This window comes from Lissotriton vulgaris, unplaced genomic scaffold, assembly GCF_964263255.1.
Source record: "Lissotriton vulgaris unplaced genomic scaffold, aLisVul1.2 SCAFFOLD_451, whole genome shotgun sequence".
In the NCBI taxonomy this organism is placed as follows: domain Eukaryota; kingdom Metazoa; phylum Chordata; class Amphibia; order Caudata; family Salamandridae; genus Lissotriton; species Lissotriton vulgaris.
In genome coordinates this window covers 816,951-889,039 of record NW_028248472.1, presented here as the reverse complement: position 1 = coordinate 889,039, position 72,089 = coordinate 816,951, and positions in this window count along the sequence as shown.

Here is a 72,089-nt window from a genome sequence, read left to right as displayed (position 1 = left end):
GGACATGGCGGCCGGCTCCCACTCGGTCTGGTCTTGGTCACAGTCCTCTTCTTCCCCCCTCTCCTCTCCCAGGGTGGCGGCGGCGATCTGGCGGTTTGGCGGACCGGTGGTGCTGGATCGCTGGTTCTTTGGGCAGTTGGGGTCATGGCATAGTGACCGGGTCGCTGGCATTTGTGACAGATAACATTCGAGCGGGGTCCCGGCCGTGCTGGGGGGGTTCCTCTTCTGGACAGGGAAGGCAAAGTGTTTTGATCGGGGAGGCATCGCTGGGGCGTCCCTGTTCCGGCTCTGGCCTCCTCCGCCGCCTCGCTGACGGTGGGGCCCCTGGTGAGCTCGGCCTTGGTCTCCCATCGAGTTCCGGGGGACCCGGGTGCTCTCCCATCTATCTTCTTCGATGGCGAGTTTACGTGGCTCGGTCAGTTTGCTGTCGAGGAGATGCTGCCTGAGTTCGACAAAACAGTTGTTGGAGAGGTGTTCCCATACAATGAGGTTGAACAGCTGCTCGTAGGTGGTGACTTGGCTGCCTTTGATCCACCCCTCTAAGGCTCTACTATAGAAGTTCACATACTCCACCCAGGTAGTACCGGGATTCTCTTGCAGTCTCGGATTCGCTGCTGGTACATCTCGGGGGTGAGTCCATAGCGAGTAAGGAGGGCGGCTTTCATGTGTTCGTAAGAGGTCATCTCGGCGTTGGGGAGCTGTAGCAGGGCGTCTCTCCCCTCGTTGATGAACCTCCCCCACAACCCGGCACCCCAGTTTTTTTGCGGCACCCGGTGCGAGGTCATGGCTACCTCGTAGGCCTTAAACCATTGTTGGATGTCGTCGTTTTTATAGTATTCTCTGACGACATCTTTGGGGATGTGGACCTTCGTGTCCGCAGGAGGAGGTGGGCTCCGGTTCCCGGAGGCGCTGGCCTCCCCGTTTTTAGCCTTAATCTCAAGTTCCTTTAAACCACGCTTGTGCTCGTACGTGAGCTTCTTCTCCTCTAAGTCCCTCTGCCTTCGTTTCTCCTCCAGGTCTCCTTGCAGCCGTAGTTGCTCAAGGGCTATCTTTTTCTCTGCCAGTTGTAGTTCTCCATCTAGGCGGAGTCGGGCCAGCTCCAATTCGCGGAGCCGGCTCCTTTCTCGCTCTTGGGCGTCTTCGTGGGAGAGGCCCGTGTTTCTTTCCTCCGCTGGGGTTGTGATGGTTTCCGGGTGCATATCTGGGATCGTGATGTCCTCGTTCTGGGGTGGCGTCGCTCCTGTGTCTACCCATGTTTGCAGGGCCTGCTTGAAACCGTCCTTGGTGTTTAGCCCAGTGGTAGCGATGCCCAGGTCCTTGCAGAATTGTTTCAATTCTTTGTGGTTATAGTCTTCCAACCGTTCCATCTGGAACTCTGCGGTCGGTCTGGTTTCCTTGGTAGTCATGGTCATAGTGTGTTTCTGTCAGTAGTGGGCGAGTCACTCTCTGTGCGATCTGCCTCGGCTCGGATCGCACCGCCTGCCACCAATGTTAGAAAGGGGATCTTAGGGGGGAGGCAGAGGCTGTCTGGCCGACCACCCCGAGACCCACCACTCCTTCTAGAACTGGCCGAACGAAGTCGAGAGGCCTCCTGGCGAGGTTCCTCTCCTAGGATCGTACAGGCGAGCAATCACACCACTACAGATGGACACCACACAAGGATAGATTCTTAACGTCTTTATCAGCAATCAAGGCAGGTTATCTCGGCAATACAGGTACAAATGGATCGAGGGATCCTTTAGGTCTTAGTAACTGCGGGAAGGGGTAGCGGGACAGTCTTGGTACCAGCCTGGTATTGGGATACCCTACGCTCAGCTCTCAATCCTCTAGCTGGGGGGTTCCTCGGGGTCGGGCCGCGGCAGCGCCAGCAGGGCTCCGAAGATGGTTTCAGCGAGGTCGGGCCGCGGCAGCACCAGCAGGACTCCGAAGATGGTTTCAGCGAGGTTGGGTCGCGGCAGCGCTAGCAGGGCTCCAAAGATGGTTTCAGCGAGGTTGGGCCGTGGCAGCGCCAGTAGGGCTCCAAAGATGGTTTCAGCTAGGTTGGGCCGCGGCAGCGCCAGCAGGGCTCCAAAGATGGTTTCAGCGAGGTTGGGCCGTGGCAGCGCCAGCAGGGCAGCAAAGATGGTTCAGCGAAGTTGGGCCGCGGCAGCGCCAGCAGGGCTCCAAAGATGGTTTCAGCAAGGTTGGGCTGCGGCAGCGCCAGCAGGGCTCCAAAGTTGGTTAAAGGTTCAAAGTAGGTGAGTTCTTCTCGGGGTCTCTCGACTCCAGGATACAACTACCGACCCGTTCCAGGGCTGCCCCAGATATAGGTCTGGAGTCCTTTGATGTCCGGACCCTCGCACCTGGGGGTCAGAGGGGCCGGGATGAGAGTGTCCAGACACCCAGCAGGAGGGTGGAGCCAGCGCCCAGGGAGGCCGGAGGGCGATCGAAACCAGGCGTCCGGGGACGGCTGCAGGGCCATCGAAACTCCTCTAGTCCTTGATCCGTCAAGTGGCCGTTTTACCCCCTGGTCGGATCTTGGTGCCTCGATGTCGGGGCTTTGTTGGGGCCGCGGCCGAGGTCAGGCCGAGGCCACGGGGTCCGGACGGGGAAGGCCCAAGATGGAGTCGGGGCCTGAGAGGGTGGCCCTGGATAGGGATCGGGCCAGCAGCGTGGGGCGAGTAGGGGTCGCCATGTTCTGGTGGGGGAGAGCCGGGGGTCGCCATGAGTGGCGTCTCTCGTGAAGGTTGGAGGGGGTAGCTTCAGGCTGGAAGACAGGGGTTGATGTCGTCCAGGGCCCGCCATGCAGGAGGAGTGGGACCACGCCACGAGGCCGGGTAAAACAATTGTTGGCTGGTCGTCTTGCCGGCTGCTGGCTTAGAGAGTGGGCTTCGTTTGCGATTATGAGCCTGTCTAGGGCTCCCTCCTTTCTACAGCTGTGCTCCCATCTGGTTGCGCGGGTTTTTTAGTCCCTAGTCGGCCGTCTTCGCTTTGTTGATTCCTTCTAGGTCGTGGCCGATCTCCCCTTTAGCCTGAGCGCTCTTTTCCGCGACTTGGCTGCTGGCGTTTTGGCTTGGACACCGCTTAGCCTGTGATGGCTCTAGGCAGGCTATGGTGTTTAAGGGTCTGTGCCTTTGGGGTGATGGTGTCGCGTTAATGTCTCCCTCCTCTGGGGGTGTTGTCACTCCCTGCTCTGGTTCAGGCACTGAGTTCCAGGTTATAGCTCCGGGCTATTCCCTGCTGGTCTGTGCGGGTCCGGATCCCTCTCCCTGCACGGTTCCTCTGTGTGGTCGGCATGCCCCCGCTTGTTGTGTAGTTTAGCCGAACTCCTGTGGTATGAGACACTGTGTGTGCCCCCCCTCCGTTCTTGGGGGTCGCTATCTCGCTGTGCCGGCCCTGGCTGTTGCTAATTATGGGAGGGCGCTATGTGTTACTTATTGTGTTTGTGAGGCGCTGGGCGTTCCCCGCTGAAATGGCTTGGTGGTTGCGGTTACGCTTCTACAGTCACTCTGTACCCCCTCTGTAGCTCCGTAGTCGTGATGCGCACCAGGTGTTTGCTCCGCTTGGTAGTAGTGGGAGGCTGTTGGTTTGGTAGACCTGTGTTGGTGTCTTGTATTCTTGTTGATCTCGTACTCTTTTTCGCATCTACTCATGCCCAAGATGGCCGCCCACAGTGCTAGCTCTTTCAGTTTCGTTTCCGCCTTGTGACCGCGGTGATGTCTTTAGTAGCGGTCTACTCCCGATACCTCGGTAGTCGGGAGTAGGTGAGTAGGGTTAGTTGGTGGGGCTAGATTGGGAAGGCTGCAAGTTTCCCTTACCACTAGCCGCGCTTGGATTTCCCCTCGCTCGGTTTGTCCGTGTTATTGGGTGCACACCGCCATCTTGTCTTGTAGGCTTGCCTCCTCTTCGTAATATCTTCGGTTGTTTTGCTCGACTATCTACGCCAAAAGTACCTTTACGTTGGTGTTCCTTAGTGCCCTATATATTCATACACAGTTTCCTTAGTTTTGTTGTGGGTTTTAAGCCCGTCTCGCTGGTTTCCTTGCCGTTATTTATCTCGGGGTGGCGGAGGTAACGGACTCAGGCTCCCATCCACATTGCCGCCCAGCCCACGCCCCACGTATAGGTAATTTGAGGATATAATGTGAGGGTCACTTTAAGAGCTAACATGAGGGTTAGGGGGAGCAGGGAGTCTGGAAGCACATGCTTCAGAAAATGAGCATAAACTGTGTGCTCCTCAGAGCTGACAACATTACGCTTATCTGCCCCCTTACCTGCTCGACACACACAGCCACACACACACAACCACACAGACACACACAGCCACATACACAACCACAGACACACAACCGCACATACACACACAACCACACATATAACCACACACACAACCACACATAAAACCACACATACAACCACGAATACAACCACACACACACAACCACAAACAGAACCACACCGTCAGTGCACGCTTTCACCAAGCACAGACACCATCAGTCATCAGTGCACGCTTTCACCGGGCACAAACACCACCAGCCGTCAGTGCACGCTTTCACCAAGCACACACAAACATGACCATCCATCAGTGCATGCATTCATCAGACACACACCACCAGCCATCAGTGCACGCTTTTACCAGGCACACACACCACCAGCCGTCAGTGCACGCTTCCACCAGGCACACAGAACACCAGCCAGCTATGCACACTTCCACCAGGCACACACACCACCAGCCATCAGTGCACAATTTCTACAGGCACACACACCACCAGCCATCAGTGCACAATTTCTACAGGCACACACACCACCAGTCATCAGTGCACACATCAATTGTAAATGCATCCACAATTAACTATTGTAGCAATCGCAGTATGGCGCATTTTACTTTTAAACATATTCATCTAAAGCGCAGCATTCCACCATTGCTTCAAAAATAAATACAAATTTTTTTGGGCCTACAATTTATAGACTTTTGTTGCAGTTGCAATATTTAGCAATGCCAATAGCTCAAACTTAATTAACCCGAGACCTATTCCATTGTAAATGCTTGTTGGTAAAGCCTCATGTTAGGCACAATTTCGTACCTTGACAATTGACGGGCAATTAATTATTACGCAGTTTGCAGAGGAAATAAGAGTCTGTGTTTTAGAATAGCGCGGTTGAAATGAAGCATCATTCTTTTCTGCACCAATAATAACACTCTCTGTGCAGCTGAGATTGAGATTTGTATAACTGTACCGAGCGCACACTTGCAAAAGTGATTCAGAGTAACTGGGCCGTCTATTTTTCTTGACGCACTGGCCTCTAAAACTTCCTTTTTGTCTGCTGCACAGTGTTGATCCACGAGTGAGGTCTTGTCAAGCTAAGCAAGTGTCTCTCAGCCCCAAACTTCCTTCTCATGTGTCTTCTTTGCCGCCATTAGTTTGAAAATGTAGTTATATTAGAAAGAGGTTGTAGGTGAGCGACCTTTCATTTCAGTCGTTCCCATTATTTTCAAAATATTTTTAGAGCTTCATTGTTCAAAATATAGAACTTTCTGATATTTATTTCTTCCAATGCACTTTATTCGATGACTTCTCATGCTCCGGTACAGGGGGCAGTCTCTGTCCTCGGCGCATGCGCAGGTGTTAATCTAAGGCCAGAGAGCAGTGTCTGTTTTCTGCGCATGCGCAGATGTTCATCCAACAAATCCTCAGTAACCCTCGCTCGGGTGCTGCGCAGTGGGAACGTAGTGTCAGTCCTCCGGGCATGCGCAATTGTTAATCAAGAGGCAATCTTCAGCCGTGTCTGTCCTCAGCACATGCGCAGTTGATGCTAAGCCTCTACCCCCCCCCCGCGCTGATAGGTTGTTTCTCACAGGCGCCATTCACAGATCACTGTGTGTCCAGGTGGGTCTGGGACAAGGTGTCTCAGTTTCTAGTTCCTCAGGGGCCCCATGGCGGGTGTTTGGAGAGTGGATACAGTTAAACGGAATTTCAAAGCACCTGGCTTCTTGTTCGAGGTATAGTTGAGTGCATTCGGTTTTCTCATTTTTCTGCTCAATGTAACAAAATGTTTACAATAGGAACTGATTCTGGTGTTATTTCTTACAGCTCGATGTTTCCACAAAGCAAATGGTGCAAGCACATTAGTTGTTGTAGTAATGGAGCCACCCGGCCCATACACATACGCACGCACGCACACATGCACCTTGGGGGCGGGGCAAGCCCCCAAGTATAAATAAACAGCTGATTGACCGCTCGTGGTCTTTGGCCCTAACTGACAGCTAGTGTCGTGTCTTTATTGTTGTGACAGTTAGGCCCCACTACGTGGCATAGGCAGCTCCTGCCCCCTGCGTCTCGGCGACGCTACACTGGCGACGAGGCGGACACGGTCACTCACGCCTCGACACACAGCTGTGCCGGTCTCCTCCACATGACGGAGCCAAGCGTCGATACTGACAAGAATAAAGTACGCATCAGGTCGTGGTGTGTCAGGTGAGCGCGCGCCTTTTCAAGGCCTCAGCCGACACCCGCTCGCTACGACGCAAGCTCACCTTGGTGTGCGCTCGATCACCAGCTGACGGCGTGTCGGAGGGACACTCTCGGCCCTCGCGCAACTACCTCAGCGCTCGATCACCAGCTGACAGCGCATCGGAGGGGAATCCTCGGCCCTCGCGCAATCACCTCAGCAGCTGTGAATGGCACCACAGACACGCGCATGCGCACGCTGAATTAGGTCGCGTAAGCCCTGTCAGGAAGTATTTCAGGCAGCTGACTGAGAAGAAAGAGACTGGCAAATCCTCACGCTTTTAGCGGATAGAAAAAAAAAAAACAAACACACGACGTATTCAGCCATTGACCAGGCAGCAAGTGAGCAAAATTAAAGATACGTTGCCTCATTCACCAGCGCTACAATTCAAAAAAAAAAAACACATTTTCACGCGCCTCATATAAACTGACAGGAAAATTACCTAGAACTGCCGTTTCTTGCCACGTGGGATCAGCGCCACACAGAACCTGCATAGTCCTTTACACCGCGTTTCTTCACGTGGGCAGTCAAAACCATGACAGACCAACAAGCTAATGGAGGTGCCACTGCCGCAACCTCAGCGCAAGTGCAACCACCTGCTCCTACTGGACCCCCAGCCGTGGTGCAGGTACCTGCTGTCCCGGGTCCAACTCCTGGTGCAGCCGCAGCCGCTGCTGCAGCCTCTCCCGGACATGGCCTCGCAGCGCCACTACCTCCATTCAGCGAACTGGCAGATCCACACACAGCTGCGGCAAGATGGCGAATATGGATTGGGAGATTGGAACATTATTTTATTGGTGTCCGTGAAACTGATGGCAAAGTGAAGCGCTCTTTACTCATGTGTTATGGAGGGGATGAATTGTATGAGCTTTTTGAAACGCTGCCAGATCGTGGGGGAGAAGAAGATTATGACGCAGCAGTACGGGCGTTGAGCCATCATTTCGATCCCAGGGTGAACCCTGATTACGAGTGGTTTAAGCTGCGTCAAGCCAGGCAAGGTGAAACGGAGCCTATTGACTCTTTCTATGCCCGGTTAAGGAAACTAGCTATTGCCTGTGAACTTCCAGACCAGCGCCAGGAGATCCGTGCACAACTAATCCAGGGGTGCAGATCGGTACAACTAAGACGCCTCATTCTTAGACAGCCACGTATCTCTCTTGATGAGATCCTCGTCCTTGCGCGCTCGCATGAGCTATCCAATGCAAGAGCTGATGAAATGCAAGCTGCTCTCGACAAACCTGGTGCACCAGCAAAAACCCCTCAAGTAAAGGAGGAACAAGTAGACGCAATAAGGCGCCGGTCACAAACACAGAGAGGAGCCCCTCGAGCCAGCCCTCGAAATCCTTGTGGGAACTGTGGCATGGAACATCCGACAAGCGGGAGATGTTTTGCAAGAGGAAAAGTATGCTCCAACTGCGGAAAAATAAATCACTTTGCAAAGGTGTGTCGCAGTAGTGGGAACCGTCGTTTTAGCTCGAATGGAAGAGGCCCCACACAGGCAGTGCGACAACTATCATTGGAAGATCCGGGCCCGTGTGGCGACACCTCCAGGACAGCATTCTGTGCTGATGATGATGACGACAACATCTTTTTCGTCTCCTTTGTGGGGAGAGAGGGCTCTAGAAAACGACCACCACCGATGTGTGAGATCTCCATCGCTGGATCTCCAGTGCAAGCACTCATTGATACTGGGGCGACTGTAAATGTGATGGACAGCACGCAATATGAGCTACTATCTCCGCGCCCACCGCTATCTCCTTCAAACGCCAAGATTTACACTTATGACAGTGACGACCCGCTTCCTCTGAGAGGAGTGATCGAAGTGACAGCTGCGTGCAATGATCAACAAGTAAAGACCAAATTCCATGTAACCGGAGGCAGGCGTGGCACGCTCCTGAGCTGCCACACGGCAGAAGATTTACGACTTGTGTTCTTTGCACGGCAAGTACATGAACTACACGCAGAAGCAATCTTGAGAGATTTCCCGACCCTATTCAAAGGTCTTGGCTGTTTAAAAGGAAAAAAATTCAAACTTCACGTAGATCCAACAGTCCGGCCCATGGCTCTCAGACACCGACGAGTGCCATTTCACCTGCGGAAGCAAGTAGAAGAAGAATTGCACAAGCTTGAAGAGCTAGGGGTAATTGAGAAGGTGTCGGGCCCAACGCCCTGGGTATCGCCGCTTGTGATTGCTCCAAAACTAAAGCAACTGGCGCAATACGCCTGTGTGTGGACATGCGTCTTCCAAACAGGGCAGTAAAGAGGGAGAGGCATCTGACTCCAACTATGGATGACATAGTGGCAGATCTCAATGGTGCACGCTGGTTTTCAAAACTGGACCTTAACGCCGGATATCACCAGCTTGAGCTACATCCAGACAGTCGCAACATCACGACATTCTCCACCCATGTTGGACTCCGGAGGTACAAGCGGTTAAGCTTTGGGGTGTCATCGGCGGCTGAAGTTTTTCAAAACGCCATCAGGGAGACTCTTTCCGGCCTGACAGGAGTCATAAATTTAAGCGACGACATCCTTGTCTTCTCCAAGACTCTGGAAGAACACCACGTCCACCTCCGAGCCACATTGCAACGCCTCGCTGATCACGGCCTCACCCTTCACAGAGCAAAGTGTTCTTTCTACAAGGAATAAGTGGACTTCTTTGGGTATATCTTCTCCAGAGAAGGGCTTCAGGTCGACCCGAAGAAAGCGGACGCCATCCGGACAGCTCCCAAGCCATCGTCAGCCACGGAAGTCAGAAGCTTCTTGGGAATGGCCACGTACTGCGGCCGTTTCATCCCAAGATTAGCATCCCTCTCTGAGCCACTACGTAACCTAACTAAAGCAAGTCAACCATGGGTGTGGACGGCCAAGGAAGACGAAGCATTTGAGGCAATTAAAGCTGCACTAATTGACGACAAGGTCATGGCATACTTCAGGCCACACCGGCGCACAGAGGTCGTTGTGGACGCGAGTCCTGTAGGATTAGGGGCCGTCCTCATGCAAGAGACTGAAGCTCATGAATGGGTGCCGACAGCGTATGCCAGCAGGGCACTGACTGCGACGGAGATGCGGTACGCCCAAATTGAACGTGAAGCACTAGCAATAAAGTGGGCGTGCCAGCATTTTCACCTCTACCTGTTTGGTCATGAATTCAAAGTAGTGACTGATCACAAACCCCTGGTGCCCCTATTTACAGGAACTGCCAGACTCGCACCACCCAGAATTGAGAGATGGGCTGTCCAACTCCAAACATACCGTTTTGAGGTGATCTATAGGCCTGGAGCCGACAATCCTGCGGACTTCCTATCCAGACACCCCGGCTCCGGAGATACAGTCCAAACTACAAGTGACGTAGATGACGTTGAAGAATATGTCAGAATGATCTCACAAGACGCTTGCCCAGTAGCCCTGACGCTGGAGGACATTGGAAAGGCAACGGATGAAGACGAATGCCTTGTCAAGGTAAAAACGACGCTGGCAAACAGGAACTGGAGAAATTTTCTTGATGGAGTTAGCGCTCTCACACCCCAAGAACAGCTGGCGAGACAACAACTCTGGAGAGCTCAGAGTGAGCTGAGCATTGGACCGCACGGTGTGGTCCTCCGAGGGACAGCGATCGTGGTACCTGCAAGGCTGCAGAGAGAAGTTGTGCGCCTTGCACACCAAGGCCACCAAGGAGTATCGAAGACAAAAGGACGTTTGCGCAGCAAGGTGTGGTTCGCCGGCATGGATGCAGCGGTGGAGGAAGAGGTTGGAAACTGCCACTCATGCATCATCACAGGCCGGGAACCTGCTCCTCACCCGGTGATCACCGAAGAACTCTGTAAAGAGCCATGGTCAAAAATAAGTATGGATTTTGGATCGTTCCCGGATGGACGACACACCCTCGTCATGATAGACTCCTACTCCCGTTTTCCAATAGTGGAAATTGTACCCACGACAGCATTCAACCACGTCAAGAAAGCTCTGGAGAGAGTGTTCGCCATGGTAGGCCTACCAGAAGAAGTGAGGTCGGACAACGGCCCTCCTTTTCAGGGAAAAGACTTCCAGACTTATCTCGCCGCCCGGGGCATTCACCACAGAAAAATCACTCCGCAATGGCCCCAAGCAAATGGGGAAGTCGAGAGATTTATGCGGACTTTGAATCGTGCACTGCAAATTGGTGTGGAAAGAAAGGAAGACGCGGAAGAGTGCCTGTCACAATTCCTCAGTGCATACAGACAGACACCCCACTCGACAACACGCTGTGCTCCGGCACACCTAGTATTCAAGAAGGTACCAAGAGACTGCGTGCCAACTACACCTGCCTGGTGCCCCCCAGAAATAGATCACGAGGTCACCCAAGAACGCCGGAAGCGCACTAACGACAAAGCCAGTCAGGCAAGGAAAGCCGAAGCCAGGTCATTGGTAGTTGGAGACAAAGTGGTTATTAAGAACAGGCAACGAAAATCAAAATACGACCCAGCGTTTGAACCAGAAGTGTGGGAGGTTGTGAACGTGCACGGCACCATGGTGTCGGCGTTCAGAGGTACACGAGCTGTTACCCGAAATGTGTCCTGGTTCAAACGCGTCTCGCGTGAAGATGGGCACGACGGAACTGCATCTGAGGAAATGGAAGACGGAGAGCAGGAACCAACACGCATGGAATCACCAGTGTCACCGCAAGAAGAAGAAAGACAGACTTCAACGAGGATTGAGCCAGCAAACACCGCCAGCCCTGAGAACCCCTCAAGTAATGACCAGCATTGCTCTGAGCAATCAGTGGAGACGGGGAGTCTGGAGGGTCGTCAAAGCCAAAGATATCACCTGCGACCTAATCCGATCCCCAACCAACGATTGAAAGACTATGCATGGAATATGAACTAAATTCAAAAAAACACCACATGGCCGGGACTATTGATCTGTGAGTTTGGAGGGATGTAGTAATGGAGCCACCCGGCCCATACACATACGCACGCACGCACACATGCACCTTGGGGGCGGGGCAAGCCCCCAAGTATAAATAAACAGCTGATTGACCGCTCGTGGTCTTTGGCCCTAACTGACAGCTAGTGTCGTGTCTTTATTGTTGTGACAGTTAGGCCCCACTACGTGGCATAGGCAGCTCCTGCCCCCTGCGTCTCGGCGACGCTACAGTTGTGAAGTGTTCACAGCTCTGGGGCCTATTTCCTTTAAGTGCTTAACTCTACAAGATGCTTACACTGCAGAGTTATCAACATTATTTAGATTCTAATGGGAGAACTGTGAAAAGTAGTACATTCTACCTGGTCTTTCCTCACTGATGCATTGCCCCAACCCAGAGAAAGATGTGTGTTCACGCCCTTGGATTTGTAAGCGCTGGACATGTGTATTGACGGCCATTTGCACATTTGAGTCTAAATGACCAACCTGTGGCCAGCTGAGTTATGTGCCACCATCTTTGTTTTATCAAAAATATATGTATTGCTTTAGCACGAAAATGCAAAAGGTGCACATGGAAAAGAGTTTGTTTGAAAAAGGTCGATATTGCTCATGGTAAATTGAAACTAGCATTTGCAATGCAATAGGTCTCGCATTTACCAGAGTTTCGTAAATGCGACACCTATTGCATTGCAAATGCCTGTTTGTAAAAACACCTGTGCAGCGCATTAACTTTAATGTTGACCGGGCCCCTTTTCTTAGACGAGCGTGTCTAAAGAAAGGGGTGGGTCGCCATTAAAGTGAAAGATCACTATGGGGCGCTTTTACAAAACAATAATTTGCAATGCAATAGGTCTCGCATTTACACAAGTTTAAGCTATTGACATTACAAATAACAATGCATTTTATTTTTGATCCGTTTTTAAAACATAAATAAAAGGCATTGTCATTTACAATACAAATAGCTTAAACTCGTGTAATTGCGAGACCTATTGCATTATAAATACTTGTTCATAGATTGGTAAACAGAAACAGGCTGTCTTTTACTCAATGCAAACATGGAATGGGATACAGATGTATTGATACAAAAACAGTCAGACACATCAACACAGCTCCCGTTTAACGTCACAGCTACACCTGCCAACATTTGAAATAGCTGTATTTCATTTCTTTCTTTTACCAATCAAGTGGCATAACGTATGCAAAATGAAGCCGCATCTACTGTAGTTAAATTAAGTAAGCCATCCCTTTCCTCGGGCAGGAAAACAATGCAGCAGAAGAGAAGTGCGCACATGCTGCTGCTGTTAACCTGCTGCTCGCGGGTGTCTCCGCTCCAGATACAAGCTTCCTAGGACCGGTTTCTGGCATTTCAGCCGTCATCAGCCAGCCTTGCTTCAATCCAGTGGCAAAGTGAGAAGGGACTCACATCCGAGCATACCCTGCCAACTTATGGCGAACAAAGCGGTACAAAAGGGGGTGGTGATGGACCGCTTTGTTCAGCTGAAATGCCAGAAACCGGTCCTAGGAAGCTTGTTTCCGGTCCAGGGAAGGCATGGCTTGGCAGTTCGGGCTGGACTGTTCCCATGAGGCACAGGGTCAGACTGATTTGCATATGGCCATGTCTGAACTGGGGTGGCAGATTAGGCTAAAGAACGGTGATGGATTAAACCCAGATATGTTGACTGGGTGTGAGTGTTTGATTGGTTCAGATGCTCCGTCCATCACCACCCCCTTTTGTACCCGTTTGAAACTAGGCATTTTCCCCTTTATTACGCCACTCCCTTCATGGTGACATCACTCTTTCTGCATGTGCTTCCAGGGCGAGCAATATTCCTCGCCCCGGCCAGCACATGCGCAGGAGGTCTCTGACCTGCTGTGCCCTCGTCATCGTCCGTCCCTTGACGAAAAAAAACAAAACAGTCAGTCAGACTGACTGAATTTAATTTGCGACACATGGGGCAGTGAGAAGTTCATTGATTTGCCACAGCTGCATTGCGTGCATGTGGTACGTGTCTCTCTTGTCTTCCTCCTCGTCCCGACTCCGGAGGCTAGGGGGGCAACGCCCCATTCGCCCCTATGCACCAACCGCCACTGCTTATACCACGTGCAATTCATCCTCTCCAAAGCCAAGCCTTTTCTGATTGGGTGCTTGATAGTTTTCCAGAAACTCATGTTCTTGATTGTTCATGTTTGTCAGTAGTTAATTAAACATGTCATGCTTCATCCTCCGTCAGGGGTGGAAGGTGTCACGTATGACCTAGGACAACATCGGATTCAGCACATCCAGCTCCATTTTTTAAGTATTTGACACAATGTGGAATTTATAATCTTTGTTTTTTATGGTCATGAGTCACCAGGATACTAAAAACGTGTCTTTTATTTTCAAGGTCAATTAAGTAATGGTCACCAGCTTGGAAGCTCAGTTAATTCTTCAGTATTTGTCATTGATCTCCATGTGTGGCTGGTTTGGGTCTGCCCCCTGCATCATTCCCGATAACTCACACAGGTAAGGAGATGTAGCAGCAACATGATAACCCCATACTCGTCTGTAAGAAGTGCGCTCCGAGGCAGGTATCCGATCATTTTTGTGAAACAAGCAAGCACCAATATCTGCTATGTACATTCGTTAAAATAAAACACAATCAATTCAATTCAAAATATACTTTATTCGCCATAAAGCAATGCCATAAAAGTACAGTGTTAAAAAACAATATCTCATACATTATAAAAACCATACTAAAAACCTGTTTAACAACAATACATAAAATATAAATGATTTGGCACGGGGATCATCTTATAGAAATGACAAGGAGGTACCCAGTTAAAAATGTTTCATCCATAGTATAGTGCAAATCAGAGCAAATATTGAACACACAGGTCCATTATTCCTCCCCTCTACTGGTTCTGAGTTTCATCGCTAATCTTAGAAAATGTACTACACAGAAACGTTTTTAAAGGTTCTACTGACAATTTCAGAAACAGTAGGACCACCTTAACTTGTTTGAACTTGGACTTCCTTAAAATACCTTTTAAAAATAGTCGCCTAGAGTAAGCGTAAAATGGGCATAGTAGGACCAAATGGACCGTATCTTGTGGAGACCGTTGGTCGCAGCCACAGGAGCCCTTACTCTCCAAATGCTTTGTATACCCTGCTGGAACTGCCAAAGTATGGTGTAACAAATCTAGCCTGAAACGGGGCATGAGAAATCTGTCTTGAGGATTGTAAATAAGACACAAATAAGGTTCCATGCCCAGGCACAACTTTGTTAACTGATGAGTTCTTACTGATGGCTTATTCAGCTCTCTTGCTTCCCTATTTGACTTGGCTCTGTTTAAAAATTCTGACTTAATACGGCCCTTATCCTTAGATAGCAATTTGGTCGGGTGGGTAAAATATTCAACACAACCCATGGCTAACAGGTTTTCCTTGATGTGTCTAATCCAAGGAATATTGTAACCCCGTGCTCGTGCAATGCAGTCTGATATTATTTGTTGACTTAACGCCGCCTCTGGGTTTGTCTATACCTTAATCCAGCATGCGAGGGGCTTCCATTGCAGCCAATGGCACAGATGGGTTATACCCAGTTCCTCATGAACCATGCAGGAGGAAATGCTTTGTGTGACTTTCAGTACCCGCCTCAAATATTTGTTTCCTTCTATTTGTAACTTAAGCGGGTCTATAAAGCCCCAGACCTCATTCCCATATAAAGCTTTGGCACAGCTTACAGAACTGTAGAGGTTCAGGATTTGTTCCGGAGCCCATCGGCCTAGCCTCCTTGCAAAATTCATAGTCGCCCCTGTTGAGTTAATTAGTTTATTCCATTTCTCCTCCACAAGGGCTTTAAAACTAAGGCGACTGTCGAACATGATCCCCAGATATGAAAATGACTTGACCTTTTCCAGTCCCTGTGTGCCTATTGTATACTCAGTTTTGCAGGATGGGCCTTTCCCTACCTCCATAACATATGATTTGGTGAGGTTCGGTGACAAATCTAAGCTATCTATAAAATGGACAAAGCCATCTATGAGGCGCTGCAGTCCACGCGCAGTGCGGGCCAAGAGTACCGCGTCATCTGCATACAGTAACACCGGTATCCCTCTCCTACCAATCTGCGGGCAGTCCACCCCTAGAGCTACCAGCGCCTGGGTCAAACCATTTATATATAAAGTAAAGAGGAAGGGGGCCAAAATACATCCCTGCCTCACTCCCCTTGAGCATGGGACGTGGTCTGTGACTTTTCCCTCCTTATCATATCTGACCAGGGCAGAAGTATTCTGATGCAGTGTCCGTAATATATTTACCAGACCAGGGTCAACTCCCAAGGCCCCCAATAGTCCCCACAATTTCTTCCAATTTACTCGATCAAATGCCGCGGTGAGGTCCATGAAAGCAATGTACACCATCCCCTCACTGGCTACGGTGTACTTGGCTGCCAGGAGATATAAATTAAGCCATTGATCTGTGGTGGAGCGGCCGTACCTAAACCCATACTGGGTATCCGTAACGATCTTATGTTCCTCCGCCCAATCAATCAATCGGTTAAGAATGGCCCTACCTAGCACTTTCACGGTAACATCAATTAATGAAATAGGCCTATAGCATTGAGGGCTAATTCTGTCCCCTTTTTTAAATATGGGGACTATTGTGGCCGTAGACCAGGATATTGGCATCATTGTTTGCACTGCGGTATTTATTACTCTGGTGAGTATGGGCACCCAGAGTTCTTTCTGGCTTAAGAGGAGATCTGGTGGAATCCCATCAGGTCCTGGCGCCTTATTACGGGTTAGCCCCTCAATCCCCGCCTTTATTTCTCCCAAGGAAAAGGGAATCTGGGGTGGGTTCACACTTTCCAGTTCTCAATGCTAACATGGTTATACAGGCCCTTGTAATGCTCAAGCCAGGTTTCTGGGAGGATGTGGCAGGCCAGCTTGGGTTTATTTGAATCCTGAAAACATGGTTCATTAACAACTCTCCAAAAAGCAGTCGAGCCCTTTGTCTCGGCCGCTTCTCTCAAGTTTTCCCATGCCTGGTTCTGCAATACGGTTCTGCGGCATCTTAGTGTTTATTGTACCTAGCCCTGCAGCTTGATACCTTCCCTCTGTCCCTAGGTATGCATTTCAGAGCCGATATCAGATCCCTCAAGGCGAGTGTGCAGTCATGATCGAACCACCTTGGTGCACTGTGTTCCTTGTTGATCTTCCTGCCCCTAAGTAAGCCATCTATTTGTTTGGCTGCTCCCTCAGATGCCTTGATCAGGTCTGCCCCCTCAACCTCCAAGTCCAAACACTTCCAAACGTTGGACTCGGCCTGTGTCAGTAAGATTCTGTAAAATGCCTCACTGTCCGTGTTGACCCGCCTTAGTCTCCTACCTTGGTCAGTGGCTTTAATCAAACCCCCGGCCCTCCTATGTTGTGATAGAAGTACCGCATTTGGATCTATGATGCACAGGAGAAGCGGGTTATGGTCACTGAAAATGCTAACCTCTATCTCAAACTTTGTAACCTGACACTTTAACATGGGTGTAACGAAAATAAAATCAATTATAGTGCCCTTCGCCCTGCCTTTGAAAGTAGGGGTGACCGTGCTATTGCCCTCCCCATCAATCAAATCCATGGTATATGTTAGGGCATGCCTGCCCAGGATCTTATTCAGCGCTCCTCCTTCCCTTGGGTGATTCAGGTGCCACCCCTCTACAATCGGGCAAGCCGACCAGTTCCCCTCATTCATTCTTAGGAAGGGGCATGGGTGACAATTGAACTCCCCTGCTAATAGTAGCTGGGAGCACAGTGCCCCTTGCTCCTCCATGCCTGCCAGCTGAGACCCTAATTCATTTACGCTTTGGAGAGTTTGTCCTGGAGTAATGGCATTATAGAAATTTACAACAGTTAAATTAAAACCCTTATTACGATATGTGAGTTCTAGTGTGCAGTCCGAGGCCCATCTGAGTTCACTCCACCTTCCTGAGATTCTGAGATCGACAGAAATAGTCAGACCACCCTTTGCCCTCCCCGGCGCTGACTTACGTGCTGGGACGAAAAACATTTTGTAGCCTTCTATTGCCTGGGTGTTACTATGTACTCCCATGTTTCTTGTAGGAGGATTATTTGATGTTTCTTAATATACGTTAGCCATTTGTGATTTTTGAGGCTAAGCCCGCTACATTCCAGGATATGATCTTAATCTCTCCCACTATTTGACTGCCTGCCGTGACAGTTGTAGGGTTAGTGGGCATTACAGGAACCTCACCCAAATTCCCTGCATCTTTCTCCACATTTCTCCCACCGGGCTCTATAACTCTCACATTGGCATTGGAATCATCTGACTGTGTGCGCCCTGGACCTTCATTGTCTCCTATTATGGGTGACCCCCCCGCACGCTATTCTCGTCTTTCAACCCCCCACCTGTCAATCTATTTCATTTAGGGCTGAAGCACAGTGGAGAGGTGCAAATCGGTTAATGAGTGAAACTAGCTGGTCCCCCCGTCTGATGCAATCCTATTCCTCCTATGGTCACCTTGCATATTCCTATGGGCCATATCCCTATTGAAAAAAAGCCAAGGGGAGCAATCTGATACTGGACCCTCCATCCCCTTGGTATTGACCCCTGGATTGACTATGGAGGAGCTCATTGACTAACTCTGGATATCTGAAATTCAAAATCACACAATCACCCGCAAAGCTCTTTCTGCTACTTCCGATCCAAGCCACCCTCTTGCCATCAGAATATGTCTGTGTTGTGTGATATTGAAACCCGTGTTTTTGACTAGCCAATGTGCTGTCTTGTTAATTAGAGTGCGCGGGGATTCCTCCCTCTCATCCCTGTTAGTAGGAACCCCTACAAGGGCCACTGTGTAGGGGCTTGAGGCTGGGGGGAAATCCAATGTCGGTAAACCCCTACCGCTCTGCACAGTGTCCGCTATTGTTAACTCCTCTTCACTGACTATTGCCCTTCTTCCCTCCGAGCCCCTATGGGCTGTGTCAGGACAAACCGTATTAGGTGGCCCCATTCTGTTTATGCTTAGGGTAGTCCCGTTCGTTTTACCCGCCAAGGCACTCTTGTTGGTGCCCTCACTGTCTTTGCCCAACTGCCTGCCTTCGCGGTGCCCCCTCCTTGACCCTCATAACTAGTTCTGGGCTTTGAGTATGATGAGGCTTCTGCTCCCCCCTCCTCCGGTCCCCTAATTCTACCTGGCACACTATTCCCCTGATCGCATAGCCGAGATAGTTTTTCCTCAATAACCTTAATTCTCTCCAGCACCGGTCCCAAATGGGTGGAAAAAAGGAGCTCTACGTTTGACCTTAATAGATCTTCCATTCCTTGTCCGCTCCCCACCTTCCCGCAGTTTGAACATTGCGTGCTACAAATGGGTCCCACGGCAGTGTACACTCTGCTGGTCTTTACGGCACCCTTCTGTTTTGATTTTGGCTCTGAAACAATCGCCCCCCCCCGATCGTGTGCCCCTGGTCCTTGCGTCACCTAGAGGTGATACCAACTGCCTAGCAGATGTGTCTTTTTTTGCACCTTTTGATCTTGTGATCACTTCTCCGCCCCCCTTACTATGGTTCCTATACCTGAGTTGGCCCTAGAGGCTACCAACTCTGATGGCCCTTGTTCTGGCCTGTCAATCACTGGAGTGGACGCGCTGGAATTCTTCTCCACCTCTTCAATACTAATGTGAGACCGGTCAGGGTCAGAATCCGTTATAAGTGGGTCATCAGGGTACATAAGTGAGCCACCCTCCTGTGTCATATGGGGACCATGAGCCATAGCACTAGTGATGCTGCCACTATCTTGCTTTGATTGACCTTTGAGAATACTTTTACTTGGTGTTTTAGACCCTGCTATGGGGCCCATTGATGATCGCTTATGTTCGAGCAGTGTATCTAGGGACAATCTTTTTTCTGTGAGCTGAATTTCGTGGTCTAACAGTGATTCTGCTCTTTGAAGAAATGCATCAAGGGTCCCCTTAACCCCGCCCCCTACCCCAGGAATCACCTTCCGTTTACTCATACTGAGTGGTGTTCGATACTCCCACCGGATACAGCGCAGATGTGCTATAGAACTATGGTCAGGTGCTACGTTACCTACAGTACGAAAGGCACTAAAAATGAAATAGAGTCCACAAAGCACAAGGCGCTGCCTCCCTAACTGCTAAAACTGATGTAATCAGCTATTACTTCCACTCATTCACTGGAGGACGTGTCCACTATGTGTATCCTCCCGTATTGATTTTTTTTTTATCTCCCAGGGGTTAGAGTTTTCGTAACAAATTTTTTTTTTAATGCATTCTCAGATCACGCAATGCTCACATTGGAAATCCATCTGGGGGAAGGATTGAGACTCCCAAAACGGTGGGCTTTCAATAAGCAGTACTTAAATGATGAAGATTGGGTAAAGTCCATGGAGTTAGAGATTAGACAATTTTTGAATCAGAACACTATGTCTGCTGCACCACATATAGTTTGGGATTCACTTAAAGCATTTGTTCAGGGGCTATTAATAGGCAAAGATGCAGCCATGTCCAAAAAGCTAGGCTGGAAAAGTTACAGCATGAAGATAAGATCCATGCCCTAAACGAGATATATTTGAAAGATCCTACTGTTTCTAATAAAAAACGTCTTGATCAGGCCAATCGTGAGCTCTGCTCTGCCTATAACATCCAAAGTGAGATCTTTTTTCAACGCTTTCAACAGAAGGTTTATGAGGAAAGTAATTTCACTGGTAGGCTACTGGCGTGGCACGCCAAAGGGCAGGCCGCAGCAAATCAACTTAAAGCATTAAAATGCCCCCTGACAGCAGCTCCCACAGAAGACCCAGGGATAATAGGGGACATTATGATGGACCACTACGACTCTATCTATGGTAAATCACAAAGGGTTGATGGCCAACTGCTTGCTAAATTCCTTTAAGAAAATCCATCCTCAACCCTTTCTCTTTGTCAGAACTGGAGGAAGTCGTAAAAAGTTTGGCGAATGGCAAAGCTTGTGGTCCAGATGGACTACCCGCAGAATTTTTTAAGGTCTTTTTTGTAGCACGTTCTGATTTTCTCTATTCCTGATTAATTCTTTATTAGAAGGAGGGCCAATTCCGGAATCTTTTAGGCAGGGGAACATTGTAAGTTTCCCAATGAAAGGTTAGGATAAGATGGATCCTCGCTCTTATCGTCCGATCACGCTGCTGAACTCGGACTACAAAATCGTTACAAAACTTTTATCTTGTAGGTTCAATACATTTGCAGCACAGTTGATCCACCTTGACCAGAACGGGTTTCTAGCTGGTAGACAATTGTCTACTAACACTCACTTTCTCGCAGAAGCCCTGGATTACTTTGAGGGTCAGAAGATTCCGTCTCTCATCTTATTATTAGATGCAGAAAATGTCATGGTTCGCGGCACTGGCCGCTCTCTGCCATCCCCGCATGCACGCACAGAAACACCAGAAGACTCACTTCCGGGCGAAGGTCCGACCCGGTCTAGTCTTTGACAAGCTGGCCTGAGGACCCTGAAGCACCTCCGGGGGAAACGCTTAACCATCGCGTTTCCCGCCGGCTCAGGGCTTCGAATTCTACCCTGAGGAGTATTCCTGCGACACGGCTTGGACTGAAGCGCCGTTACCTCAATCCGTCCTCACCGCGCTGGAGCGCTATATTGCCGGCTGTTGTATTCGCGCTGCGCGCGCTACCACAGCTGGTATACGCAGCGCTGAAACTTTGACTTTGGGTTGTTTCCTTCGCGCAGGAGCGCTTGCTTTGTTTTCCGTATGGCCCTGCGCTAGAGCAATATAGGGCCAACCATTTCTGCCTCCAGTACCCTAGTCGCGCAGGAGCGCTGTTTAAGGCTAAGGGTAATAGCACAGGAGTGCTTTTTGTTTTGGGTTTTCATTTTGAACATTGGTTCTCCATCGCGCAGGAGCGCTGCTGGGAGAATAGCTCTGCTGGACTGAGCCTTGTAAATAGCAAAGTCAGGGTGCCACCGAACTAGAGACAAAGATTTGATTTCAGTTCCCGCGCAGGAGCGCCTTCCTTTTCTTTTTGCTTGGATGTCTCGTGCTGGAGCGCCTCTACTTGGTTATCCTCGTGAGATGCTGATTGATGCCTGAAAACCACGAACAACCAAATCACTGGTGAGTTCACGGAAGGTTACTTCTGTGTGTGCTTGGGTGGGCTGCGCAGGAAGTGGGAAGGGTGGTCCCATCTGATCTGGTTCTTTTCTGCTTTCCCAGCTGGCACCGAGACACCCGCAAGGTCCACACCCTTATCAAGCCTCTGCATCCTGGCTCCCTTCCCTGCGTCCATCTCATCCCTGCTGGGTCATTCACTCCACGAGGGTCAGGTGGGTACAGGGGCGGGCGCTCTTGTCGTCTCTGTGGAATAGCTTCACAAGCAAAGGTAAGTCTTGTGGGGCACTTGACAGAAAAGGCCTTTGACCTTGTGGTCTGGGAGACATTATTTTTAATTTTACACTCTTTTAATATCCCAAGGTCATTGATACTTTTAATTCAGACTCTATATGAGAACGCAATGGCCAATATAATCATCAATTCGGAAGTGGTAGGATCTATTAAAATTAAGCGAGGCACGAGGCAAGGTTGTCCTTTATCACCGGTGCTATTTGCGTTCTTTATTGAACCTTTAGCAACAGCTATTCGTAACTGTGTCAATATTTGTCCTCCAATTACAGCAATGCCCAAAATAAAGCTGTATGCTGATGACATCCTGCTCTTAATTAAGCCCACAGTTGAGGTGCAATCCAAGGTCTTCAAGTTGTTTGAGGACTTTGAAGCTTTAGGGGAATACCGCATTAATAAGGGCAAGACGGAAGTTATTCAGTGTGGGAGTGACGCTATAGACCTACACCTTGATATCCGGGGCTCTGTTAACTCGAATCCAAAGAGATATTTGGGAATATTTTTCTCAAATCTTATTGATGATCTATATAAATTAAACTTTGATCCCCTAATAAAGAAAGTTAAAGGGCTGTTCTCCCGATGGAATTTACTTCCTTTGTCTATTATGGGACAAGTGGCTCTGATTAAGATGTCTGTTTTACCGCTATTTAATTTTTTGTTTGCCTCAATTCCGTGCACTTTATCAAATTCCTTCTTTTCTTAGGTTGAGTCAATGTTTACAGCCTTTATATGGGCAAAGAAAGTCCCACGCCTTGCACTTAGCACTTTATATGAAGACTTGGATCAGGGTGGTTTAGCACTTCCCAATCTTAAAAGCTACTATGATGCGTATTTTGCACAATATTTATCGAGGTTTAAGCCCGCACCACAAACACATTGTTTTACCAACTTTTTTATCAATCTTATGTGTCAGGACACCCAAATTCATTCTCCCCTGTTAATGTTCAGATCTCCAAAGCTGGTCCGCTATAAGAGCTTGCAGTGGCTTTTTAAAAGAAGGCAGGCATTCTTTAACCCCTTAACTGCTGCCGTCGACCAACGGTCGTCACAAGCATTACCTCCCCAGTGCTGCGCACGACCGTTGGCCGACGGGCCAGCATTCGTTCGTCGAACGTTCAGCACTGGGCGCTGAACGTTCGACGATCCTAAGGTGTTAAAAAATATTCCATACCTGCAATCACCTCTGCTTCCTTGTTAGAAGAAATTCTCCCCTTCATAGGTGTTAGACAACCTAGATATCCGACTGTAAAATGGGCGGAAGCAGGGTTTGTTAAAATCTCTGACTTTATACGGGATGGTAACTGGATGTCTATGGTAGATATGTGCCAGTCATTGACCAATGATTTTATCTTAATGAATTCCTATGGCACTTTATTTAAATATCTTGCCGAAACAAGCGCTATTTCCTTTTTGGCTCAGAATCGGTTGGTGGAGGATCTTTTAGTTAAGGTATCAGACAAGAAGCCTGGTGCCTGAAATATTTGACCTCGGTAAGGGGGGTGGATGTTGAATCTAAAGCTTTAAGGAAATGGTCAGAACAGGAAAACTGTGAAATCTCCCCCTATATTTGGACCACTATTAACAGGTTGAATTTCAGCTCCTTAACAGGGGCAAATTGGCGCAGGATGCTATTTTTTAGTAAATGGCTGCCGTATCGAACCCCAGCAGCCCTGGCCAAAATGTACCCCAATCAGTCTTCCCAATGTTTCCGATGTTTGAACTTTCCTGCTGCCAATTGGTCACATATTATGCTCTGCTGTCCAAAGATTAATTTGTACTGGGTAGAGGTATTTGTGTATCTCGAAAAAGAATGCAATTTACGGTTGGAAGTAAATGACAGGTTAATTCTTTTTGGCTTTGACCCAGATCTCCATTTTGCATATTCAGTGACTAGATTTCTGTACATAGCTATGGCGATTGCAAGATCACTGGTCCTTCAAAATTGGCGCTCAGACTTAATTCCGTCAGCCTTGGAATGGGGGCATAAGATGAGAAGGGTAAAGAAAAGTGAATATACCTTTCAGCAAGAAATGGGGGACTTAATAGATTTAATAAAACATGGGGTTCGAGATTTGATTAAAACAGAGGGTGAGGATGTAGTGGCCAGTTTGTTTGGTGGCCGGTGGGAATGAGATTTAAGACCTCGTCAATTGCCTATTTATCTATTTATTGTGTGAATGTTTACAGGGGGCTTTTTCTACGGGGTTTTTGTACTTTTATATCTGATCAACTCTCTTTTATGAAATGTATAACAAGTTCGTGACCTGGGATAGCGACTTATGGTGATTCTTTTGGTTCAAATAGATTTGTTTTTGCTGGTCGGCTTTTTGCTATGATATAATGCTGGTTTATGCAAATGTTTATGTTGACAAACCTTGGCTTCAATAAAAAAAAAAAAAAAAAAAGAGTGTATCCGGCGGTTCACATACTGCCACTCTGGGTCTAGCGTCCGTCCCTATGGGAGGTGTCCTGTTTTCAGACTCAAGGGGGGTGGCCCTGCCCGGCCTCTTCCGGCCTTTGACGGGCAAGGACGGGCTCGCCCTTGGCCCGGGCTTAGCCAGGGCGAGCCCGCTCTCGTCCCGCGCCGCGGGAACTCCGACGCTAACTTATCCTTGTTGGCCCGATGGAAATGTCGCGAGAGCGCGCTGCCTCCTGGGAACTGGAGTCCCTGCAGTCCCGCGCTCCGCGATGTAGATGGGGCACAGTCCATCAAAGAAGGCAGCCACAAACAACAGTATACTGTTCCAGAGGTTCAGTCCCAGAGACATTATCTGTAGCTGAACGCAGACACCCTAGGAAGCATGTGCTTTTAAGACAACTTGCGTTCACGCACCTGAAGGTGACATGCTTCATCATTGGGCTATACTCCTCACCAGGCCGGCGCTACAATGCCTGGCGAGCACCACAAGTGGGCACTTTGTCGTAGATCTTTTATTAAGTACTTCGGATGAGCATAGTAGGACAGAGGATGTTGTGGCATAAGATGTGAGATTGGTGAACGTATGAATATAAGATCAACTATCGGCCAGTTGCTGCAATATAGTTAATGTGATCTTCCTGGTCCATGTTGAGATTAAAAACAGTGGCAGAGAAATTGAGGAACTAATGGCCCCTATCACTGTGTGAAAGTGTCGATCACATATGGACCTGCTGGTAAGCTGGGGTCTATAATTCAGGTCAACGTTTTTCATACCTTGTGTAGTCATGGAGCACTCTCATGGCATTTCATCAGGAACAAATATGGGAAAACGGGTAAATGTGACCTAATCTTCTCCACAGCATGAGGAACTCTGTAACTCAAAGCCCTGCACCGTGCATAGGTGATAAGGTGCCTATTAACATCTTACTACCACAGGTAAGCACTCTCTAACATAGTGCACTAGTTACGGTAACCCTCCTAAAATTCAGGACATATTGACTTATCCAATAGCGAGGACGCCGCATCAGAGGGCAACTGGTTTGAAAAGCACATGCTTCCTAGGGTGTTCCGTTAGAGATAATGTCTGTGGGACTGAACTTCCAGAACAGTATACTGTCAGTTGATTTATATAAAGAATGTGTATACTGGACTGTCATTTTCCTCGTCATCTCGTATGATATGTAAAATAAAACACAACACACCTGGAGGCCAACAAATCTATCATACATTTAATGCAAAAATAGCAAAAGGCCAAGCAAACTAACAAGTGACAATTGTCTTTGCAATGTACGAGAGCATACACCCTAAAGCAAGTTGGAGTATATAATGCTAATGCTACACAAAGTATTTTTATACACTTTTCTCCTAATACAAGTCAATGAAACATGAACACGTGATAGAAACAGTTACTAAAACAACACTAATGAGTAGGAGGCAGGATCTACTCTCCAGAGGAATGTGAGGAGTCCGTAAGGTGCAGATGAAAGATACACAGACAAGCAGCAGAATTCACTGTTTCTGGAAATAACACTTCTGTTTGTCAGTATTCCATTTACTACAAGATGCAGGAAAGTGTGCTGATTGACATCACTAAATAAAATGGTTCTGGGCCCTAATAGAATCATATAACTTTGCAGGCATATTAAGGCGAACAGACACATCAAATTAATATAAGAATATTGTAATTTGGTAATGTAATATATCAATGCACGTTGTGGCATTCATGTGTAACCAATTATCGGTATTAAGGAAACCAGTATATCCAGTTATGTAAATGTATGTAAATGTATAGGCATTTATATAGCGCACTACTTACCCGTAGGGTCCCAAAGCGCTTCGACCGCTGCGAAACCCTTCCTGGCTTCCCTGAGAGATGGTCCCTTAATGGGTATCTCCAGGGTGAGACCAGGCATCCCCGGCGGTCTGGTGGGGCCGTTAGTGAAGATGAGGCAAGCTAATGCCCAGAGTTGCCGAGTGTGATCGCTGATCAGAGTGGGCACCGAGGCGAGAGAATTATCGAGTCCGCTGACCCTGGTCCAGAAACCTGCCGCGCCGGGAATCGAACCCTGGTCCCGGGCCGTCCTCTGCTTTCTCAATTCCTTCTTCCTAGAGGCCGCCACTGCTGCTAGCCCTCCTTATTCAGCAGTGCCTTCTGTGACCTGGAATCCTGCATTTAATCAATACCAAATGTTGTCAATGCTTCTAGCCAACTCCGGTCACTGGTGCCACTCGCACCCCACCACCCTTGGGCCTGTTATTCTTTTAGCAAGCTCCAGTCAGTAGTGGCCTCTTGGACCTGTTATCATTCTAGCCAACTTGAGTCATTAGTAGCACCTTGGGACTAGTGATCATACTAACAATCTTCAGTCAAGATTGGCCCCCTGAGACCTATTATCCTGCTAAGTAACTCCAGTCAGTAGTGACCCCTGTACCTTAAATACTGCAAACATTCACAACCAGAGGTTAACTCTACTGCCAACCAGTTCCAGTCAATATTGACATGTATTGTTACCCTAACAACAAAACCCCTGCACTGGGAAATTAACAATAATGTCTGAGTGATTTCTAGTTATAGTGACATAAGTAAAATGTGCACATCGACAGTGTTTCAAAGTCAATAGATTGCAAGGTGCCGAGAAAGGAATTTCAATGAAGTAGAATTCTTGGTATAAAACACCGGTTTATTGTTCCTCTTGTACTGGCCAACACGTGTTTCATCGCAGGGAAACAGACTGCGAATCTTCAGGGCTGGGTATAGATACAAAAGACGCATTTGTATGGTTGTTTTACATGAATGAAGTGAAAAGTGGTTGGTGAACCCTTGGTGAGAAAACTGGACACCATTTTGGATGAGGTATTATTTAAACATCAGGAAGAAATAAAAAACAGGAAGGCCAGGCAAATAAAAAGAGATGACGCAGATTACCGTAATGGTCGAATTTTTACTTATGATCGCAAATACGACTCTCTAATTCGGCCTAATAACCCCAAAAAAAGTGGCAACATCTCATCCGCCCCAAGCTCTGTCTCATCCAGTAATGCATCCCTAAATTCTGCAGGTGTAAGCGAACCTGAACGGGACTTACAAGATACCAACAGTACCCCTTTTTTAGTGGAGCTAGAACGGATGCGCAAAGGGAACAAGACCCAACCCCAACGAGATACAACAGATCAAAGACCCATAGAGGCAGTAGGGGTGGCAAACGAAGACTACAGAAAAAAACTGAGGTCAGGAACAGCAAGGAAATAGGGACCGAACGCAATGAAGTCCAAGTAGTTAACCTTTCCTCTTTTCCACTAACTCCCGATATGACTAATCTCCTTTCTAAGGGCCTTAATTTCAACCCCTACTCAACAGGAGACACATGCCAAACGAAAATAGACCTCTTTAAATTTGTACGGAGCCTCAAATTAAAAAAGTATTTTGCTGGAAAAACTACCAACACTAAAAATGTTAAAAATATTCCTGATGTTTTAACAGATAATGTGACTACAATAAAAGATATACAAGCAATTCACCTATTGTTATCTATTACTGAATGCGAAGACAGCCCCCTAGAGATGGGACAACTTTTAGAAGAACTGAACATAGACACAGATCTGGGGGTTGTTAGTGGTTTGAAAAGCAAATCCAATTGGACGCCAACACTACCAGGTGGTAACAACATTGACACTTTCTACAAGCGAGTTCTCGATGACATCAATAGAATCAACACAAAAAAACTCAATGAAACATTTACCTTTAAAGATAACCTCACCAAAGGAGAGCGTCTTGCCCTCGCTACACTCACACAGACTTCCACCATTGTGATCCGTGAAGCGGATAAAGGAGGGAACATTGTGATCATGAATGCAGACGACTATAACAACGAAGTACTAAGTCAATTAGCAGACACCTCTTGTTATGAACCGATCACACTTAACCCCATGGGCACCTTAACAATGTCCATCAACAACCACCTACACAAATGGAAAGAAGATGGCCTTCTGAATGAAGATGAATACCTGTACCTTAAAGTACTCAAACCGACATTTCCATGGCTATACACCCTCCCCAAAATCCACAAAGATCTCCCCTTCCCACCAGGCAGACCCATTGTCTCTGGCATAGGGGGCCCCACTGAGAGACTGGCAGAATATGTGGATTTATTTCTAGGCCCACTGGTTAAAAACCTACCCTCATTTATTCAGGACTCCAAACATATACTGAGTGTACTAAGTGACCTAGAATGGCAACCAAACACCACCATAGTGACTATTTTGGGGACGTTATATTGATGACTGCATCTTACTCTGGACAGGTTCGGATGAACTACTCCAAAGCTTCTTTGATCACCTTAACCACAACAACTGGGAATTGAACTTCACCATGAAGTCCAGTAAAACCAAAATGGAGTTTCTGGACTTAGAATTCTATGTCCTCGATAATAAACTACACAGTAGATTATACAGGAAGCCCACGTCGTGTAATGCTATTCTTCGAGCTGACAGTTATCATCCGCCACACCAGATCAGATCCATACCTTTTGGTGAATTTCTCAGAGCCAGGAGAAACTGCAGCAAGGAGAGCGACCTGGCAGATACCTTACAAGACATGGAACGGAGATTCGAAAGACGTGGATATCCTCAAACCATCCTGTCCACAGCCAAAAAGAGACTAACCAAAATTACAAGACCAGAGACACTTAAATGTAACAACTCTAACAAGGCGAAAGACTCTACAGTGAGGATGATCACTGAATTCAATAGTCTACACAAATCAATTCGCACCAGTATGACTAAACACTGGAGTCTGCTAAAAAATGACTCAGTACTTAAGGATATAATTCCTCCAACTCCTCAAATAACTTTCCGCAGAGGAAGAACTTTGAGAAATAGACTCAGTCCCACTGTTCCACGAACAGACACGACCCCGGACTGGCTGACACAACGCAGTAAGGGGTTCTTCAAATGCGGCTTTTGTGTAATGTGTAAATGGGCTAAACATAAGACAACGAAATTCAATGGACCAAATGGAGACACATATGATATCAGAGTGAACATCAACTGCACTACGAAATATGTAATATACATAATTGAATGTCAATGCGGGAAACAGTATGTGGGCAGTACAATAAGGTGTCTAAAGGACAGAATCTCTGAACACATGAGAGCAATACAAAAACAAGACCCTAAGTATCCTGGTTCCCTACATATAGCCAAATGTCAACCCACCATTGAAGATTTCCGCATCTGTTTCTATGGCATTGAAACAGTACCCATCCACAATATTTCTTGGGTAACTAAACTGAACATCACACTGTGACAAGATAATATACAGATTTATAATGTTATATACCCATCTCCACATTGCAGCAATAGCAACAATGGATTCATAAAGGCATAACTTTACCAATAGGCCTCAAACCTATACACAAAAGTATCACTATGCCTTTGAAAGTATGCCAATACAACAGAATTAATATGTTGATGCAAACGTCTGTCTTTCTGTTGTTTCTTTGAACTGTGTTTATTTAACTGTATATTTTCACTTAATATTTTTCTTTACAATCGTGTACTTTATTGTTATGTCGTCTGCCGATTGACACACCAGATAAACTCTAGAGACACTCATCCATGGGACCAAGAATCAACTCAATTAACTTCTGTCTTACCGCCGCTCACTGATTCTTGGTAGTCCTTATTAACTGCATTCCCTTTCGGAACACCGACTTTTTGATAAATTAGTATTTCTTCCAAAAACTCCATCACCAGTCTTCCACTTACTCCACACAATGGAGTTTTATAGTATTTCTTCTAAATGCAGTCAAGCTTTAACTTGAAGTAAAATACACCGCCGGTCTAGTTCTTTAAGAGCGGGAAAAAAACAGAAGTACACCATAAAAGACGTCCCAACTTCCTGTCAGGTGACCGTCTTTGAAAAACGGCGCCGGGAACAACAGGAGGGGGAACAAATCCAGTCAGGTAAATTATCTCGCGTTTCGAACCGATCAATTCTCTTCTCTGAAAAACACCGAAATAGAAAGGAGGAGGATTCCACCATACCCCTTTGTTTGTCTTTACTCCCTCTACAGGTGTATCCGCCTGTCTACCCTAATTTGAGCGCTACTGCTTCAATCTCTTCTCCTCCCGGTTATGGCTTCCTTACGACTACACTAAGGTATGAGTATTGATCCACGGGTTCCTTTAAAGATACCACCCCGCCTCGGGGTTTTGGTACGATATACATAACCGTCTCTGTTTATTATCATATATGACACACATTATGTATACCCATAGGAACCATCAAACTACGCGAGTAAAGTTCATCACCCATATTTCGCCCTCTCGGGCGTTGGCCACATCACCACTTCCGGTTCTTTCTTTCAAGAGGGTGAGTCTTGTAGTTCTGTTTCATTCACTGTCAGGCATAAAAACTCGAATTTGGCTTTACCCCATAGTACAACCTATATTCATTAAGATACGGGTTATAATTACCGCTATAGCACGTAATGCGTGTTTTGATAAACACGAGATACTCTACAGTTGGTGTTCCGATATGATACACAGGTGTTGTTTTACAGCACCTTTCTACAGATATCCTCCTTTTCCGTGTTTGCGCACACAGTGACCAGTGGCGTGCGGAATAATCATCGTCTCTATAGAAATTGTTGACACTACCCCTTGGCTCTACAACAATTCATTATTTGGAGCATGGTCTGGTCCTAAATATCATGGGATGAGCGTTGGGGTTCTATTTATCTATTTATTACTTTCGTCTAGGTAAAATTTAAAATACCGAATAGGATACTTTGAAACTCATCAATGTTTATAAATAGTACAATCTATCCAATAAATCAACACCCCCTTTTCTTCTTATTAACCAGTGCTATCCACTTCTGCATTGTTTACTGTAACCGATTCTAAATCGTTTTTACTTTGCAAAATTATCGTTATATTCTACAAAAGTATATGTAAAATGTTGGACGTAATAGTTCATATGGACTCACTAAACAGTCACTACGAGTCACAATGGGGTGTGTACCCGATAACAAACACAGACACTGTTGTTCAACTTCGCCACTTTTTATATCTTTTCGCACTGGTCAGTGAGTCTGCATTTAAGAATTAATAATGCTCTAGATTGTTAAAGTTATATCCACGCAATCTGTATACTCACTAAAGAAACATTATCACCATTCACCCACACCAAAGTCACCTGTACAACAAAATTCATGTCACTTTTTTGACACAATGTCACTCCATGGCATGCCCAGTTTTTTCTCACCAAGGGTTCACCAACCACTTTTCACTTAATTCATGTAAAACAACCATACAAATGCGTCTTTTGTATCTATACCCAGCCCTGAAGATTCGCAGTCTGTTTCCCTGCGATGAAACACGTGTTGGCCAGTACAAGAGGAACAATAAACCGGTGTTTTATACCAAGAACTCTACTTCATTGAAATTCCTTTCTCGGCACTTTGCAATCTATTGACTTTGAGAAACTTTCGATGTGCACATTTTACTTATGCTACAGTAACTAGAAGTCACTCAGACATTATTGTTGTTTTCCCAGTGCAGGGGTTTTGTTGTTTTTGTGCAATTTGTGTGGATTTTGTGATCCACCTTTGAGCGGTTACGAGGGATTACCGCCCGCCCTTTTGCCTGGATTCTGATACCCTATAGCAGTACAATACTTTGCGGTTACTTGGTTGCGCGCCTGACCAATTCTGGAATACCTTAAACCCTCCCAGTAGATCTATAGCGCCTACGATCTTGCTGGACAGTCGACGGCGTTTCGATCCTGGGCATTAAGGATCATCATCAGGACTGGGGGCTGTAGGCAGTGCGAGAGGTAGCTGGAACGGTAGGGCACGGGGTCACGGAGGTGCCTCAAGTGCCAGGTCGTGGTTTCTCGGATCCAGAAGACAGGAGCAGCCTTGTTAGCTTGGATGGTTCACGGTTGCTGGCTCTCCGGTGGGTGAATCAGGTGCCAGTCAAGGTGGAAATGGGTTGAGCCTTCCCTCGGGGTGCAGCCGTCTGAGTCAGGCGAGCTTTGAGGTTGCCTTGGTCAATGACAGCCTCTCCATACCCAGTATTGTCCAGAGTCTGTGTAACCAGCCAAGCTGCACCGGGGGTTGGGAATCTCTCAAATGGGCCACAATGTTTTGCGTGGCTGCCCCTAGCGCAATTGCTATTAGCCGCCCTCTCATAGATTTCAGGAGGTACATCAGTGCGTTTGGCAGGCCCAGTAGCACATAGGCAGGAAGCCGAGGGAGCTGGGTGTCTAAATGCATGTCTATCAGGTCTAGAATAGTGGTCCAATTTTGCCACAGTCGCTCACAGCTCCACAGCAAGTGCTCTAGGGTACCCAACTCTCCGCAGCCTCTCCAGCAACGTTCACTAGCTTGGGGGTCCCACCGGTGTATGCGCTCTGGGGTGTGATACCAATATGTGGCTACTTTTGTGAATGTCTCAGTGAGCCCTGTGTGATGGGCTGAGGCCCTATGATATAACCCCTTCCATTCTTTGCGCGAGAGTTGCCTCCCTAAGTCTTTTTCCCATCTCGCCTTCCCCGCATTATACGTATATATGTTAGTAAGGAGTAGCCATTTTTCGTAGGGCGTAAGAAAGCGCTGCGCTCCTGGCTTGATCGATGGATGTAGGACCCAATGACGGACCTGCAAGTAAGGCGTACGGTCTGTTTCTGGAACACCATAGTCCTCCTTCACCCTCTGAAAGGGGAGGATGCCATGGAGGTCAAACATATGGCCCACTGCTCTGCAGGACGTAGTTCTCCAGAGTGCGAACGCCTGCGTGTTTAGGCCCGGGGTGAAGTCTGGGTTGTTGAATATTGGCGTCAGCGGGGAGGGAAAGGAGGTGAGATTCCTCCGGACCGCTACTCTGTCCCACACCTCCAGCACCGTACCAGTGATATGGGACGCGTACAGGTTGGGTGGCCTATGTCGCCGGGGTAGAAAGGGAACACCTTGGAGGGTTCGACCCGCCACCGCCTGGTCCTGGAAAAGCCAGTGTTTGCTGGACTCCAATTGGTACCATTCCACCAGTGTGCGTAGCTGAGCTGCCTGGAAGTATAGGGTGAGGTCGGGGAGCCCCACTCCCCCATGAGCCGGGGGGAGTGACGCGATCAGGTGCTTAAAGCGGGGCCGCCGGCCATTCCACACAAAACGTGACAGATCTGCTTGTGTCTTCTGAAGCCAACCCACCGGAGGACGTAAAGGGAGAGTCTGGAATATGTAGAGGACCTGCGGTAGCAGTGTCATTTTAATAGCTGCAATGCGACCTAGCCATGAAAGCGTAAGGTGTTTCCACTTCCTGAGAACCTCATTAAGGCGCGTGCTGAGTCTGGCGTAATTGACCTCTGCTGTGGCCGTGATCGTTGGCGCCAGCAATACTCCCAGGTAAGGAACAGTAGCGGCCGCCCATTGCAGATCAAATTCTGCTTTGGCTTCTGCCAGCACCTCCGGGGACAGGGACACATTCAGCGCCTCCGACTTCTCCATGTTGATTTTAAAGCCCGAGGCTAAGGCAAAGCTGTGCAGCTCGACAAAGAGCGCTCGCAAGGACTGCATCGGGTCCATGAGAGAGAGCAAAATATCATCGGCATATGGACTGACCTTGTGTGTGTCTACCCCAAAAGGGATGCCCCGAATGAGTTTGTGCTGTCTAATTCGCTGTGCCAATGGCTCCATATACAACGCGAATAAAAGGGGGGATAGCGGGCAGCCCTGTCTGGTCCCTCTGCCAATCGGAAAGCGTGGTGAGGTGTGACCATTCACTCGGACTGTCGCGTTTGGCTGCCTATAGCAGTTGAATATGCGGTTGCGGAGAGCCTCCCCGAAGCCAAATCGTTGCAGCGCCAGGTCGAGATGGGCCAGTGCACCCGATCAAACGCTTTCTCAGCTGAGGAGCATGCAACCCGGTCTTGCTCGCGAGCCTGCCTCGATCAGGTGGAGGACACGTTTGGTGTTGTCACTCGTTTGCCGTTGGGGGATGAATCCGGCCTGGTCAGGCTCCACCAGTTGCTGCATATAGGGGGCCAGTCGGCCGGCGAAGATGCTTGTATAAAGCTTGAGGTCGATATTTAATAAAGATATCGGTCTGTAGGAACCGCACTTAGTTGGGTCTCTGCCGGGTTTGGGTATCACCGAGATCGCGGCTTCCAGCAGCTCAGTTGGATTGGCTCCCGGCTGATCAAAGGTGTTGTATAGATCTCGCTGCAGTGGGGCCACCTGCTGGCAGAATGTCTTATAGAAAGTCGCGGGGTAGCCGTCGGGACCTGGCGACTTCCCTATTTTGAGTCGGGAAATTGTTGAGATGACCTCCTCTAGGCCAATGGGCCGGTCAAGAAACTTTGCCTGCGTCTCATTCAAGGACGGGAGGGTCGCCCCGTCCAGGCAGTTACTGCCCGCTTGCAGATCTAGTTTGTCTGCATCATACAAGTTGCATAAAAGTTTCCGAATGCTGCAGCTATGGCTGCATCGTCCGTGATCGGGTCTCCCTGGTTAGGTTGGATGGCCCGAACGTTTTGTCTCTGGCGTTGCTCTCTTAGCTTACAGCCAACAGTTTCCCGCACCCCGGTGTAGTAGGCATGCTTCAGACGCAAGGCGGCGTACTCCGCCACGTCTTGGTCCAGGGCCGCTAGCATCTTCCTCTCCGTGCACAGCTGGCGCCAGGCCCTGGCCGCCCCAATGCGTTGGTGCATTTGCTCCAGCTCCGCTACTCTTTGAGTGAGTTCGGCCCTCTTCTGCGCGCACTCCCTATTGTTGGCCGTGGCCACCGAGATAAATTCGCCCCTGAGGACGGCTTTGAGTGTAGCCCTTTGGGTGGCTTTGGTGGTATCCTTGTTAGCGTTGTGCGTGAGGAAGTGGCTAATGGCAGCCGTGATCTTTTCTATCGTGGCTGGGTTGTCCAGGAGGCCCTCGCGCAAGCGCCAGTGTCGTTGTGGGCTGGGGGTGTCTGGTACCTGAAAGGACGCTACCACAGGGGAGTTGTCCGACAGCGAGGCCGGAAGGATCTCTACATCTTGCACACGCTCCGCCAGCTGGGTAGAGCACAAGAAATAGTCTAGCCGCGCGTTGGACCTATGGGCCGCTGAGTAGTGCGTGTAGGCTTTCGCGCGTGGGTGTGTGTGTCTCCACAGGTCAACTAAACCCAAATCCGCCAGATGTGCATGTCCCGCTGCGGAGACTGCCCCCACTTGCCCAAAGCTCAGGTTGGAACGGTCTGCTGTTTTGTGGAACACTAGATTGAGATCCCCCCCTATCAGTAAGAGTGGGTATGTGTTACCCGTGGCTGCTTCTAGCGCTGAGTGTAGGTATCGTTCCTGCCTGTCATTGGGTGCATATGCCGAGCCTATCAGCAGTGTCTGTCCTGCCACTAGGAAAGATGGACCAGTAGTCTGCCCTTAATCTCTGCTTCTTTTTGCAACACCCACCCCCTAAAAGTTTTCGCTACCAGGATCGCCACCCCCGCCACTTTCTTGGAAGCCGAAGAGAAGAACTGCTCCGGGAAGGGGCGTGATTTAAGTCTATGGTGGTCTTTGGGCAGAAGGTGTGTTTCCTGCAGTAGGCAGATGTCCGCATGTGAATTCTCCAGAAAGGAGAGGATCGCCTTGCGTTTGTTGGGGCTGTTAAGCTCTCTCCCATTCAGTGAGAGAACGGTCAAGGGTTGAGTCATCCTGGGCATGCAACAAGAGTAGCCGCGTTATGTGTGTGCGCTGTAAATGCGAAAGGAAAAAAGGGAACGAGTATTCTCAGCACTAGTGGACAAGGAGGACCCTCCCCCCACCCCCCCAACCCCAACCCCCAAAAAATGCCCCTCCCAGTACCCCCAACTGTGTCCCCCCCTTCTTCCAGGCTCTCCCGCCTCCCCCCTCCCCCAGACCCCAACTAGAGGAAACCCCTTGTGAGTCATTGTCCCAGGTCTGTCAGTTGTAGTGAGAACTTGTAGAGTGACCAAAGTAAAAACAGATCCAGACCTGTGGAGTCAAAAATAAATGGGGGATGTGACAATGGCAACCTTCGCGGCACCCCACCCCTCTCCTCTCTCTGTCATAGCGTCAAATGCAAGCCCCCTCTGCTGCTGTCTTAAGAAGGCCCGAGGTGTCCTTTGCCACCTCCTGGATAGCCGCCTCATGTTCCTTGGCTATCGTCACTTGATCCGGGCGTGCACGGGACTTAGGCTGTCGCCGTCTCCGAACTTTCTGCCAGGCGTCTCTTGGGGCCTGTAGTTGAGTCTCTTGCAACGACCCTGGGGTGGCAACCTCGCCCAGGTCATGGTGCGGCGTCTCTAGCCCCAGCAGGGTGAAGGTGTCTTGCAGGGAGCGCGTCTGGTGAAGGGCTCCTTCCCATCGAAAGATTAGTCTAAACGGATGGCCCCAGGAGTAGGGCACCCCCTTGTCTCTTAGGAATGTGGTAACTATTTTGAAGTCCCTTCTTTTCTGGAGCGTGATCGCTGATCACGTGATCACTGAGAGGTCCTGAAATAGTTCCACTGAGGCGTCCCGAAACCGGAGAGGTTGGGACTGGCGTGCTTCTCTGAGGATCCTTTCTTTGAGTGGAAAGTCCGGGAAGAAGGCCAGGATGTCTGGAGGTGGGGCCGGCGCCCAGCGCGGCAGCCCCACTCGGTACACTCAGTCAATGCGAATGGGGAAGTCCGTGGGTTCTTTAAGAATGTCTCGGAATAAGTCCTGGAGATACACAGTGACACTGTTCCCTTCTGCTTTTGATAGCACTCCCCGGACCCTTATGTTGTTCCTCTGGGAGCGGTTCTCCAAATCCTCACTGTGTGCCTGAAGGTCCACTTGCTGCCGCAGGACCTCCTGTTGGAAATGCACCAGCTCTTCGCAACGGACCTGGTTGGAGTCTTCCATTGTTGCCACTCTCTCTCCTAGACTGTCCATGCCGCGCCGCAGGTCTCTCTGCTCACTTACTAATTCTTGTTTGAGAGTCTGGAAGTCGTCCCGGAGCGTGCCGAATAAGGACTCAAGGAAGGACCTCGTGACCGGGGCTTCTTCTGTGACCGCACTTGAGTTGGAGGCTTGCGTGGACGGCAATGATGCTACTTGGGACTTATCCCCTTTGGGCGGTTGTTTCGTTGATAGTTCATTGATGGGCCGGCCTCCTCTGCGGTTGGAATTCGCCATTGTGGCGGTGCCTGCTGCGTCCCACTATCGTGGTGGTGTCTGTGCCCTAGTATGCGCACTGTTCCCCAACTCGCGTGAGCAGACCCACCGGAATCCGTGCGGCCTCTCTGTCTGTCACAAGAACGTGTGTTGTTCTCCCCGGTATCTGCCTGTTAGACCCGGCCGCCTGGCGTGGCCCGCCAGAACCCAGGACACACCCTGATCCGTGCACACCCCTCACACCCCGAGTTACACGGCCTAGCCGACCCTTCCCTTTAGGGCACACGCATACACGAACCCGGACATCCCCGTCCGTGCCCCCCATTTCCCCCAGCACCACGAGGCCCGTGTGCCCACTTTCGAGCACCTAAGATAGCCGCCCAGCCCCAGCGCGACCCAGGCCTAGCGGCGCCACCCAGTCTGGAAAACAACGCGCTTCATCGAGTGAGAGAGGGAGGAGCAGTATCCCTCACACCTTCGACCTCCCCCTGGGAGATGGGTTTCGATCGCCCCTCCGGCCTCCCTGAGGGCTGGCTCCACGCCTGCTGGGAGTCTGGGACTCCTCCCGAACCGGTGCTGAAAGGATCAAAGGACGACATGGCAGGAAACCCCAACAAGCAACCCCCAAGTGTATAGACCCCTGCTGGACAGACTCCGGACATCAAAGCGGAGTTGGACTATAACCAGGGGTGCTCTGGGCCTATCTGGCAGATTCAACTCTGGAACGACGAGAGCCCTGCTGACGTGGTCGCGGCTCCCCCGGTAGAGAAGGACTTCTGCTGAAACCTCTGAGCCCTGCTGAGTGACTCGCGGCTCCCGGAAGATCGTACGACCCTCGACATCGTGCTTGAGCCTGCTGAGTGACTCGCGGCTCCCTTGCAACTTTGGAACACCTGAGCCCTGCTGAGTGACTCGCGGCTCCCCTGAACTCGTAAGAACTTCAACCCTTTTTCTGAGCCCTGCTGAGTGACTTGCGGCTCCTACGACACTCCTGGTCCGGCTGGACCCCAAAGATCGCATCGTATCCCCCGGCTCGAGGATTGTGAGCTGTGCGCCGTATACGCACCTGCAGGTGACCCTGGTCCGCAAAGACTGTTCCGCTACCCCATACCCTACCGAGACTCTTGAGCCCTCGTGCTCCCGTGTATATATTGCAACCTGCCTGATCATAAAGATCCTCCGATATTTTAGATAAAGATCTGTTCTTAAGAACCTACAGTGTGGTGTCTCTTTGTCGTGTGGTGCTTGTGCAGCGTGTACGATCCTAGATTCGAGGCTCTTCCTCCTGAGGAGTCTCTCGCCAGTGCTCGGCTACGATACTTTGAGGGTAGATCCTAGGGTGACCGGGTACACTTCCTGGCTCCCCTGAGGTCGCCTTCTAACATTGGTGGCATGCATCGGGATTACAACCCATAATATAGAGATCGTACCATAACGGCTGACACACTACCGACAGAGACGACAGAAGAAACCACCATGAGCTTCACAGAAAACGATGCAGGTACTGCATTCCAGGTGGAACAATTGGAAGAGTACACACACAAAGAACTGAAAGAATTCTGCAAAGAATTAAAAAATCGCTACCACCGGTCTCAAGACCAAAGAAGATATGCAAAAGGCGCTAAAGGCTTGGGTGGACTCCGGAGCACCCCGCACAGGAGGAGCGATGGAGATGCCCTACGAAACCGAACACCCCGGTACGGAGCTCCGTGCCAGACGGGGGCCTATCCCCAGAAGAACTTGCAGATCGAGAAAGAAGTCGCCATCACGAACTAGAACTGGCAAGATTGAAAACCGAAGGCGAACTAAAACTAGCTGAAAAGAAGCTAGCCGTAGAGCAGTTACGAGTTCAAGGAGAACTCGAGGAAAAGAAACTCCAACGGGAGCATGAAGGATGGAGACTCCAACTGGAGCACAAACGGGGCCTGAAGGAACTTGAACTCAAGGCTCGGAGAGAAGAGACCCGACCCCCGGGGCCCGGAGAAGCCGCCCCCCGGCGGAACGGAAGGTCCACATCCCCAAGGATGTGGTCAAAGAATACTACAAAAACGATGACATCCAGCAATGGTTCAAGGCCTACGAGGTCGCCATGACTTCCCACCGAGTCCCGCAGAAAGATTGGGGGGCCGGGTTGTGGGGCCAATTTCTGAGTGAGGGTAGAGACACCCTACTCGACCTACCATCCTCCATGCAAACCTCTTACAGCCACATGAAGGAGGCCCTCCTCACAAGGTACGGCCTCACCCCAGAAATGTACCGCCAGCGGTTCCGGGACTGCACGAAGATTCCGGCACCACGTGGGTGGAATATCTAAACTTTTTCAGCCGTGCATTTGATGGGTGGATCAAGGGCAGCAAGGTAACCACCCTAGAAGAGCTAACTGACCTCATGTTGTGGGAACACCTAGCTACGAACTGTTTTGTAGAACTACGCCAGCACCTGCTCGACAGCAAGCTCACGGATCCGAGGAAGCTGGCTGTCGAAGCAGATCGAGGGGGGGATGGAACCTAGGGGGACAGAGAGAATCCCAGTCCAGTACGCCCAAGGTCCAACCCCCGAACTTCCCGGCACCCCCGCCAGCTGTATCCGGTCCCCCGGTTAGACGAGGGCACCGGGTGACCATCACCTGTTTTCGTTGCCAGAAGCCTGGCCATTACGCCAATGACCCCGAGTGCCCCATGGCCCTGCGCGTCTCCGCTGCAGCACCCCCAGCCCAACAGATGGCCAATGTCGCCCTAGGGGAGGAGATCGAGGAAGTCGAAGAATGGGAGCAGGAGCCCGTAGCCATGGCCTTAGTGTCCCTGGGAGATAGAGAGATGGTCCCAGGGAATCCCTACCCCCCAACACGAAGAAGTACAGGCAGCTTGTCACGATCAATGGCCAGCAGGCCGAAGCCATTCGCGACACCGGGGCGAGTATCACTGGTGTCCTCAGCCACTTAGTCCGGGAGGATCAGATCCTTCCCCATGTCTTTTGCCCGGTAATTTCCGCAGACAACGTTGAGAGCCTATGTGGAGTGGCCCTGGTACCCTTCGAATGGGAAGGAGTAGTCGGCAATTTGAAGGTAGCAGTGCGAACCGCCCAGCCGGTTGACTGCCTCCTGAGGAATGATTTGGAAAGTTCCCCATGGCAACACGTTGAGCACCGGACCCACCTAGGGATGATGGGTCTCCCCGAGTGGGTGTGCGCCACCACCCAATCAATGACAGCCCGACTACCCCCTCTCTGGGGAGTCGAGGACACCCCACCCGAAGAGAACCGGATCGACCCCGTCGAGGTCCCCGATGTCTCCCCATGAGGAGAATCTGTCCCCACCAACGGACCCCTACCTTCTGACCACGCACAGGTCGCCGAGTTAGGTGATCTGCCCGAGATGGCCCAGTGGCGCCACGAGGGGGGCCCCTCCCGAGAGGAGTTCTGCCATGAACAGGCTACCTGTCCTTCCCTGATCGGACCCCGGCAGCAAGCAGAAGCCCAAGCCGCGGGCGACCAATCTGGAACCCATCGACTATACTGGGAGAATGACCTCCTATACAGCGAGCCGAAGTCCGTGGAACTAGGATCAGCCCGGGTGCTGGTGGTACCCCTACGCTTCCGCGACTTCCTCCTGGGCTTGGCCCACGATGTCCCCCTCGCAGTCACTTGGGCCAAGACAAAACGTACAGTCGCCTAGTGACCCATTTTTTCTGGCCCAAAATGAAGAGCAATGTAGAGGCCCACTGTAAATCCTGCCCCACGTGCCAGACTAGTGGGAAAAGTGGAGGTATGCGCAAGGCTCCCCTCCAACCTTTCCCGGTCGTTAGTACCCCTTTCGGACGGGTCGGGATCGACATTGTGGGACCCCTGGATCCCCCGACCTCTCAAGGTCACCGATTCATCCTTGTCCTGGTGGACTATGCCACCCGATACCCTGAGGCATACCCATATGCACCGTCACAGCCCCGGTGGTGGGCCGGGCATTGATGGGAATCTTTTCACGGGTAGGTTTTCCCCACAAAGTCGTGAGTGATCGCGGGACGAACTTTATCTCAAGATACATGACGTCCCTGTGGCAACAGTGTGGAGTTTCTTATAAATTTACCACCCCGTATCACCCCCAAGGAAATGGCCTAGTCGAGCGGTTTAACCGGACTCTGAAGGGGATGATCGCGGGACTCGGAGAGCCCCTACGGCCTAAGTGGGACGTCCTGCTCCCCTGCCTCTTGTTCGCATACCGGGAGGTCCCCCAGAAGTCCTTGGGGTTCAGCCCATTCGAGTTGTTGTACGGTCATCCCGTCCGGGGGCCCCTCAGCCTGGTCAAAGAAGGGTGGGAGACGGCGCCCCGAGACCCCCCACAAGATGTGTTCCGCTACCTCCTGGCCCTCCGGAACCAAATGAGGAAGTTCAGGAGCTGGCTGAAGCCAACCTGGAGGCGAGCCAGGAGGAGATGAAGCGCTGGTACGACCAGAATGCCACTCTGGTCGAGTTCCAGCCGGGCCAGCAGGTATGGGTCATGGCCCCAGTAAAACCGTGCGCCCTCCAGGACAAGTGGACAGGTCCCTTCAAGGTCATTGAAAGAAAGAGCCAGATCACCTACTTGGTGGACGTCCATTCCCCCGAGGCCCCCTTCGGGTCCTGCACGTGAACCGCCTCAAGCCTCACTTCGTGCGGACGGAGTTGAGCTTTTTGTTGGCCACAGACGACGGGGCGGAAGAGGAGTCAGATCCTCTCCCTGACCTCCTGTGTACCAAGGAAAAGGATGGCTCTGTGGAAGGAGTGAACCTCTCTCCATCCCTCACTCCCCAGCAACGCGAGGACTGCCGCCAGCTCCTGGGGCAGTTCTCCGACTTGTTCTCTCTTGTCCCCAATGTCACCGACTGGTGTGTCCACGATGTGGACACCGGAGACAGCCCGCCGGTGAAGCACAGAGCCTACCGAGTCCATGATCGAGTCCGGTCCTGCATCCAGGCCGAGGTCCCGAAGATATTGACCTTAGGGGTGATCGAACCCTCAAACAGCCCCTGGGCCAGCCCAGTGGTGCTGGTCCCGAAAGCAGCTGCCCCCGGTGTAGCCCCAGAACTGAGGTTCTGTGTGGACTACCGGGGCCTCAATGAAGTCACCCGAGCGGACGCCCACCCCATTCCCCGAGCCGACGAGCTCTTTGATCGCCTCGGGGCTGCTCGTTTCCTCAGCACATTCGATTTGACCTGCGGATACTGGCAAATTGCGCTCACAGAGGGAGCCAAGGAGCGATCCGCTTTCTCCACCCCGGAAGGGCACTATCGCTTTCGCGTAATGCCCTTCGGGCTGAAAAATGCCCCGGCCACTTTTCAGCGACTAGTAAATAGAGTCCTGGCCGGACTGGAAGAGTTCAGTGCCGCATATCTGGACAATATCGCGTTTTTTAGTACCGAATGGATTGAGCACCTCCGGCACCTCCGGAGGCTGTTGATGGCCCTGCGCCAGGCAGGCCTCACAGTGAAAGCGAGTAAATGTCAAATTGGGCAAGGTTCGGTGGTCTACCTGGGGCACCAGGTCGGAAGTGGGCAAGTCGCCCCTCTACAGTCTAAGATCGACGCCATCTTAGCCTGGGAACCACCCACCACTCAAACCGAGGTCCGAGCCTTTCTGGGCCTCACAGGCTACTACCGGAGATTTATCCGAGGGTACGGCCGCATTGTAGGCCCCCTCACCGAACTCACCTCCAAAAAGCACCTCAAGCGTGTGCAATGGACCCCCGCCTGCCAACGGGCATTCGACACCATGAAAAGGGCCATGTGCACCACCCCAGCGCTCCAAGCCCCCAACTACTCCCAGGAGTTTGTGGTGCAGACCGATGCCTCTGAGCACGGGATTGGAGCAGTACTGTCCCAAGTCAATGCCCAAGGCCTAGACCAGCCCGTAGCATTCCTCTGCCGACGGCTGACGCCCAGAGAACAGAGATGAAGCACTATCGAACGTGAGGAGTTCGCCGTAGTCTGGGCCCTCAAGAAACTACGACCTTACCTGTTCGGTATCCATTTCAGAGTCCAAACAGACCATCGCCCCCTGCGCTGGCTCATGCAGATGCGTGGAGAAAAACCCAAATTACTGCGGTGGTCAATCTCCCTCCAGGGGATGGATTTCACAGTAGAACATCGCCTAGGTACAGACCACGCCAACGCTGACGGCCTCTCTAGGTTCTTCCGCCTCAGCGAAGACAACCCCCAAGAGGATGGGTAGTTCTCTCCGGCTTTCAGCTGGGGGGGACGCATGTTAGACCCGGCCGCCTGGCGTGGCCCGCCAGAACCCAGCACACGCCCTGATCCGTGCACACCCCTCACACCCCGAGTTACACGGCCTAGCCGACCCTTCCCTTTAGGGCACACGCATACACGAACACGGACATCCCCGTCCGTGCCCCCCATTTCCCCCAGCACCACAAGGCCCGTGTGCCCACTTTCGAGCACCTAAGATGGCCTCCCAGCCCCAGCGCGACCCAGGCCTAGCGGCGCCACCCAGTCTGAAAAACAATGCGCTTCATTGAGTGAGAGAGGGAGGAGCAGTATCCCTCACACCTTCGACCTCCCCCCTGGGAGATGGGTTTCGATCACCCCTCCGCCCTCCCTGAGGGCTGGCGCCATGCCTGCTGGGCGTCTGGGACTCCTCCCGAACCGGTCCTGAAAGGATCAAAGGACGACATGGCAGGAAACCCCAACAAGCAACCCCCAAGTGTCAAGACCACTGCTGGACAGACTCCGGACATCAAAGTGGAGTTGGACTATAACCAGGGGTGCTCTGGGCCTATCTGGCAGATTCGACTCTGGAACGACGAGAGCCCTGCTGACGTGGTTGCGGCTCCCCTGGTAGAGAAGGACTTCTGCCGAAACCTCTGAGCCCTGCTGAGTGACTCGCAGCTCCCTTGCAACCTTGGAACACCTGAGCCCTGCCGAGTGACTCGCGGCTCCCGGAAGATCGTACCTCCCTCGACATCGTTCTTGAGCCCTGCTGAGTGACTCGCGGCTCCCTTGCAACTTTGGAACACCTGAGCCCTGCTGAGTGACTCGCGGCTCCCCTGAACTCGTAAGAACTCCGACCCTTTTTCTGAGCCCTGCTGAGTGACTCGTGGCTCCTACGACACTCCTGGTCCGGCTGGACCCCAAAGATCGCATCGTATCCCCCGGCTCGAGGATTGTGAGCTGTGCGCCGGATACGCACCTGCAGGTGACCCTGGTCCGCAAAGACTGTCCCGCTACCCCGTACCCTACGGAGACTCTTGAGCCCTCATGCTCCCGTGTATATATTGCAACCTGCTGGTCATAAAGATCCTCCGATATTTTAGATAAAGATCTGTTCTTAAGAACCTACAGTGTGGTGTCTCTTTGTCGTGTGGTGCTTGTGCAGCGTGTACGATCCTAGATTCGAGGCTCTTCCTCCTGAGGAGTCTCTTGCCAGTACTCGGCTACGATACTTTGAGGGTAGATCCTAGGGTGACCGGGTACACTTCCTGGCTCCCCTGAGGTCGCCTTCTAACACTGCCTTACCGGTCTGCGCTTGGGCGAACTTCTTCACGTTGTTGGACTTTGTCTTGGGCGTGGCGCCGTGTTCCGCTTGTGGACTGGCGTCTGCTCCCTTGGCCGGATGCTGTGTTCAATGGGTCTCTACTCATCGAACCGGGGGGCCTCCCAAGTCCAGTTGTTGAGAAACAGTGACCCACTGCTTCTGGTTAGCGTCCCGGGCCCTCTCCCGGTGCCCTGTCCCCGGGGCCCAGCTCAGGGAGGTCTCCTGCAGCGTCCAGTGCGGCTCCTAGCCTTAGCGCTCTGCCACTTCTCACCTCCAGTGCGTCCCCAAGATGGCTCTATGCTCGGGAGGTCTCCGGTACCGGTTGTGCTTTCCCTGCAGCCGGGCGGTCAGGGGGTGCTTCCCTCTGTTGGGTCTTTGGTGTCTCTGGGACTTGCCCCGTGTGTGCATAAGGCGACTCCTCTCCTGTATCGGGGGTCTCCTGGGAGCGCGGTGCTGCCTCCACCGGGGGCCGACCACCCCGGAGTTTCGCGCCACTCAGGTCCGGCTTGGGGTGTCCCTGTTATGTGTGGGTCAATTACTGCCGGCGCCTCCCGCATGTCAGACTGGCCTTTCTGCCCCCTGGGTCTCCCGGAGGCCGTGCAGGCTCCCGCAGTGTGGTCAGCCGCCTCTTCTTACAGGGCCGATGGGTTCGTCTAGGCCTCAACCGGGCCTTCAGTGTCCTCGTCCCTGGCTTGGTCCGGGTACGCCTGGGCCCTTCTCGTCTGGTGCTCTGCAGGTGTAGCGGAGCAGTTCACCCCCAGACACGTCTAAGGGCGGTCGGTTTCCCGCGGCGGGTGTCGGCCCCTCATCGGCTCAGGCCTCGCTTGCTCGCCTAGGCCCCGGCCAGGGATCCGGTCTCTCTGCCCCGTTACCTCTGGGCTCGTGCCTCTAGGAGCTCCACGAGTCTGTCCAGGATTCCCTCTCGGACGCCCCTCTGGGGCGCGTGTCGTCCCAGGGCAGGCTCGATTCTCCCCTGCTCCGCCGCGCCTCAGCCGTGTAGGCCCAGACCGGGCCCTCGATTTCCGTGCTCCCGGCGGGCCTGTTGCCTCACCGCCGGGAGTCGTGCTGGACGGACCAACTCCTCGCTCTTAGGGGCTCCTGCTGGCCAGGGTCTTGCCTCCTGTCCCCCGACGGGGTCTGCCTCTGCTCTTGGCCGCTCCGGCAAGTCCGTGTAGGCCCAGCCCGGGACCTTGATTTTGGCGCTCGCCACTCCTCGCGCCACACACGGACTGTGTCGCACCTGGGCGCGCCGGGCCTCTCCTGTCTCCAGCTCCCAAATGGCACTGTGAGCCTCTCCACCACTTCGGGGATATCGGTGGTCGTCGCGGGTCGCAGGGCTCCCCAAAGCTCGATTTGGGGAGGGCTTTCAGCTCACTTTAAAGGTGCTTTTGGAGGATCAGGGCAAGGACCCTAACAGACCTGCGTCCGTTCAGGTCGCCATCTTGGCCACGCCCCCCGTTTTGTTGCTTTTTGTTTAGTTTTTTCTTGTAGGCTGTTACCTTTGGTTTAAAGGGAAAGATGTTGCAGTGTGTGACCTTAATCCTGCAGTTTGCATTTCATTACCATCATTTGCTTACCCTGGAGAATCTCCAGGGTGTAGGAGGTTTGCTGTTTCAGAGTTCTTTCTTCAGCTTCTGGGCAGTTGTCGCTCTGTGGCGATCTGTGGTCCTGTTTCTCTGCTCTTCTTGTAGAAGCTCCTATCATAGCTTCATCCTCCCGCCAACGATAATAAGATGCCAGGCATCACCCAGCACACAACACAGCCTATGTTGGGCTAATCGGCGCAGTTAGAGCATGGATAAAGTTCTCCGGACCCATCAAGCTGTGAATGTAACCTAAGGACTTAAGATGAAATGAAGAGCTTACCTCCTTCCTGAGTGGCTCCAGACTGCTGTGTGCAGACCTGATAGCTGGCAGCACCCTGGAGTATGTATGTATAAATCAGATTATGTTGGATGTAACCTGCAATATAGTAGCAGGCAGCACCCTGCCATAGAGTAGGATTTCTCATAGTATTTTATTTCCTGACACATTAATGGAGATTGTCTTTTAAAAGGCAGAAGCACAACACTGACCATAAATTTTATTGGGGTTGTCTTTAAAATGACGTACATATGAGGTATGGCATTTCGTTCTGCTGGAATAATAACACAAGTTATCTTGCACTCTATGTTGTTGCATGGATTTTTGGCTGCAATGCATTCTATGTTTCATTCAAACGTGCTTTCTACAGGGCACATACATGATTTGTTGCTGTCGAGAAATAATGCTCCTGTGTACTGTGGCAGACTCAGAAATATTGAAAAACTTCATGATTTCTCTTTCAGCACTTCATAGTAAAACCTTTCAATTTTTGACTCAATCATTTGGCAGAAACATAACTTAGTACCATTAAAATAGTTGTGATTGAGAACATTCATGTGGGGTTAGGACTGGCTCGACCAGAGTGCTTGCCGACTTGGAGGAGTAAGGAGTTGACCACCTTGCCTGGTCGGGTGTGGAACCAAGCCAGCGATGCTTTGCTGCAGGCTCATTTGCCCTGATAGCTGGTCAACAGTTTGAGGAGGAGGAGGAGGTGAAGAGCTGGCTAAGTGTGCCGTGAGGCTGGTAATTTAGTACATCCCTGAGAAGTGAGCTTTGAGTCGATGTAGTGTTCCTCTTATACCACGTGCAATTCACCCTCTCCAAAGCCTCAAGAATTCCTGGGTGGAAAGGACGGCTGATTCTGATTGGGTGCCTGATAGTTTTCCAGAAACTCATGTTTTTGATTGTTCATGTTTGTCAGTAGTTAATGAAACACGCACAGGCGTTTTATCTTTTCAGTTGACAGAAGCTGCAATAAAAGTTTCTTTGTCGTTGCAAAAAAATATGCACGGCCAACGAGCCTCTGTAGGTCAAAGAATGGAAGGGCTGGGAACTGTCAGTCATCTCACTGCTAAGCAGAGCAGTGTCATGCTTCATCCTCCGTCAGGCCTCTTATTTTGACCAACATCGCGTAGAACACTGGGACTTTAGAGACCATCCTTTTAATGAGAAAAACAAAACTACAAGTCCCATAAGCAATAGTGGTGGAAGGTGTCACGCATGACCTGGGACAACATCCGATTGAGCACATCCAGTTCCATTTTTTAAGTATTTGACACAATATTGAATTTATAATCTTTGTTTTTTATGGTCACGAGTCACCAAAATACTAAAAATGTGTCTTTTATTTTCAAGGTCAATTAAGTAATGGTCACCAGCTTGGAAGCTCTGTTAATTCTTCAGTATTTGTCATTGATCTCCATGTGTGGCTGATTTGGGTCTGCCTCTGCCCCTGCATCATTCCTGATAACTCGCACAGATAAGGAGCTTGTAGCAGCAACATGATAACCCCATTTTCGTCTGTAAGTAGTGCGCTCCGAGGCAGGTATCGGATCATTTTTGTGAAACAAGCAAGCGCCAATATCTGCTATGTACATTTGTTAAAATAAAACACAATCAAATCACAGTATACTGTTCCGGAGGTTCAGTCCCAGAAGGTATACACCTGTTACAACGCATTTGTTACAACGCAATACTGTTACAACGCGACTTTTACAACGCATACCATTACAACGCATTGCGCTGGGGGGCTCTCCACGATAGGGAATAAGTATAATTTACTATCCAACACCTTCCCTAAGGTCCACGGGGACTGGAGTTAGAATAGTAAATTATACTTACCACTATCCAGCACCTCAAAGCGCTATGCGTTGTAATGGTATGCGTTGTAATGGTCGCGTTGTAACAGTAGGTAGTTGTAATGGTATGCGTTGTAACATGGTACATCCGTCCCAGAAACATTATCTGTAACTAAACGCAGTCACCCGAGGAAGCATGTGCTTTTAAGACAAGTTACGTTCACTCACCTGAAGGTGACATGCTCCATCATTGGGCTATACACCCCACCAGGGGCACTTTGTCGGAGATCTTTTAATAAGTACGCCGGATGTGCATAGTAGGACAGAGGATGTTGTGTCATAAGATGTGTGATTGGTGAAAGTCTGAATATAAGATCAACTATTGGTCATTTGCTACAATATAGTTAATGTGATCTTCCTGGTCCATGTTGAGATTAAAAACGGTGGCAGAGAAAATGAGGAACTAATGACCCCTATCGCTGTGTGAAAGTATTGATCACCAATGGACCTGCTAGTAAGCTGGGGTCTATACTTCAGGTCAACTTTTTTTATGCCTTGTGTAGTCATGGAGGATCTGTTGGCATTTCATCAGGACCAAATATGGGAAAATGGGTAAATGTGACCTAATCTTCTCCACGGCGTGAGGAGCTCTGTAACTCAAAGCCCTGTACCGTGCATAGGTGATAAGGTGCCTATTAACATCTTACCACCACAGGTGAGCACTGTCTAACAGAGTGCACTAGTTACTGTAACCCTCCTAAAATTCAGGACATACTGACTTATCCAATAGCTTGGACGCCGCATCAGAGGGCAACTGGTTTGAAAAGCACATGCTTCCTAGGGCGTTTAGTTAGAGATAATGTCTGTGGGACTGAACCTCCAGAACAGTATACTGTAAGTTGATTTATATGAAGAATGTGTATACTGGACTGCCATTTTCCTCAGCATCTCTTGTGCTATGTAAAATAATACACAACACACCTGGAGGCCAACAAATCTATCATACATTTAATGCAAAAATAGCAAAAGGCCAAGCAAACTAACAAGCGACAATTGTCTTTGCAATGGACGAGAGCATCCACCCTAAAGCAAGTTGGCGTATATAATGCTAATGCTACACAATGTATTTTTATACGCTTTTCTCCTAATACAAGTCAATGAAACATGAACACGTGATAGAAACAGTTACTAAAACAACAGTAATGAGTAGGAGGCAGGATCTTCTCTCGAGAGGAATGTGAGGAGTCCGTGAGGTGCAGATAAAAGATACACAGACAAGCTGCAGAATTCAATATTCAATTTACTACAAGATGCAGGAAAGTGTGCAGATGGACATCACTAAATAAAATAGAATCATATAACTTTGCAGTCATATTAATGCGAACAGTCACATCAAATTAATATAAGAATATTGTAATTTGGTGATGTAATATATCAATGCACGTTGTGGCATTCATGTGTAACCAATTATCGGTATTAAGGAAACCAGTATATCCAGTTATGCTTTCTCAATTCCTTCTTCCCAGTGGCCTCCACTGCTGCTAGCCAGCTGTGTTCAGCAGTGCCTCCTGTGACCTGGAATCCTGCATTTAATCAATACCAAAGGTCGTCAATGCTTCTAGCCAACTCCGGTCACTGGTGTCTTTCCAGTCACAAGGTAAGGTGACTCCTCCTTTCGGTGATAGTGCGAATGGGCATCGACTCCATTAATAGATTGTTTTTAACCCAAACGGTTTTGGATGCATATTGCTGTGCTCCAACACCGCTCTTCGGGTTCCCTTCAATGCTCAGTCCACTCTACCCTCAACGGTATTGTTTCAGTACGCGTTTCCGTGTTCTCCACATTTCAAATCGATTGGCAAACTCTCCATTTTTGATAGAAACCCTTATGGGCAACCGTCGGGCCTTGCTGCATAGGGCCAGCCATCTGCAAATGGAACGGACTCCATTCCATTTCTGCCTTGGATGCCACGCCAAGTACCCTCGCACCGACCTACATCAAGTTTGTAACTTGTGCCTCTCTCCAGCGCACAAGGAGGAAGACTGCGTGCTTGTAAGTCATTTCGGTCCAAGAGGACTCTACCCGATCATCAGGCTCGATGACGAGAAAGGCAGCTTCAAAGCATTCAACACACTCTGGATATCTTCGGGGAAGAATCTGACCAACACGAGATAGAAGCGTCCGCCATAGAAGAAGAGACCCATCTCTACGCCAGAGCGCAATCGTTGGGGCATGCTGGGGCAGCCATGTGATTGCAATTCTACGTCATGCCAGTATCATAGGCGACTGACCAAATTTATAGGTTATCTTGCGCCCTTCTGGCATCTAAGGAGGCCTAATAAACACCATTTGGGTGTCAGCTCAATACTTAGTTTTGTTGCATGCATTATTTCTTCGACAGCTAGTTGCCAGAAGGAGTGTATTTCATCGCAGGACCATGGTTAATGTAAGAAATCAGCCCCCACAGTGTTGCACCGCAAGCATATATCTGGGCAAGACCCGACCATTCGATGAGGGTCTTGTGGCGTTAAGTAGGTTCTTTGCAGAAAATTATAATGTATCAGTCGAAAATGGGCATTACTAGAAACCATGCGTATTAGTTCACAGGCCCGCTGCCAGTCTTGATCTTCCATTGGAATGTTAAAGTCTAAATTACAGGCCTCTCGGGCCCGTGTGTACTGTCTACGGGAACCAACCATAACAACGCAACTTTTACTACGCACTACCATCACAACGCAGCCATTACAACGCAGGTGGCATTACAACGCATGCCATTACAACCCAGGTGCTATTACAACACATGCCATTACAACGTAAGTATAGGTAAGTATTTAATTTTATTAATTTAATTTTAATTTCTTTTAATTTAATAAAATTATTTTAATTTTTTTAAATATTTTTAAAATTAATGTCATTTTTTTTGGTTTTAAGAAATAATTAATTTAAAATAATTATAACATTTTAAATATATTTAATATTTTTTAAATTACAATTTTAACCCCTACACTATCCAACACTTACCCTACTATTACACCCCCCTGGTATTAGAATAGTAATTTTAACCCCTGCACTATCCAACACTTACCCTACTATTACACCCCCCTGGAGTAAGAATAGTCAATTAAAATATAATAATTAAATAAAAAATATTAATATAAATAAAATATTATTTTTATCAAAAATAATTGAAAAATAAATTAATATTATTGAAATTAAATACTTTCCAAATACTTACGTTGTATTGGCATGCGTTGTAATAGCACCTGCGTTGTAATGGCATGCGTTGTAATGGATTGCGCTGTAATGGCACCTGCGTTGTAATGGTTGCGTTGTGATGGCATGCGTTGTAAATGCATGCATTGTAACGTCATACATCCACTGTCTACTGTATCTGATCACGTTGTTCTGTAAAGATGCATAGTTAGGTGTCTACACGCATCCCCCTCCCTCCATGCCTGGAAGGACATACTGAGTGTCATCTGCACGATAGGTTTTAATGTCCAGATTGAAATTAAATGAAATGAAATTCGTCTTATAATGCGCGACTAAGCCCAAAGGCATCAACCTCTTGGGGAGCTCCCTATGAAATGGTGCGCACTTAAGTTCTCTCACTACAAACCATTGCCATACTCGGCCATCTTTCGCACAATATATGGAGTATCTCTCGGTGTACCTGATTCCTCCATTAACAGCTCTAGAAGACAACCAGCATCCACCATTCCCGCCAAGACCCGCATTTCCCAACTAGGGACTGTGTTGAGCGATCGAGCTGCGTGTTGCAATTGAACGGCATAATATTAGGGGTCCAAATGTGGGACCTCCAATCCCCCGCTGCATAAGTCCTGGTCAGTGTGGCCAAAGCCACTCTGCTATGTGTAATGTCCTTGTTGAAAGATTTAACAAGACCATGAAGGGCATGCTTGGTGGACTTCCGAAAAACTCATGCCTGCTTTTTGCCTATTGGGAAGGGCCACAGAAGGGAGTGGGGTCCTCCTTATTTTAGCTTCTGTTTGGGTTTCCTGTCGGGACCACTGTGCCTTGTGGAGGAGGGATTGGAGAAACCTCTTTTTGAACCTTAGCAGATATAGTGGACTATGTGCTTGGCTTTTGCTCCAGGATGTATGCGTATGTGGAAAAAGTAAACAAAAACGTTGCGGCCAGCCCAGAGCTCCAGAAGCTCTGGTAAGGCTAAAAGGCTGCTATGGTTGAGTTCGAGCCAGGTCAGATGCTGTGGGTTTTGGGGCCTGTGGCTCCTAGGGCTCTGCAAGGTAAGTAAAGTGGACCCTACCTATCCTAGAAAGAAAAGGGGCAATCACCTACCTGGTAGACCCTGGTTCTGACAGGAACCCCAAGAGGATCATCCATGTCAACCGCCTTACACCCTACTATGACATGGCAGATGTGACCATGCTCATGGTTCCAGATGAGGATCAGGAAGCAAAGAGCGAACCTGTCCCTGACCTGTCCAACAATCCAAAAGATGGGTCAGTGGAAGGTGCGGTCTTGTCAGACACCCTACCTGCCCATCAGGAGGCTGATTGCAGGCAAGTTCTAAATCACTTTGCTGAGCTCTTCTTTTTGACCTCTCGCTAGACTAGATGGTGTATCCATGCTGTAGATGCTGATGAAAGCCTACCTTTCGAGAATAAAATATACATCCAGACTGAACATGTGAAAGAGAGCATCAAAGCTGAAGTAAGCATGATGCTGGAATTGGGAGTTCTAAAGCCTTCTGAGAGCCCCTAGACCTGCCAAGTTGTCTTAATCCCCAAGCCTCATAACCAGGATGGTAAGAAAGAAATGAGGTTTTGTGTGGACTGTTGGGGCGTGAATGCTGTGACCAAAAGCGATGAATACCAAACTCCATGGGCAGATGAACTTATTGACAGGTTGGGAGCTGCCAAGTATCGGAGTATGTTTGATCTGACATCAGAGTACTGGCAGAGAGGTCTGACTCCAGGAGCTAAATAAATATCTGCATTTTCAACCCCAGATGGGTATTATCAGTTCACTGTAATGCCCTTTTGTTTGAAAAATGCATCTGCCACTTTTCAAAGGTTCGTGACCTAAGCCCTTGCTGGATTGGAATCCTTGAGTGCAGCATTTCTACACACTATTGCTGTCTTTAGCTCCTCCTGGCAGGATCACCTGATCCACCTAAGGAAAGTACTGTGGGCTCTGAGAAGTGCAGGCCTCGTTATCAAGACATGCAAGTGCCAGATAGGGCAGGGAAAGGTTGCATACTTGGGTCGCCTCGTGAGTGGAGGCCAGGTTCAACCCTAACAACCCAAGATCTAGACCATTCTGGACTGGGTGGCTCCAACTACCCAGACTCAAGTGAGGGTCTTCCTTGGCTTCCCTGGTACTATAGGAGGTTTGTGAGGGATTATGGCACCATTGTGGCACCCCTCACAGAACTGACTTCCAAAAGAATGCCCACAAATAGTGAACTTGACTGTGAGCTGTCTAAAGGCTCTTGACACGCTGAAGGAAGCGATGTGCTCTGCAGCTGTTCTGAAAGCTGCAGATTATGTCAAGCAATTCATTGTGCAGACTGATGCATCTGAACATGGTATAGGAGCAGTGCTATCCCAAAAACATGACCAAGGTCAAGATCAGACTCTGGCTTTCATCAGTAGAAGGCTAATCTCCAGGGAGCAGCATTGAACTGCCTTTGCTGCTGGACGCCTTTGCTGTGGTTTAGTCCCTTGAGAAGTTTAGGTCAAACCTGTTTGGCTGTCACTTCCTAGTTCAAACAGACCACAGGCCTCTCCGATGGTTAATACAAATGAAAGGTGAAAATCCCAAACGGCTATAGTAGTCTATCTCCCTACAGGGAATAGACTTTGAAGTGAAACAGAGACCTGGGACTGCCAATGCAGATGGACTTTCCAGGTTGTCCCATTTAGACGATGTTAAATGCTATGTTAAAAATACTTTTAAAGCGTGCGTACACCACAAGGTTTCAGTGCGCTGCGGACAAGGGAGTCCTGCCGCTAAGTGATTCATTCATAAGTCTGGTGAAAGAGCCAGGTCTTTAAGAGTTTCCAAAATTGAGGATATGATATCATCGATCTAATGTTCTGAGGGAGAGAATTCCAAAATTGAGGGGCCAGGACCGCAAATCTTAGTCCCCCCAATTTCTAGCGTTTAAAGGACAGAGTAGCTAGAGGATTCAAATGGGAAGACCTAAGATCCTGAATGTGGATATATCTCTGGACCCGAGTAGATACAGACAATGGGCAGTTGCCATGGAGCGCTTTAAAGAGGAGGCATCCCAACTTGAATGCACTGAGTTCGACTACCAGAAGCCAATGTAACTTTTTCATAAGAGGGTGACATACTGCATTCTTGGCTGGCGATAGATTAATCTAGCAGCCTGGTTTGGCACTAGTTGCAGTCTTTTAGATTGATATGCCGGAATGCCAAAGTAAAGAGTTAGTGTAGTCAATGTGAGAGATGACTAAGGCTAAAGCAACTTGGGTAAGAGCTTCAGTTGTTAGAAATCTGCTCTTCTCCAGTAATGGGGTATCTTTCATAGATTCACATGCGTGAATCATTCCCCGTCGTCGAAGTGGGATTCCTACGGTACATAGAATAGCAATATAGCAATAGCATAGCGAAAGCATAGCTAAAAGAGCAATAGGAAGTATTGTAACATGGAAGTTAATAGGAAAAAACTTGTCACTTTAATAACTTGTCCAAGTCATTAGATATAGTACAAACTCCAGCCAATCAGGTGAAAGCACCCTCTGGAACCTTCTCCTCAGAGGCTCAGGATCTCAGATTTTCTACCGCACGTCGTGTGAAGGGAGCCTCCCTGAGCTCTGCTCAGCACCTTTACCATTTCCCTTCAGAAACTCTTCAGATTATCTTCACTGCTTTGTCTACTACAAAGAGGTCACTTATCAGACACTATGAGTCTTGTGGGAAACTCCGGCTTCATTCCGAAGACCCCCACAAAAAGTGTGTATATTGCCTCCACCCTGAACATCAGGTGAGAGATTGTAAAATCTGCAGGACTTTACCTCAAAAGACTTTAAGAGACAGAGAGGGACGTCTACTGTGGTTACAGAAACTCAAGACCAAGGATAATCCCTTATCAGATGTTATGAGTGATTCCTCTCTCAGGGCTGTTATCTCTAAGAAAAGGGCTTGTGAGGCAGAGATGGTATCTGCTAAGGCTAAGGTGCTCAAGAAAGACCACACCTCTACTCATGAAGGCCAGACTTCTTCTTCAAAAAGGGCTCCTGCTCCTTCTAAGGGACTACTTAAGCCATCTACACCTCCGAGATCTGCCTCTAAGTCTCAGGCGTCTAAGTCTCTTCCTGAGACAAATTTGCCTAAAAAAATGGGTTCCTGCTACAACGACCACTTCCACCTTCTCTTCTCCTCAACCTACAATGATTATATCGTCAGCGTCCTCTCTGTCGACGTTTGTCATGGTGTCGGTGAAGCCTCACTCGTCTGCCACCTCCCTCACTTCGTTGTCGACCAAAAAGAGGCCTGTCTCCGGTCAGTCGTCGACGGATGCCTCCTCGCTGACGAGACGGTCGATGACTCTTAAGGCTCCACCTGCTTCGTCAACGGTTGCCTCGTCGACCGTTGCCTCATTGACAGCAAAGAAGCCTTTCCTTACGGAACTTCAACCACGCTCTTCGTCGTCAACCGCTGAGTCGGCGGCGGCATCCTTGGTTCCACCTTCAGCTTTGATGTCTCTAGTCCCCTTGAAATCTTCAGCAACACATTTGCCGCCTTCAGGAACAACGGATGTTTCCCTACTTCAATGTCAACGTAGGAACTCTTCTTTGGATCTATTGCCAATTCAACCATCTCCAAATCTTTCTGTGGAGCTTTTTGACTATGGGGCTGATGAGGAGGTTTCGGAAGATGATGACCGGTTCCGTGCTGCTCGTACTCCTTCCGAGCTTCTCATCAAATGACAAGATATTGATGATGACCAAGGATATGATTATTACCCTGAGCCTAATACTCAACCACTGCTTGAGAATCCAACTGTGCAGATGCCCATGTCTCTTATCTCTAATTTGCAACATGTGCTTGATGACTACTACCGCAGATTTCCTCTCTCGGAGTCGGCCTCATCTGTCCCACAGATGCCTCTTCCTCTGCCTTCATCGATCATCAGGCCGCCCCCTCCGGTGGCATCGATGTCTCATCACCCGGAGGACCCACACACAACTGACGATGACATCGAAGAAGGGGAGTGGGTGATAGATCCCTCCTTACTGAGTCGGACAATTATTAAATTCAGACTCCGTCACCTACTGACAAAACTGAAGAGCCGACCTGGCACACATCCCTGTGTGCCATTTCCATGAATACTGCTAGAGGGATGTCTTACACATATCTCGGGCAGTGAGTTAAAATTCTCAGATTTATATAGTGCGGCTCATCACCTGTGATGGTTTCCAGATGCTGTCTATGGTCACGTGGTAATAATGTTAAAATGCCCAGAATCACAGGATGTTGCGCTGAAGCAGAGACTCAAACCCGGATCCCCAGTTCCCAAGTCGGCAGGTCTGGCTGCTGCACCACATCCTCTCCCCCCTGTGAGGGCATATCTGCATGAAATGCCCCTGATGCCCCTGCAATATCCTAGTCGATTCCTGGATATTGTAAGTGACCAGGGAAGTCATAGTAAGTACATAGGCTGGACACTCATCATTATGAGTTCGCCAGCTATGTGATGGCTTCATTGAAATATGTGATGTTTGGCACCAAGCATCTCAACATAATAAACTTGCACTGATTCCAGTGTAGATTTTATTAACAATTGCACACATAGGGCCCCTCAGAGGGGTCCCCTGAAACCTACCAATCCTTAGTGTGGTCATTGACTGGCCTGAGCCTGCCTGTTACCACCAGAGTGTGTTCTGACCTCAGGGGAGAGTGCCTGCGCACTCTGAGGCTGAGAACAATGCCTTTCCTGGGTGGAGGTGTTCATGTCTCCCCCTGCACAGGAAGAGCCATCCATGGTGGGGAGCTTCAAAGGTCTTGCCTCCTTTGTAGTGCGACCGCAGCCTCTCCTGTTAGAAGAAGCGGGCCTCCGTCGCGTCCTCACCCCCTTTTTGGCGGCAGGACAGGTGGGAAACCTTTGATAGAATAGGAGATGTGCCCCCCTCTGCCAACTACACCCCTCGGGTGCTGGAGGCTAGGTCAAGTACACTTTTCAGTGCCCACCATCTTGAAGATGGTGGGACTTGTTCAGTTAGGGCTAGGACTGTGTCCCCCTCTCACTGAAGGTGGGCATGCTAGAGGACCTGGACACCCAGGCAAAGGGCCCATTGGACATGACCTATCACTTTTTTGTATCGCCCTTAAATCAAGTTTTTAGGTGGCATCCCCAGTCCATGAACTTCAGTTCCTTACCACCTAGTTCCCCCAAGCCGCTGTTACCTACCTGTAAGCAGCCTCTGTCCGATTGCCCCAGTCCCCCTTAATTTGTATTGGGTTTCCAACCTTGAATTTGCACCTGCACCCAGGTGCCCACGTGCCGCTGGTGGTGCACTGTTGGTTCTGAAGTGAACCTTGTCCAATACTGACCTTAACTTCTGAAGAATGGTCTTGTAAGTAGATGTTGGCTATACATGTGTTGAATGTTTTCTTCACCCCATAGGTTAACATTGCAAAGTCTGAAAATTGCACTAATTGTCTACTTTTTATATTGACCAGAATTTCTATTGCAAAACTTATTTACTCAAGATGAAATTCTGTGGTTCCGCAAAATAAATCTACCCAAGTGTCATTTTTAGGTTTCGCACTGCGAACCGACCGCGAAGCGATCGTCGCTGCGAAACTCAATTGTAATCATTTCTGCTTTCAAGGAGTGAAGGGAGACAAGAGACAAGTGATGTGCACTCGCACGTAAATGGATCAGGTCACGCGCGCTTCCTGTCTCCCATGGCTCCTTGGAAGCAGACACACACGCACGCACGCACACACACACATACAGACCCCCCCGCCGCCGCGCATACACACACACATACAGAACCCTCACCCCTGCAGCGCATACACACACGCACGCACATAGAGACCCCCCCGCCGCCGTGCGCGCAAACACACACACACACACACACACATACACACAGAACCCCCCGCCTCCGCCCCCAGCTACCTCGTCTCGGCGTGTCTTCTCACCACAGCTTGCGCAGGGACAGCCAACGTGCACGCGCACGGCGACGCCATCTCCTGCGCTACAACCGTGGTTTCGGTTTCGCGGACTAACCTTGTTCTATATTTCTATAATCAAAATAGGCGCCTCAGACTCCAAGTGCCTCCTCAGGTTGTGACCTTCGCTGTACGTCAAAGAACGCAAAATCTGAGCACAAACGCTTAAAAAAAAGAATGCGCACGGATGTTCGACAGAAACGATGTTGGGAATGCCGGTCGTGATCGAAGCAGCGGCGTTTTAATTTTAATCTGCAATGAACATTAGTACTGTTCTGCTGGCATCAGACAAGAATCCCAACGAAATCATTAAAAAAAAAAAAAATTCTTGTGTTTTTCGCTAATCTTCCTTGGGAGTATGTTTAATGCTGGCCCGGCGTGTCAGTGCACACCTGTGGGAAGGACAGGAGACCTCACATCGAGAAGGTGCAAAGCGGGGCGTGGGGGGTGTATCTGGTACAGGGGCTCAGTTCTGGTGACGTCAGTGTGTTTCTGGCCGGGGTGCCTTCGGTTAATGCAGCACCGGGGGTGTGAACGCTCGAGGCGGTTTCCCCCGCACACCAGGCCTCGGCGTCGGGATGGAGAGCTGAGACGCAGGTTGAGGTGGACCGAGCCCATTAACTCGAAGGGTTGAGAGAATTGAGTCCGCAATCTCAAAGTTTGGGGACTCGGATCAGGACTGCTGGAAACGAGATTGTGTAAACCCTTTACGGTGCGGCTGACATGACCCTGCGCTTCAGCAGCGAATGCAGTTTTTCCTAGTCTGATTTAATAACGTTATTTATTCCAGGTGGGATTACATTTGCTTTTTGTATCCCCCTCAAGCCTTGCTGAAAGCCCACACTCTGGAGCCCAGGTGCAGAATTCTTTAGGTTAAAAGACTAGATATGCCATTGTGCCTGGCGTGCTCTGTGCACACGGGGAACACGTTTTTAATGTGGCATCGAAGAGGCAGACACCCTCGACTCATCCTTCCGGAGTCATCAAAGGCACCACACAGCAGGAGCATGTCAGGGGTCTTACCCAGGTTTGGGCTCAAGGACAGTGGCCCCCTTGTTGTACGACCGCAGCGCTTCAGTATCGTCCGCATTCTTGAAAATATGCAAAATGAAAGTACACTCTGCTCTTGTCTACTTGGGATGAATCGGTTCCATCCATTGCTATTAGCTGCATTTACATGTTTTTCACTATTTTTTTAGGTTTAGCACTGCGAACCGATTGTGAAGCGATCGTCGCTGCGAAACTCTATTGTAATCATTTCTGCTTTCAAGGAGTCAAGGGAGACAGGAGACAAGTGATGTGCACGCGCGCGTAAACGGATCAGGTCACGCGCACTTCCTGTCTCCCATGGCTCCTTGTAAGCAGACACACACGCACGCACAGACCCGCACATACAGAACCCCCCGCCGCCGCGCATACACACACTCACACACACACACATAGAGAACCCCGCCGCCGCCGGGCATACACACACACATTGAGAACGCCCCCGCGCATACACACACGCACGCACACACACATAGAGAACCCCCTCGCCCCGCCGCGCATACATACACGCACGCACACACACAAATAGAGAACCCCCCACCTCCCCCCACAGCCGTGCATACACACACCTACATACAGAACCCCCCGGCGCTTACACACACATATCCCCTACCTCGGCTCCGCGTGTCTTCTCATCACAGCTTGAGCAGGGACAGCCAACTTGCGCGCGCGCGGCGACTGCGTGACCTGCGCTACAACCGTGGTTTCGGTTTCGCGGCCTAACCTTGCCATTGGCTGTACTGCCGCCAACCGGCACTTGTTATCAGATCCAAATGGCCCTGTTGTAGACAAACCCTGGGAAGTGGACAACGAGAATATATAATATAATATTGTGCTATCTATATAGCGCTTACAGCCACAAACCTTATCTCGGATACACTGTAAAAACCCTTTCTAACACCTCATTCCTATGGTACACATTTAACGAAAGTCTGTGATTGCAGAGCGGTCGTAGATGTCAGCAGCAGGCGGATAACCCACGGAACTATCTTTCAGATGTATTTGTGAAGGATGATCCATGCCAGGCTTTGGGGCCAGCTTTGCATCCTCCATGCACTACCTCTCCGTGAAGGATCCGGTAATTAAAGAGGCACGCGCAGACGACTGGGGCGTGCAGGCGGAGTCCTCGGGGACGGGCAGGTGATGAGTGAGTTGCCTCCTTACAGAAAGTGGCATGGGCTTGGATTTGGTTTCTAGGGACGCATCAGCAGTAGACGGTGACTCACGCGCCCCCAGTCGGCGCGGTGACACCCTCGCCTCTCACCTGCCGCCGATTGCGTGCCACAATCTTTGCCAGGAGTGTAGTGCATACTCCTGCAGGCAGATGCCTAATAATTATTTTATTAAATTGGCAATGTTTATACATATTTAAAAATTGTAGTTACACGACCGGGGCTGCTGGCGCAGGATGCCGGGGCCGGTAAGCTGGCGGGAACCTCCAAGCTGGGCACCCTTGCTCAGCCCATTAGGATAGTTTGTTTCATCCTCCTGCTGCTGGTCTGACTGGGAGAGCAGGTTTTGGGGCTGATTTCTATGTAGTTCTTCCCTAAAAAAAATTCAACAAACAGGTGTGTCACCTCATCTTCACTTCGAGCATCTGGCGACAAGCAGAGGTTGGGCGTGCACAACATAATAAGGTGGGGGGTGGGCTCAGACTGTGACATCACACGCTGAAAGGGAGGACGCTTTCTGCTATTATAAAGGGTCCTGCATGCTACTACATTTGTATCACTGATCAAATGCAGATGGACATTACCGTCATTATCCCACCTCACAAACTGATATTAGCTGCCAAGTGGGTAAATCCATTGGGTGGCCCCTAATGCCAGTCCTGTTCTTTTTGGGCAGCAGCGTGTTTTATTCTGGGTCTTGTAGTTTCACATTTAACTTTGCAAATTTGGGATTTAACATCCGTTTTTTCAAGAACACTACTACTGGCTATTGTTTTGTTTGTTTAACTGTGTTTGTGCTGCTCTGCCCGTTGGCGCCATCATCCATAAGAACACCATCAGAATCACAACGAGCTTCGACGACCACCTTACAACCGCCGAACACCTCCACTTCCAGATCCACACCGACCCCAGGTCCACACTTAGAGGCACCCTCATCTACAGACCACCACGAACCCGTAAACAATTCAGCGAAGACATCACCGACTTCATCAGCCCACATGCCCTCCCCTCCGAGAACTACATTCTACTGGGAGACTTCAACTTCCACCTGGAAAAGAAAAACGACTGCAACACCACCACCCTTCTGGACAACCTGGACAATCTCGGACTCAAACAACTTGTTGACACCCCCACCCACTTAGCCGGACACACGCTCGACCCTATCTTCACCTCCAGCAAACACATCTCCTTTAATCATACCACAGCTCTCCATTGGACGGACCACAGCTGTGTTCACTTCAGCTACAAAACTACCACGACTCACAACCCCCCACAACCTGCTCCTCGAAGAAACTGGAACAAAATCACCACCGACCAACTCCTCACATCGCTCAACCAAAACCCTCCAGCCCTCTCATCGGACCCAAACGAAGCTGCCACCAAACTCAAAGAATGGATCACTCACAGCGCTGACGAACTAGCACCCCTAAAAAACCACCAGATCAAACAAGGTAGCAAAAAGGCCCCCTGGTTCAACAATGACCTTAAGAATTCCAAGAAACTATGCCGTACTCTCGAAAAAACATGGAGAAAAAAGCCAACCACTGACAACCTGACCACCTTCAAGGCAGCCACCCGCAAACACCACCAATTGATCCGATCCACCAAGAAATCAGCATTCAAGGATCGACTCGACAACAACGCCCACAACAGCAAGGAACTATTCAACATCGTCGAAGAATTTACCAACCCCACTGCAGCCTCAAACGACATTACTCCCTCCCAAGACCTCTGCGACTCGTTATCCTCTTTCTTCTTCAACAAAATCACTGACATACATAACAGCTTTAAGAACATTTCGAAAGAACAGCCCACCCCACCCATTTCCAAACCCGAACCGCTCTCTAACAACCTCAGCGCCTGGAACCCAATCACCACTGAAGACACCATCCGCCTAATGAACTCCATCCACTCAGGTTCACCAACCGACCCCTGTCCCCACCACATCTTCAACAAAGCAGACTCCATCATCGCACCCCATCTCCGTGATGTCATCAACTGCTCCTTCAACTCCGCTACCTTCCCTGAAAGCTGGAAACACGCCGAACTCAGTGCCCTCCTGAAGAAACCCACAGCTGACCCCTCTGAACTTAAGAACTACCGCCCCATTTCCCTCCTCCCTTTCCCGGCCAAAGTCATTGAGAAAGCCGTTAATAGCCAGCTCGCCGCCTTCCTTGAATCCAACAATTCACTCGACTCCTCACAGTCCGGCTTTCGAGCCAAACACAGCACCGAAACCGCCCTCATCGCAGCGACAGATGACATCCGAACGCTCCTGGACAATGGAGAAACAGTTGCCCTCATCCTACTCGACCTCTCCGCCGCCTTCGACACAGTCTGCCATAGCACCCTCATACAACGCCTCAGCAAAGTCGGAATACAAGGAAAAGCCTTGTACTGGATCATCTCGTTCCTCGCCAGAAGAACCCAGAGAGTCCGACTCCCCCCTTCAAATCAGAGGCCACCGAAGTCATCTGCGGAGTCCCACAAGGATCATCACTCAGTCCCACCCTCTTCAACGTTTACATGAGTCCCCTCGCATCCATCGCGCGACAACACAACCTCAACATCATCTCCTACGCAGACGACACCCAGCTGATCCTTTCCCTCACCAAAGACCCTAACACCGCCAAAACCAATCTTCATGAAGGCATGAAAGAAGTAGCCGAATGGATGAAAAACAGCCGCCTAAAACTTAACTCAGACAAAACGGAAGTCCTCATCCTAGGATCTTCACCCTCTGCCTGGGACGACTCTTGGTGGCCATCGGCCCTGGGTACAGCACCCATACCCACAGACCACGCACGCAACCTGGGCTTCATCCTTGACTCCTCCCTCTCGATGACCAGACAAGTTAACGCCGTCTCATCCTCTTGCTTCAACGTACTCCGTATGCTCAAAAAAATCTTCGTTGGATCCCCACCGAAACAAGAAAGACGGTCACCCACGCACTGGTCACTAGCCGACTGGACTATGGAAACACCCTCTACGCCGGAACCACAGCCAAATTACAGAAAAAAACTCCAACGCATCCAAAACGCATCTGTCAGACTCATATTGGACATCCCTCGCCAAGCTCACATTACCGGCCACCTGAAAGACCTCCACTGGCTTCCCGTCAACAAGAGAATAACGATCCGTCTCCTCACCCACGCTCACAAGGCCCTCTACAAACTAGGACCTGAATGCCTCAACACACGACTGTCCTTCTACACACCCACCCGCCAACTAAGATCCTCCAACCAAGCGCTTGCAGCAGTTCCGCGCATCCACAGATCCACCATGGGAGGAAGATCTTTCTCCTACCTGGCGGCCAAGACCTGGAACTCTCTCCCCACTCACCTCCGCCTCACACAGAACCACATTACCTTCCGAAAGGAACTTAAAACCTGGTTATTCGATAAATAATGCACCCCCTCCCACAAGCGCCTTGAGACCCTATGGGTGAGTAGTGCGCTATACAAATTTCTGAACTTGAACTTGAACTTCCTTGGAACTAGTTACAAAGGAAAATGCAGTTGTCAGGTGTGAAAATGCAGCACGAGTAAAAGTGTGAGGGGACAAAGAAACAAAAAGCCTGAAATGCTCAGGAGTAATTGAAATTAGGTCTGAATAATTGTGCAGCTACAGATTAAGATGCTCATTTAGACTCCAATGAAAACAAGCATTTGGAATGCGATAGGACTCGCATTGACACAAGTCTGAGCTATTGACATTGTAAATAACAATGCCTTTTAGTTATGTTTTTTTTTTTAATTCAATAAAAGGCATTGTTATTTGCAATGTCAATAGCTCAAACTCACGTCAATGCGAAACCTATTGCATTGTAAATGCTTGTATAAATTGGTCTCAGATTTATTCATTGATTGTGTGTCATTTATTGCCACTGTGTGTACAACAAATGCTTAAAACTACCCTCGGATACGTCTAACTGCTCCCCCACACTACCACAAAAGAGCATTAGTATTATCTACTTGAGCCTCTGTAAAATCTCTGGGGATCCACTGGACTCTCTGCACACTATACCTCTTTTTGGCATAGTATAGTGAGAGCCGACCCCCCACGCTCAAGTACTCACACACACTCAGACATAGACAGACAGACACAGACACACACACACACTCTCTGTCTCTCTCACGCACATTCTCACACATACCCACCCTACCTCACATCAGAAACATATGTTTAGCTTCTAAATGACGCCTCCAACTAGGACCATTAGTAAATCGGTTCATGCAGAATTCAAAAGATCCTACGAGTAAGGATATCTGTGCAGTCATCCCCATGACAGGAAAGAAGAAATGGAAATGAATGAATACAATGCTTTAGGAAGCTAAGCCTTCTTAAATTAAGAAATGAATGAATGATAAGCCATGAATAGAGAGAAACAGAAAAAGAAATAAGAGAGAAAAAAAGAGTAAAATAAAGATAATAAAAACAAGGGACATAGAAAATACGAAAGAAAGAAATGAGGCTCACCTATATTATATTCAATGGTGCTTGTAATACAGCGGCCAAGATATCCGTCACGTTTGTGTCTGAGTAACCCGGCCAGTAACCCGGCCAGTGAACTCTAAATCAGGCTCTTGACACTTTGCAATGTTGCTGGTTTTAACTGTGCACCATTACTTCCTCAGAAGTCACAGGCAAGAAACACGTGGTCACCTGTAACATAATTGTTATAATTACAAGGGTGTGACAACACCACATAACACCGCATAAACAACACGTGCAGTTTAAACCGCAGGGTTCAAATAAACCCACACACACACACAGCCCGTAAGAATAAACCTGTGCTAAACACACAAGCCTCAATAACAGGTAGATAATACAAAGTCTGATGGACATAATGAAGCAGACCTAGAGATACATGCATAGCACAGACAAGATAAAGGTCTTGATTTAGAGTTTGATGAGCAGGGTACTCCTTCACAAGCGTGGTGGAGTACTCTGTCCAACAAACGGATGGTCTGCCTGTAAATACATCGGATGGCCCTTCCTCTCTAGGTCAGGCAGTTTGATGTATTTTTCTCTTATTCAGGACCACCAGGGAATACCTGGCAGTCGTGATGAGGATTTGTTTTTAAATGAATCCCACTTCCTGGGAGTAAATTAATCAGGGAGACAGTTCCAGGGGTGTGAGGGTCATTAGTTATTGCTTTTTAAAAACAAACTCCACCTTTGGAAGCTTGTTCTTGAAAATAACAAAAGTTGGTGAATGGCCGCCTGAAACATCCCCAAGGGATTCAGAGAATTGTAGATCAACTTCCTATAGATGGTTGAGATTGCTTTTTCGGTCAGGGGATTAGTTAGCAGCTGGGGATGCATCAGGCAACTTCTCCCCTTCCGAGATGTGACCTTGCAGAGCGTGACCCACCTGCAAATGTCAGAACCGTTTTTAGTCACCTACTTCATACTTTTGTTGTAGGATTGTGAAGGGCACAAGCGCCTGTCCCCTCCACACATCGCCCGGCCGCTCTAAGCTAATCAATCCCCATTTTGTGAAGCCCTGCAATCCTCCCACTGCACTTACGAGATCACCACCATACAGTGGAATCATTTCAGTCAGCTTACCTTCTCAGCCTAAACACTTGGTAGCCTCTCTCCACACCCTTACCACTGTTTAGGTATGAGTAGGTAGGGTGCACTCATACTTTCTTCGATACAGCACCAGGGTGGGGTAACCTCTCTTGCCCATGGTCAATCTATCTACCCGGTTAGTTGGATCCTCACGGTCCACAAACACCCAGATGTTGACAGCCATCAGCTGCGTGGCCCAGTAATACTTGTGAATGCTCCGGACGCCATTCCACCTTAATAAATTCCCCTCTGCACCTTACTCAGCGTGAAGTGCCACCATCCCACAACAGGAGCCAAAGTTCTCGGTCTACCCTTTGAAAGAAAATGTTTGGTGGGATCTTGAAGGACGTTTTTTTCACGATGTACAGGAGACCCTGGAGGGTCATCACTTTAAATAGGACCACCCGGTCAAGTAAGGAAAGCGGGAGCGCCCACAAGTGTGGGGTGTCCCAGCAAAGTTGGTCTAATTTCGGAAGTATGCTTCTGCCTGTGACTCTGTTGTAATTAACACACCCAAATATTTAAAGCCATGTAGTAGAAAAATGTGTAGGATTTGTTCACTCGAGAAGGCTGATTACTTGACCTACAGCAAAACGTCAGCGTAGAGGGAGATTCTCTCATCCCACTCCTGATCAACTGGAATACCCCATATGAGAGGTCCTGGCGAATCCACGCACGTGAGAAGAACATAGAAGACAAGGAACATCCCTGTCGGACGGCAAAACTCGGGAGGATGTTTTATTAACGCGCATGCGCACTAGAGGGTCCACATACAAGAGCTTGACAGCAGCGCCACTGGTTCAGCAAAGGAATCCCCTGTTGGATGTGGTACGCCATTAAGGTGTCGTAGATATAAGCGCGTTCCCTGGTGTGGCATGAATCCTGATTGATCAGGATGAACCACTGTTGCAATTACTGTCTGCAGGCATATCTCCAGGGCGTACGCAAGGACCTTAGTCTCAAAATTAAGCGGGGAGAGAGGTCTATAAGACCCACACTCAGTTGCTGGTTTGTCCTTTTTTAGGATGACCACCACCTCAGACATTCTTTGGTCCTCTGGGAGACACCCTTAATTTCAGGCAGTCTGAAACCTCCTCTGGAGGCACTCCCTGATTTTATCCTTCATGCTTTTATATAAATCTATAGGGAGATCATTAGACCCCGTCGCGTGCCCTGTTTGCAAGGTTCCTATTGTCTTATTTATTTAGTCTACTGTCAGGTCTTGGTCTAGTGCGTCTCGGTCCTCATTCGTTAGCATTGTCAGGGTCAGGTCTTTCAGGAAGTCTCTCCCAGTACTTCCGCCCCCTTTTTGTCAGTGTCCTGGATTGAATTCATCCTATAGCACGCAAGCTGATTCAACAGGCCGCCCGTTCTCCCTAAAATCGAAGTCTGCTCATACAAGCTTTGAACGTCTTGTCTTTTAAATATCACGGATCAACCCTTGGGGGTAGCATGAAGTCCACAACCAGACCAACAAGTTGCACCTCCACCAGCGAATGGTCTGAGATTCCCCCTGCTATGTGCGTAGCGGCTCTAAAATCATCTTTATGGACAGTCTGGGTGGAAAGATAGTGCAGGCATGCCAGACTACCATGTGCTGCAGACAGGTGCGTCCGGTTCTGATCCCCTCTTCCCCTCTAGGGGTATTTAGGAGTATCATGAATATAGTATAGGGTCAGTTCTGTCACTCCAGACGCCCTAATGTGTGTATGCTCTGTCGTAAATGTCTTACTCTTTCACAGGATGAGTCAGTCTTGTCTGGGTCTCTTTCCTGTTTCCGAACACTTGAATGACACGCCCGAAGACTCGAGAGAGCAGTGTCCCACCAGCAGGCTTTTGTGGAGCGCTTTTGTCCTGGTGGTAATGCTGCATTCAGTAGGGCACCCACTCTGTCTTTTCTTTGCAGTTGCCTGAAGATCAGCAGTCCCAAGGTAGCAGTCACACCTGGCCTGTCAGTAAGTGCAGCCCCCTCTGGAGGCCCGACCATCAGCAATTGAGCCCACATTGTGGCCGGCTGGACCACAGGCGTAAGCTCAGACAGGGTGTTCAACACTGGAGTAGTTGTAATCTCTCATGGGCCTCTGACACAGAGTAGTCAGAAATTCAGCAGCTAAAAGCCCTACACAGGCTCTCCAGGAAGTCAGTAGATTCAGACTCTGTTGTGTTAGGAATTTGGAAAATGCAACCTTGAACGGGACAGTTGGCAGCACACAATCGTCCTACTGGGCCTCAACAATCATGTTGTCGTAGACTTTTATTTTCTGCCTTGAACTGCTGGGAGAGTCTTGGCGGGGGAGGAGGGGGTCCCTCAGACTAGCTGGTCCTGCTGGATGGCTTTCTGGCCCGCCCTTCAAATACGAGGATGTGTCGGACCTTGCTTCTTCCAGGACAGCCTTGTCCTGCTGCTGGATAGTCAAACTCCCTTCCCTTTCTTACCATACAGGCAGGCTTCTAGGCAGACGTCTAGGCTCTTCAGGACAGGTACAAAGCTTCTCCATTAAGTAATTCAGCCTGCAGGTGATGTCCCCTCAACTTAGATAAACTGTCAGGCTGACACCATCCCTGGTTGCACAGCAGGCACCTGAGTACTTTGTAGAGCACATTATTCCTTGGTAACAGAGGACTTTGAACTAGGGTATAAAAGAGGGATATATGGTCCCACTTGTATACACAACTGGCAGGCAGATGATGCAGTTTACTCTGTCGCACTCTCACATTGCATTTATGCTACGCACACCAACACCCTAAACATTCACTTGATGTTATTGCAAAGTCTGGGCACAGGGATAGAAATGGAGCATTACATGGGTGTGTCAGTAGAATATTTTAAGCTTGCTCTGCATCCCAAGACCACTCTTACTGGCTTGTTAGTATACCATCCCCCGGGCACGGCTACTTCCTGGCTGGCCCAGCATTCGGATTACATAGCATCGGTTCTCCCAGCGTCCAGCAACTTTTTGGTTGTTGGCGATCTCAACGTGTATTTGGAGGACGCAAAAAACAGCGTGGCCTGCAATCTTATTGCTGACCTCGCTTCTATGAATCTTATTATACATAATAAGGGCCCCACCCATAGGTGTGGTCACTTTCTTGACCCTATCTTTTCCAATATTCCTCAGTTATATTGTTCCTCAGCTTTACCTGTCCTCTGGTCTGATCATTATTTATTCAAGTTTACCGTTGCTATCACTGTAGTATTGCCTAAATGTATAGCCCCAGCGAGTGTCAGAAAGAGAGACTGGAAAAAGTTAGACATTGTTGCTCTCAACAATGCTCTGGCCGATCACCTGCCCACCAGTCTACCGAACCTGGCTGATATGGAAACCGCAGCCAGTGCCGTGAACTCCTGGCTCCAGGAAGCCATTGACACCTGTCTTCCTCTTGCTCATAAGAAAATGGCAATTCACAAAACACCTGCCCCGTGGTATAACGAGACGCTTCAAACTGACAAATCCCGATGTAAAAAATTGGAACGCGTCTGGAGAAGGGACTACTCCCCCTCAGCTGGCCTCATCTATAAAACTGAGTTGAAGCGCTACCACAAAGCCTGTGCATCGACGCGGGCTAACTATGTAAACAGAATTATCTCTGAAGCCGTTAATAAATCTAAAATACTGTTCAGTGTAGTTAAAGACCTCACTGGTTCTCAGACCACGGCTACCCTTCCCCCTATATCAAGCAGTAAATGCGATGAACTTGCTCAGTACTTCATCTCTAAAATTGAGAATATTTACCAGGACATTTCTGCCCAAAGAGACAGCAAAACCTCTGTGAACTCGCTTTTTGATACTGGTCTGCTGTTTGCTGTTTGCTCCACGGACCATTGCCCTTGGATACTCGTGTGGGAGCCTCTCATTTTCTGGACGCCCACACCTCGCCGGACCCGCTCCGCGGGTCCCGCATCGTTCCTGAAGCCTGAGGGGAACTGTTGCTTCAAAGACAAGTGCTAGCTGGGGAGTTCAGGGCTGCGAGCGAAGACCGGGACTACAGATCCCAGGAGTCCCCGGTCGGCCGATCACCATCACCTGGCCCGCTCTCCCTGCAAGCGCCGCCCCTAACTCACAGGTGGAGTTAAAACTTCTCCCTTTACCCTCCTCTGTGGGACCTGTCTGCTGTTTGCTGTTTGCTCCACGGACCATTGCCCTTGGATACTCGGGTGGGAGCCTCTCATTTTCTGGACACCCACACCTCGCCGGACCCGCTCCGCGGGTCCCGCATCGTTCCTGAAGCCTGAGGGGAACTGTTGCTTCAAAGACAAGTGCTAGCTGGGGAGTTCAGGGCTGCTGCAGGGCTGCGAGCGAAGACCGGGACTACAGATCCCAGGAGTCCCCGGTCGGCCGATCACCATCACCTGGCCCGCTCTCCCTGCAAGCGCCGCCCCCAACTCACAGGTGGAGTTCCTTTCTCCTACTTAGTCCAGCCCTGTGACGCGGGACGCGCTCGGACGGAGGCGCGGGCGAAGACCGGGCAAAGAGCGGGCCGTTTGAGGCCGTTCGAGGACGGCAGAGGACGGCCCGGGCCCACACCCCTGCCTGCTAACTCCAGTAAAAGAAAGAAACCAGGAGCAAATCTTCCTTGGCTGCGGCTGGAGCCGCAAAAGGTACCATCGATAACTATTTTGTTAAAGCTGGATCCCTTTTGATTGAGGAAATAGAGGTCTTGGAGAGAAGAATTTCTCAGGAAATAGATTGGGTTAGGAGAACTTCAATGGGACCAATGACTCAAGCTAGAACTCCAGAGGGGAGATTAGAACCTATTTAACCATTTACCGAGCGATTCAACCACCAACCCAGACTTTACATTAGAGGTTCCGAGTGACCTTGACGATATGAGCCTAATGGCCCTGCCCAAAGCCCAAACTCCCCATAACTCACCTGTAATTCCACCCCCGAGTTTTGAACCAAATATAGCCCCAGTCATTGACAAAGAGACTAACTCTAATCTAACTAGGGGCACCAGGGAAGGCGCCATTCAAAAAAAGAGAAAGGGGGGGACCAAACAAGGAAGGCAGTAGGACAAAAGCCCCAAAATCCAATCCACCAAAGGGTAATGTTACTAACAGCATTAACACCGACATTAATCAGAACATCCCTAGTATAACAATTTCACCTTTGGCCCCCTCGCATACAGCTAACTCGGCTGACTTAAATAACATCGCAGTGGAAGATTCCAGTGATGATATTACACTGGCTGATATAGGTGCACTTCTTAGGTCCTTATTGAGCCCCCTTGAAGCTCGTTTAATCAAGATCGAAGCTAGGCTGGTCAATATTGAAAAGTCTACTGTCCAACTAGCAGACTCAATGAAACTTGAATTGAAAGGAGCTAAGGGGGACATAGATCCAAAATGCACAAAAGGAACTGCGTCCACAACAATCCAAAATAAAAAGGCCCCGGCTATAGCCATTCAGGACCCTCAACCTATATCACTCCAAAAGAAGACCCCAAATCTCTCCCTAACCCTAACACAAATACTGCCCCTCTAACGACCCGGCAGTCTTCGCTGCCAACTCCTACTACTCTTCCCCCATCCAAAGACCCAGTCACAACCCAGATCACACCTGAGACTGA